This window comes from Balaenoptera borealis, assembly GCF_965194805.1.
Source record: "Balaenoptera borealis genome assembly, chromosome: 7".
Lineage (NCBI taxonomy): Eukaryota > Metazoa > Chordata > Mammalia > Artiodactyla > Balaenopteridae > Balaenoptera > Balaenoptera borealis.
The window spans coordinates 42,931,747-43,003,835 of record NC_138864.1 but is presented as its reverse complement, the minus strand read 5'-3'; positions in this window follow the sequence as shown (position 1 = coordinate 43,003,835).

The following is a 72,089-nucleotide window of genomic DNA, read 5'->3' as shown; positions in this document are numbered from 1 at the left end:
ATTTACCATAGCCAACACTTGGAAGCAAAGAAAATGTCCATCAACCGAGGAATGCACAAAGTAGAAGTGGTCCACGTACACAGTGGAAAATTACTCCAATGAAAAATAAAAATTAAATTTAAAAATCCAACAAAAGTAAGGAGACATCAGCTTGTGTGGGTTTGTCCGGGCACACTCCACTCTAATTTATAACCGAGAAACACCACAGGCCGCAAGGCTTTTCCCTAGTTACCAGGGTGGGGGACATAGAAAGGCTGCCGCCCTCTGGCAGTTACCTGCAAAAGCAGCTTTAAAGCCTGTGCTAATGGTCACTTCATAGGAACAAGTACTGCAGAACTGTAAATGAAACAGGCCCTCAAAATGTCTTGAGGGAGGTAAAGGCCAAAACATTTCAAAATGTGACACATACTTAAAGAGAACACTTTGAAGAACTAAGGGGTAACCACAGCTTGAAACATAGAAAAGGACATGCCTTAAAGCTCAATTTCAACAGATTATGTGGCACATTCGAATTCAACCACAGAGAGGTATCAGCTCACACTTGTCAGAATAACCATCAGCAAGAAAACTACAAACAATAAATGCTGAAGGTGTTGTGGAGAAATGCATACCCTCAACTTCAAAGGGGACGTAACTTGGAAAGGGCCACGAATGAGAACAGAATGGAGGTGCCTTAAAAAGGTAAACATTGAGCTACCATATGATCCAGCAGGCCCACTCCTCGACGTATAACCTAAGAAGAGAGAATTGGAAAGACACAGGCAGGCAAATCTGCATGGCACAGTATTACAATAGCCAAGATATGGAAGTAACCAAAAAGTCCACCAACAGATGGGTGGACAAGGAAGAACTCCTCCATGTAGAGATGGAATATTCGCTAGTGAAAAAATGAAACAATGCCATTTGTAGCACCACAGATGAGTCTAGACGTAATCACGCCACGTGTAGTAAGTGAGAAAGCAAAAGACACATATCCTATCATATCACTTTTAAGAGTTACTTAAAAATTGATACCAATGAAGATATTTCCACAGAGAAAGGCAATCACAGATTCATTAAAAACTTATGGTTCACCACATAGAAAGGGATGAGGATTGGATACATTACCATGTTGGGGTTAACAGAGATATACAAACCATGTGAAATATATGACCACCAAAGACGTACGGAAGACCAGGGGAAGACTACTCAACATTGTGTCATAACCTACATGCGAAAAGGATGCGAGGAAGTATAGATACATGTATATGTGTGAAAGAACCACATCTTGCACACCTAGAACAAACAAACCATTGTAATCATATTTGCTGGGATAAACAATAAAAAGTAAATTACAAATATGAACAAGAAGTAATGAGACATAAACTTAAAGGGCTTTTCCCTGGCACATTCCATTCTAATTTACAACCTAGAACACCACTTCCATTAAGGCTCTGTTTCCCTAGTAACCAAATTTGGTAAAGGGGAAATGCTGCCACCTTGTGGCCGTTTCCTGCAAGAACAGCTTTAAACTCACAGCTAATGGTCACTTAACATTCCCAAGGACTCAGGGCTGTAAAGGACACCTGCCCTAAAAAATTGTGCTGAAGGAGGGAATGGACAAAAAAATTCAAAACAGGCAAATGTTTCAAGAAGAGAGTATGAAGAGTTAAGTTTTACTCACGCTCTTTTAAAAAAAAGGAAAATGGATAAAAGCTCAACCTCAGGGAGTGTTAGACCCATGCAATCTAATCTACAAAAAGTTTCAACTTACACCAGTCGACTTACCATCAGCCAAAAGTCTACGAACAATAAATGTTGAAGGGGTTTTTGAGAACTGTGTACACTCTACCTGCTGGTGAGACGTGAAGGGGTAACAGCCAATAATGAGAACAGAAAGGAGCTGTGTTTAAAAGTAAAACTGCAGGTACCATTGAACACAGCAGGCGCACCATTGGACCTCTCACCTGAGAAGACAAGAATCGAGAAGACACAGGCCGCAAAAGCTGCAGTGCAGCCTTATTCACAATAGCCAAGACAGTGGAGCAATCGAAATGTCCAACAACAGGTGAATGGATAAAGAAGAAGTGGTCCATGTACACAATGGAATAATAGCCATGGAAACCAATGAACCACTGCTCTCTGAGGCACCACAAATGAGTCTGGAGATAATCACGAAACATGAGGTAAGTCGGAAAGCAAAAGACCTATATTCTATGATATCCCTTATAGGCGTTATCTAATAACTGACACAAAGGAACATATTTCCACAGAGAAAGACACTCACAGACTTAGAAAACAAACTATGCGCATCTAAAAGGAAAGGTGGGGGGAATGGATAAATTAAGATTAGTGTTACTATATGTATACAAACACATATTATATACATATCTCAAAAAGACCAACCATATAGCAAGGGAGGTCTGCGGAACCCTCAGTAACATTTTACATGGGAAGAGGATCTGTACTTGAATAGACATATATAATGTACAAACGAACCAGATTGTGTACACCTAGGACAAACAATATTCTAAGCTTTACCCCAATTAAAAAAAATTTTAAAACCAAGAAGAAATAATGAGACATAAACTTATGGGGCTTTCTCCATGCACATTCCAATGTAATTTACAAACTAGGAACACGACTTCCAGAAAGGCTCTGCTGCCCTAGTAGCCAGATATGGGAATGGAGATATGCTGCCTGCTTGAGGCCACTTCCCACAACAGCAGCTTTAAACCCATTGCTAAAGGTCACTAAATATTCACCAAACTTGCAGTTCGGTAAAAGACACCTGCTTTCTAAAAAAATTCTGGGGTGCAAAATCGACCAAAAATTTCAAAAGAGGGCAACCTTCCAAGAACACACTTTCAAGAGTTATATTGTACTCCCAATTGTTTCCTTTTTTTTAACAGAAAAGAAAACGGTGGAGAAAAATGATGAGTTTTACGAATTTTCAAAGACATGCAAACCCAAATTACAAAAACCTATCAGCTCACAGCAGCCAGAAGGGCCATTAGCATAAATGCTGCAAACAATAAATGCTGAAGCGATTGTGGAGAAATGCGTACCCTCGATTCTAAGGGGGACGTGGTAAGAGCCACTAATGAAAACACAAAGAAGGTGCTTTGAAAAGGGTAACACGGTGCTACCAGTCAATCAATCACACCCACTGCTGGGCCTATCACCTGAGAAAATGAGAATCGAAAAGTCACAGGCTGGCAATTCTGCACTCCAACAATATTTACCATAGCCAACACTTGGAAGCAAAGAAAATGTCCATCAACCGAGGAATGCACAAAGTAGAAGTGGTCCACGTACACAGTGGAAAATTACTCCAATGAAAAATAAAAATTAAATTTAAAAATCCAACAAAAGTAAGGAGACATCAGCTTGTGTGGGTTTGTCCGGGCACACTCCACTCTAATTTATAACCGAGAAACACCACAGGCCGCAAGGCTTTTCCCTAGTTACCAGGGTGGGGGACATAGAAAGGCTGCCGCCCTCTGGCAGTTACCTGCAAAAGCAGCTTTAAAGCCTGTGCTAATGGTCACTTCATAGGAACAAGTACTGCAGAACTGTAAATGAAACAGGCCCTCAAAATGTCTTGAGGGAGGTAAAGGCCAAAACATTTCAAAATGTGACACATACTTAAAGAGAACACTTTGAAGAACTAAGGGGTAACCACAGCTTGAAACATAGAAAAGGACATGCCTTAAAGCTCAATTTCAACAGATTATGTGGCACATTCGAATTCAACCACAGAGAGGTATCAGCTCACACTTGTCAGAATAACCATCAGCAAGAAAACTACAAACAATAAATGCTGAAGGTGTTGTGGAGAAATGCATACCCTCAACTTCAAAGGGGACGTAACTTGGAAAGGGCCACGAATGAGAACAGAATGGAGGTGCCTTAAAAAGGTAAACATTGAGCTACCATATGATCCAGCAGGCCCACTCCTCGACGTATAACCTAAGAAGAGAGAATTGGAAAGACACAGGCAGGCAAATCTGCATGGCACAGTATTACAATAGCCAAGATATGGAAGTAACCAAAAAGTCCACCAACAGATGGGTGGACAAGGAAGAACTCCTCCATGTAGAGATGGAATATTCGCTAGTGAAAAAATGAAACAATGCCATTTGTAGCACCACAGATGAGTCTAGACGTAATCACGCCACGTGTAGTAAGTGAGAAAGCAAAAGACACATATCCTATCATATCACTTTTAAGAGTTACTTAAAAATTGATACCAATGAAGATATTTCCACAGAGAAAGGCAATCACAGATTCATTAAAAACTTATGGTTCACCACATAGAAAGGGATGAGGATTGGATACATTACCATGTTGGGGTTAACAGAGATATACAAACCATGTGAAATATATGACCACCAAAGACGTACGGAAGACCAGGGGAAGACTACTCAACATTGTGTCATAACCTACATGCGAAAAGGATGCGAGGAAGTATAGATACATGTATATGTGTGAAAGAACCACATCTTGCACACCTAGACCAAACAAACCATTGTAATCATATTTGCTGGGATAAACAATAAAAAGTAAATTACAAATATGAACAAGAAGTAATGAGACATAAACTTAAAGGGCTTTTCCCTGGCACATTCCATTCTAATTTACAACCTAGAACACCACTTCCATTAAGGCTCTGTTTCCCTAGTAACCAAATTTGGTAAAGGGGAAATGCTGCCACCTTGTGGCCGTTTCCTGCAAGAACAGCTTTAAACTCACAGCTAATGGTCACTTAACATTCCCAAGGACTCAGGGCTGTAAAGGACACCTGCCCTAAAAAATTGTGCTGAAGGAGGGAATGGACAAAAAAATTCAAAACAGGCAAATGTTTCAAGAAGAGAGTATGAAGAGTTAAGTTTTACTCACGCTCTTTTAAAAAAAAGGAAAATGGATAAAAGCTCAACCTCAGGGAGTGTTAGACCCATGCAATCTAATCTACAAAAAGTTTCAACTTACACCAGTCGACTTACCATCAGCCAAAAGTCTACGAACAATAAATGTTGAAGGGGTTTTTGAGAACTGTGTACACTCTACCTGCTGGTGAGACGTGAAGGGGTAACAGCCAATAATGAGAACAGAAAGGAGCTGTGTTTAAAAGTAAAACTGCAGGTACCATTGAACACAGCAGGCGCACCATTGGACCTCTCACCTGAGAAGACAAGAATCGAGAAGACACAGGCCGCAAAAGCTGCAGTGCAGCCTTATTCACAATAGCCAAGACAGTGGAGCAATCGAAATGTCCAACAACAGGTGAATGGATAAAGAAGAAGTGGTCCATGTACACAATGGAATAATAGCCATGGAAACCAATGAACCACTGCTCTCTGAGGCACCACAAATGAGTCTGGAGATAATCACGAAACATGAGGTAAGTCGGAAAGCAAAAGACCTATATTCTATGATATCCCTTATAGGCGTTATCTAATAACTGACACAAAGGAACATATTTCCACAGAGAAAGACACTCACAGACTTAGAAAACAAACTATGCGCATCTAAAAGGAAAGGTGGGGGGAATGGATAAATTAAGATTAGTGTTACTATATGTATACAAACACATATTATATACATATCTCAAAAAGACCAACCATATAGCAAGGGAGGTCTGCGGAACCCTCAGTAACATTTTACATGGGAAGAGGATCTGTACTTGAATAGACATATATAATGTACAAACGAACCAGATTGTGTACACCTAGGACAAACAATATTCTAAGCTTTACCCCAATTAAAAAAAATTTTAAAACCAAGAAGAAATAATGAGACATAAACTTATGGGGCTTTCTCCATGCACATTCCAATGTAATTTACAAACTAGGAACACGACTTCCAGAAAGGCTCTGCTGCCCTAGTAGCCAGATATGGGAATGGAGATATGCTGCCTGCTTGAGGCCACTTCCCACAACAGCAGCTTTAAACCCATTGCTAAAGGTCACTAAATATTCACCAAACTTGCAGTTCGGTAAAAGACACCTGCTTTCTAAAAAAATTCTGGGGTGCAAAATCGACCAAAAATTTCAAAAGAGGGCAACCTTCCAAGAACACACTTTCAAGAGTTATATTGTACTCCCAATTGTTTCCTTTTTTTTAACAGAAAAGAAAACGGTGGAGAAAAATGATGAGTTTTACGAATTTTCAAAGACATGCAAACCCAAATTACAAAAACCTATCAGCTCACAGCAGCCAGAAGGGCCATTAGCATAAATGCTGCAAACAATAAATGCTGAAGCGATTGTGGAGAAATGCGTACCCTCGATTCTAAGGGGGACGTGGTAAGAGCCACTAATGAAAACACAAAGAAGGTGCTTTGAAAAGGGTAACACGGTGCTACCAGTCAATCAATCACACCCACTGCTGGGCCTATCACCTGAGAAAATGAGAATCGAAAAGTCACAGGCTGGCAATTCTGCACTCCAACAATATTTACCATAGCCAACACTTGGAAGCAAAGAAAATGTCCATCAACCGAGGAATGCACAAAGTAGAAGTGGTCCACGTACACAGTGGAAAATTACTCCAATAAAAAATAAAAATTAAATTTAAAAATCCAACAAAAGTAAGGAGACATCAGCTTGTGTGGGTTTGTCCGGGCACACTCCACTCTAATTTATAACCGAGAAACACCACAGGCCGCAAGGCTTTTCCCTAGTTACCAGGGTGGGGGACATAGAAAGGCTGCCGCCCTCTGGCAGTTACCTGCAAAAGCAGCTTTAAAGCCTGTGCTAATGGTCACTTCATAGGAACAAGTACTGCAGAACTGTAAATGAAACAGGCCCTCAAAATGTCTTGAGGGAGGTAAAGGCCAAAACATTTCAAAATGTGACACATACTTAAAGAGAACACTTTGAAGAACTAAGGGGTAACCACAGCTTGAAACATAGAAAAGGACATGCCTTAAAGCTCAATTTCAACAGATTATGTGGCACATTCGAATTCAACCACAGAGAGGTATCAGCTCACACTTGTCAGAATAACCATCAGCAAGAAAACTACAAACAATAAATGCTGAAGGTGTTGTGGAGAAATGCATACCCTCAACTTCAAAGGGGACGTAACTTGGAAAGGGCCACGAATGAGAACAGAATGGAGGTGCCTTAAAAAGGTAAACATTGAGCTACCATATGATCCAGCAGGCCCACTCCTCGACGTATAACCTAAGAAGAGAGAATTGGAAAGACACAGGCAGGCAAATCTGCATGGCACAGTATTACAATAGCCAAGATATGGAAGTAACCAAAAAGTCCACCAACAGATGGGTGGACAAGGAAGAACTCCTCCATGTAGAGATGGAATATTCGCTAGTGAAAAAATGAAACAATGCCATTTGTAGCACCACAGATGAGTCTAGACGTAATCACGCCACGTGTAGTAAGTGAGAAAGCAAAAGACACATATCCTATCATATCACTTTTAAGAGTTACTTAAAAATTGATACCAATGAAGATATTTCCACAGAGAAAGGCAATCACAGATTCATTAAAAACTTATGGTTCACCACATAGAAAGGGATGAGGATTGGATACATTACCATGTTGGGGTTAACAGAGATATACAAACCATGTGAAATATATGACCACCAAAGACGTACGGAAGACCAGGGGAAGACTACTCAACATTGTGTCATAACCTACATGCGAAAAGGATGCGAGGAAGTATAGATACATGTATATGTGTGAAAGAACCACATCTTGCACACCTAGAACAAACAAACCATTGTAATCATATTTGCTGGGATAAACAATAAAAAGTAAATTACAAATATGAACAAGAAGTAATGAGACATAAACTTAAAGGGCTTTTCCCTGGCACATTCCATTCTAATTTACAACCTAGAACACCACTTCCATTAAGGCTCTGTTTCCCTAGTAACCAAATTTGGTAAAGGGGAAATGCTGCCACCTTGTGGCCGTTTCCTGCAAGAACAGCTTTAAACTCACAGCTAATGGTCACTTAACATTCCCAAGGACTCAGGGCTGTAAAGGACACCTGCCCTAAAAAATTGTGCTGAAGGAGGGAATGGACAAAAAAATTCAAAACAGGCAAATGTTTCAAGAAGAGAGTATGAAGAGTTAAGTTTTACTCACGCTCTTTTAAAAAAAAGGAAAATGGATAAAAGCTCAACCTCAGGGAGTGTTAGACCCATGCAATCTAATCTACAAAAAGTTTCAACTTACACCAGTCGACTTACCATCAGCCAAAAGTCTACGAACAATAAATGTTGAAGGGGTTTTTGAGAACTGTGTACACTCTACCTGCTGGTGAGACGTGAAGGGGTAACAGCCAATAATGAGAACAGAAAGGAGCTGTGTTTAAAAGTAAAACTGCAGGTACCATTGAACACAGCAGGCGCACCATTGGACCTCTCACCTGAGAAGACAAGAATCGAGAAGACACAGGCCGCAAAAGCTGCAGTGCAGCCTTATTCACAATAGCCAAGACAGTGGAGCAATCGAAATGTCCAACAACAGGTGAATGGATAAAGAAGAAGTGGTCCATGTACACAATGGAATAATAGCCATGGAAACCAATGAACCACTGCTCTCTGAGGCACCACAAATGAGTCTGGAGATAATCACGAAACATGAGGTAAGTCGGAAAGCAAAAGACCTATATTCTATGATATCCCTTATAGGCGTTATCTAATAACTGACACAAAGGAACATATTTCCACAGAGAAAGACACTCACAGACTTAGAAAACAAACTATGCGCATCTAAAAGGAAAGGTGGGGGGAATGGATAAATTAAGATTAGTGTTACTATATGTATACAAACACATATTATATACATATCTCAAAAAGACCAACCATATAGCAAGGGAGGTCTGCGGAACCCTCAGTAACATTTTACATGGGAAGAGGATCTGTACTTGAATAGACATATATAATGTACAAACGAACCAGATTGTGTACACCTAGGACAAACAATATTCTAAGCTTTACCCCAATTAAAAAAAAATTTTAAAACCAAGAAGAAATAATGAGACATAAACTTATGGGGCTTTCTCCATGCACATTCCAATGTAATTTACAAACTAGGAACACGACTTCCAGAAAGGCTCTGCTGCCCTAGTAGCCAGATATGGGAATGGAGATATGCTGCCTGCTTGAGGCCACTTCCCACAACAGCAGCTTTAAACCCATTGCTAAAGGTCACTAAATATTCACCAAACTTGCAGTTCGGTAAAAGACACCTGCTTTCTAAAAAAATTCTGGGGTGCAAAATCGACCAAAAATTTCAAAAGAGGGCAACCTTCCAAGAACACACTTTCAAGAGTTATATTGTACTCCCAATTGTTTCCTTTTTTTTAACAGAAAAGAAAACGGTGGAGAAAAATGATGAGTTTTACGAATTTTCAAAGACATGCAAACCCAAATTACAAAAACCTATCAGCTCACAGCAGCCAGAAGGGCCATTAGCATAAATGCTGCAAACAATAAATGCTGAAGCGATTGTGGAGAAATGCGTACCCTCGATTCTAAGGGGGACGTGGTAAGAGCCACTAATGAAAACACAAAGAAGGTGCTTTGAAAAGGGTAACACGGTGCTACCAGTCAATCAATCACACCCACTGCTGGGCCTATCACCTGAGAAAATGAGAATCGAAAAGTCACAGGCTGGCAATTCTGCACTCCAACAATATTTACCATAGCCAACACTTGGAAGCAAAGAAAATGTCCATCAACCGAGGAATGCACAAAGTAGAAGTGGTCCACGTACACAGTGGAAAATTACTCCAATAAAAAATAAAAATTAAATTTAAAAATCCAACAAAAGTAAGGAGACATCAGCTTGTGTGGGTTTGTCCGGGCACACTCCACTCTAATTTATAACCGAGAAACACCACAGGCCGCAAGGCTTTTCCCTAGTTACCAGGGTGGGGGACATAGAAAGGCTGCCGCCCTCTGGCAGTTACCTGCAAAAGCAGCTTTAAAGCCTGTGCTAATGGTCACTTCATAGGAACAAGTACTGCAGAACTGTAAATGAAACAGGCCCTCAAAATGTCTTGAGGGAGGTAAAGGCCAAAACATTTCAAAATGTGACACATACTTAAAGAGAACACTTTGAAGAACTAAGGGGTAACCACAGCTTGAAACATAGAAAAGGACATGCCTTAAAGCTCAATTTCAACAGATTATGTGGCACATTCGAATTCAACCACAGAGAGGTATCAGCTCACACTTGTCAGAATAACCATCAGCAAGAAAACTACAAACAATAAATGCTGAAGGTGTTGTGGAGAAATGCATACCCTCAACTTCAAAGGGGACGTAACTTGGAAAGGGCCACGAATGAGAACAGAATGGAGGTGCCTTAAAAAGGTAAACATTGAGCTACCATATGATCCAGCAGGCCCACTCCTCGACGTATAACCTAAGAAGAGAGAATTGGAAAGACACAGGCAGGCAAATCTGCATGGCACAGTATTACAATAGCCAAGATATGGAAGTAACCAAAAAGTCCACCAACAGATGGGTGGACAAGGAAGAACTCCTCCATGTAGAGATGGAATATTCGCTAGTGAAAAAATGAAACAATGCCATTTGTAGCACCACAGATGAGTCTAGACGTAATCACGCCACGTGTAGTAAGTGAGAAAGCAAAAGACACATATCCTATCATATCACTTTTAAGAGTTACTTAAAAATTGATACCAATGAAGATATTTCCACAGAGAAAGGCAATCACAGATTCATTAAAAACTTATGGTTCACCACATAGAAAGGGATGAGGATTGGATACATTACCATGTTGGGGTTAACAGAGATATACAAACCATGTGAAATATATGACCACCAAAGACGTACGGAAGACCAGGGGAAGACTACTCAACATTGTGTCATAACCTACATGCGAAAAGGATGCGAGGAAGTATAGATACATGTATATGTGTGAAAGAACCACATCTTGCACACCTAGAACAAACAAACCATTGTAATCATATTTGCTGGGATAAACAATAAAAAGTAAATTACAAATATGAACAAGAAGTAATGAGACATAAACTTAAAGGGCTTTTCCCTGGCACATTCCATTCTAATTTACAACCTAGAACACCACTTCCATTAAGGCTCTGTTTCCCTAGTAACCAAATTTGGTAAAGGGGAAATGCTGCCACCTTGTGGCCGTTTCCTGCAAGAACAGCTTTAAACTCACAGCTAATGGTCACTTAACATTCCCAAGGACTCAGGGCTGTAAAGGACACCTGCCCTAAAAAATTGTGCTGAAGGAGGGAATGGACAAAAAAATTCAAAACAGGCAAATGTTTCAAGAAGAGAGTATGAAGAGTTAAGTTTTACTCACGCTCTTTTAAAAAAAAGGAAAATGGATAAAAGCTCAACCTCAGGGAGTGTTAGACCCATGCAATCTAATCTACAAAAAGTTTCAACTTACACCAGTCGACTTACCATCAGCCAAAAGTCTACGAACAATAAATGTTGAAGGGGTTTTTGAGAACTGTGTACACTCTACCTGCTGGTGAGACGTGAAGGGGTAACAGCCAATAATGAGAACAGAAAGGAGCTGTGTTTAAAAGTAAAACTGCAGGTACCATTGAATACAGCAGGCGCACCATTGGACCTCTCACCTGAGAAGACAAGAATCGAGAAGACACAGGCCGCAAAAGCTGCAGTGCAGCCTTATTCACAATAGCCAAGACAGTGGAGCAATCGAAATGTCCAACAACAGGTGAATGGATAAAGAAGAAGTGGTCCATGTACACAATGGAATAATAGCCATGGAAACCAATGAACCACTGCTCTCTGAGGCACCACAAATGAGTCTGGAGATAATCACGAAACATGAGGTAAGTCGGAAAGCAAAAGACCTATATTCTATGATATCCCTTATAGGCGTTATCTAATAACTGACACAAAGGAACATATTTCCACAGAGAAAGACACTCACAGACTTAGAAAACAAACTATGCGCATCTAAAAGGAAAGGTGGGGGGAATGGATAAATTAAGATTAGTGTTACTATATGTATACAAACACATATTATATACATATCTCAAAAAGACCAACCATATAGCAAGGGAGGTCTGCGGAACCCTCAGTAACATTTTACATGGGAAGAGGATCTGTACTTGAATAGACATATATAATGTACAAACGAACCAGATTGTGTACACCTAGGACAAACAATATTCTAAGCTTTACCCCAATTAAAAAAAAATTTTAAAACCAAGAAGAAATAATGAGACATAAACTTATGGGGCTTTCTCCATGCACATTCCAATGTAATTTACAAACTAGGAACACGACTTCCAGAAAGGCTCTGCTGCCCTAGTAGCCAGATATGGGAATGGAGATATGCTGCCTGCTTGAGGCCACTTCCCACAACAGCAGCTTTAAACCCATTGCTAAAGGTCACTAAATATTCACCAAACTTGCAGTTCGGTAAAAGACACCTGCTTTCTAAAAAAATTCTGGGGTGCAAAATCGACCAAAAATTTCAAAAGAGGGCAACCTTCCAAGAACACACTTTCAAGAGTTATATTGTACTCCCAATTGTTTCCTTTTTTTTAACAGAAAAGAAAACGGTGGAGAAAAATGATGAGTTTTACGAATTTTCAAAGACATGCAAACCCAAATTACAAAAACCTATCAGCTCACAGCAGCCAGAAGGGCCATTAGCATAAATGCTGCAAACAATAAATGCTGAAGCGATTGTGGAGAAATGCGTACCCTCGATTCTAAGGGGGACGTGGTAAGAGCCACTAATGAAAACACAAAGAAGGTGCTTTGAAAAGGGTAACACGGTGCTACCAGTCAATCAATCACACCCACTGCTGGGCCTATCACCTGAGAAAATGAGAATCGAAAAGTCACAGGCTGGCAATTCTGCACTCCAACAATATTTACCATAGCCAACACTTGGAAGCAAAGAAAATGTCCATCAACCGAGGAATGCACAAAGTAGAAGTGGTCCACGTACACAGTGGAAAATTACTCCAATAAAAAATAAAAATTAAATTTAAAAATCCAACAAAAGTAAGGAGACATCAGCTTGTGTGGGTTTGTCCGGGCACACTCCACTCTAATTTATAACCGAGAAACACCACAGGCCGCAAGGCTTTTCCCTAGTTACCAGGGTGGGGGACATAGAAAGGCTGCCGCCCTCTGGCAGTTACCTGCAAAAGCAGCTTTAAAGCCTGTGCTAATGGTCACTTCATAGGAACAAGTACTGCAGAACTGTAAATGAAACAGGCCCTCAAAATGTCTTGAGGGAGGTAAAGGCCAAAACATTTCAAAATGTGACACATACTTAAAGAGAACACTTTGAAGAACTAAGGGGTAACCACAGCTTGAAACATAGAAAAGGACATGCCTTAAAGCTCAATTTCAACAGATTATGTGGCACATTCGAATTCAACCACAGAGAGGTATCAGCTCACACTTGTCAGAATAACCATCAGCAAGAAAACTACAAACAATAAATGCTGAAGGTGTTGTGGAGAAATGCATACCCTCAACTTCAAAGGGGACGTAACTTGGAAAGGGCCACGAATGAGAACAGAATGGAGGTGCCTTAAAAAGGTAAACATTGAGCTACCATATGATCCAGCAGGCCCACTCCTCGACGTATAACCTAAGAAGAGAGAATTGGAAAGACACAGGCAGGCAAATCTGCATGGCACAGTATTACAATAGCCAAGATATGGAAGTAACCAAAAAGTCCACCAACAGATGGGTGGACAAGGAAGAACTCCTCCATGTAGAGATGGAATATTCGCTAGTGAAAAAATGAAACAATGCCATTTGTAGCACCACAGATGAGTCTAGACGTAATCACGCCACGTGTAGTAAGTGAGAAAGCAAAAGACACATATCCTATCATATCACTTTTAAGAGTTACTTAAAAATTGATACCAATGAAGATATTTCCACAGAGAAAGGCAATCACAGATTCATTAAAAACTTATGGTTCACCACATAGAAAGGGATGAGGATTGGATACATTACCATGTTGGGGTTAACAGAGATATACAAACCATGTGAAATATATGACCACCAAAGACGTACGGAAGACCAGGGGAAGACTACTCAACATTGTGTCATAACCTACATGCGAAAAGGATGCGAGGAAGTATAGATACATGTATATGTGTGAAAGAACCACATCTTGCACACCTAGACCAAACAAACCATTGTAATCATATTTGCTGGGATAAACAATAAAAAGTAAATTACAAATATGAACAAGAAGTAATGAGACATAAACTTAAAGGGCTTTTCCCTGGCACATTCCATTCTAATTTACAACCTAGAACACCACTTCCATTAAGGCTCTGTTTCCCTAGTAACCAAATTTGGTAAAGGGGAAATGCTGCCACCTTGTGGCCGTTTCCTGCAAGAACAGCTTTAAACTCACAGCTAATGGTCACTTAACATTCCCAAGGACTCAGGGCTGTAAAGGACACCTGCCCTAAAAAATTGTGCTGAAGGAGGGAATGGACAAAAAAATTCAAAACAGGCAAATGTTTCAAGAAGAGAGTATGAAGAGTTAAGTTTTACTCACGCTCTTTTAAAAAAAAGGAAAATGGATAAAAGCTCAACCTCAGGGAGTGTTAGACCCATGCAATCTAATCTACAAAAAGTTTCAACTTACACCAGTCGACTTACCATCAGCCAAAAGTCTACGAACAATAAATGTTGAAGGGGTTTTTGAGAACTGTGTACACTCTACCTGCTGGTGAGACGTGAAGGGGTAACAGCCAATAATGAGAACAGAAAGGAGCTGTGTTTAAAAGTAAAACTGCAGGTACCATTGAATACAGCAGGCGCACCATTGGACCTCTCACCTGAGAAGACAAGAATCGAGAAGACACAGGCCGCAAAAGCTGCAGTGCAGCCTTATTCACAATAGCCAAGACAGTGGAGCAATCGAAATGTCCAACAACAGGTGAATGGATAAAGAAGAAGTGGTCCATGTACACAATGGAATAATAGCCATGGAAACCAATGAACCACTGCTCTCTGAGGCACCACAAATGAGTCTGGAGATAATCACGAAACATGAGGTAAGTCGGAAAGCAAAAGACCTATATTCTATGATATCCCTTATAGGCGTTATCTAATAACTGACACAAAGGAACATATTTCCACAGAGAAAGACACTCACAGACTTAGAAAACAAACTATGCGCATCTAAAAGGAAAGGTGGGGGGAATGGATAAATTAAGATTAGTGTTACTATATGTATACAAACACATATTATATACATATCTCAAAAAGACCAACCATATAGCAAGGGAGGTCTGCGGAACCCTCAGTAACATTTTACATGGGAAGAGGATCTGTACTTGAATAGACATATATAATGTACAAACGAACCAGATTGTGTACACCTAGGACAAACAATATTCTAAGCTTTACCCCAATTAAAAAAAAATTTTAAAACCAAGAAGAAATAATGAGACATAAACTTATGGGGCTTTCTCCATGCACATTCCAATGTAATTTACAAACTAGGAACACGACTTCCAGAAAGGCTCTGCTGCCCTAGTAGCCAGATATGGGAATGGAGATATGCTGCCTGCTTGAGGCCACTTCCCACAACAGCAGCTTTAAACCCATTGCTAAAGGTCACTAAATATTCACCAAACTTGCAGTTCGGTAAAAGACACCTGCTTTCTAAAAAAATTCTGGGGTGCAAAATCGACCAAAAATTTCAAAAGAGGGCAACCTTCCAAGAACACACTTTCAAGAGTTATATTGTACTCCCAATTGTTTCCTTTTTTTTAACAGAAAAGAAAACGGTGGAGAAAAATGATGAGTTTTACGAATTTTCAAAGACATGCAAACCCAAATTACAAAAACCTATCAGCTCACAGCAGCCAGAAGGGCCATTAGCATAAATGCTGCAAACAATAAATGCTGAAGCGATTGTGGAGAAATGCGTACCCTCGATTCTAAGGGGGACGTGGTAAGAGCCACTAATGAAAACACAAAGAAGGTGCTTTGAAAAGGGTAACACGGTGCTACCAGTCAATCAATCACACCCACTGCTGGGCCTATCACCTGAGAAAATGAGAATCGAAAAGTCACAGGCTGGCAATTCTGCACTCCAACAATATTTACCATAGCCAACACTTGGAAGCAAAGAAAATGTCCATCAACCGAGGAATGCACAAAGTAGAAGTGGTCCACGTACACAGTGGAAAATTACTCCAATAAAAAATAAAAATTAAATTTAAAAATCCAACAAAAGTAAGGAGACATCAGCTTGTGTGGGTTTGTCCGGGCACACTCCACTCTAATTTATAACCGAGAAACACCACAGGCCGCAAGGCTTTTCCCTAGTTACCAGGGTGGGGGACATAGAAAGGCTGCCGCCCTCTGGCAGTTACCTGCAAAAGCAGCTTTAAAGCCTGTGCTAATGGTCACTTCATAGGAACAAGTACTGCAGAACTGTAAATGAAACAGGCCCTCAAAATGTCTTGAGGGAGGTAAAGGCCAAAACATTTCAAAATGTGACACATACTTAAAGAGAACACTTTGAAGAACTAAGGGGTAACCACAGCTTGAAACATAGAAAAGGACATGCCTTAAAGCTCAATTTCAACAGATTATGTGGCACATTCGAATTCAACCACAGAGAGGTATCAGCTCACACTTGTCAGAATAACCATCAGCAAGAAAACTACAAACAATAAATGCTGAAGGTGTTGTGGAGAAATGCATACCCTCAACTTCAAAGGGGACGTAACTTGGAAAGGGCCACGAATGAGAACAGAATGGAGGTGCCTTAAAAAGGTAAACATTGAGCTACCATATGATCCAGCAGGCCCACTCCTCGACGTATAACCTAAGAAGAGAGAATTGGAAAGACACAGGCAGGCAAATCTGCATGGCACAGTATTACAATAGCCAAGATATGGAAGTAACCAAAAAGTCCACCAACAGATGGGTGGACAAGGAAGAACTCCTCCATGTAGAGATGGAATATTCGCTAGTGAAAAAATGAAACAATGCCATTTGTAGCACCACAGATGAGTCTAGACGTAATCACGCCACGTGTAGTAAGTGAGAAAGCAAAAGACACATATCCTATCATATCACTTTTAAGAGTTACTTAAAAATTGATACCAATGAAGATATTTCCACAGAGAAAGGCAATCACAGATTCATTAAAAACTTATGGTTCACCACATAGAAAGGGATGAGGATTGGATACATTACCATGTTGGGGTTAACAGAGATATACAAACCATGTGAAATATATGACCACCAAAGACGTACGGAAGACCAGGGGAAGACTACTCAACATTGTGTCATAACCTACATGCGAAAAGGATGCGAGGAAGTATAGATACATGTATATGTGTGAAAGAACCACATCTTGCACACCTAGACCAAACAAACCATTGTAATCATATTTGCTGGGATAAACAATAAAAAGTAAATTACAAATATGAACAAGAAGTAATGAGACATAAACTTAAAGGGCTTTTCCCTGGCACATTCCATTCTAATTTACAACCTAGAACACCACTTCCATTAAGGCTCTGTTTCCCTAGTAACCAAATTTGGTAAAGGGGAAATGCTGCCACCTTGTGGCCGTTTCCTGCAAGAACAGCTTTAAACTCACAGCTAATGGTCACTTAACATTCCCAAGGACTCAGGGCTGTAAAGGACACCTGCCCTAAAAAATTGTGCTGAAGGAGGGAATGGACAAAAAAATTCAAAACAGGCAAATGTTTCAAGAAGAGAGTATGAAGAGTTAAGTTTTACTCACGCTCTTTTAAAAAAAAGGAAAATGGATAAAAGCTCAACCTCAGGGAGTGTTAGACCCATGCAATCTAATCTACAAAAAGTTTCAACTTACACCAGTCGACTTACCATCAGCCAAAAGTCTACGAACAATAAATGTTGAAGGGGTTTTTGAGAACTGTGTACACTCTACCTGCTGGTGAGACGTGAAGGGGTAACAGCCAATAATGAGAACAGAAAGGAGCTGTGTTTAAAAGTAAAACTGCAGGTACCATTGAATACAGCAGGCGCACCATTGGACCTCTCACCTGAGAAGACAAGAATCGAGAAGACACAGGCCGCAAAAGCTGCAGTGCAGCCTTATTCACAATAGCCAAGACAGTGGAGCAATCGAAATGTCCAACAACAGGTGAATGGATAAAGAAGAAGTGGTCCATGTACACAATGGAATAATAGCCATGGAAACCAATGAACCACTGCTCTCTGAGGCACCACAAATGAGTCTGGAGATAATCACGAAACATGAGGTAAGTCGGAAAGCAAAAGACCTATATTCTATGATATCCCTTATAGGCGTTATCTAATAACTGACACAAAGGAACATATTTCCACAGAGAAAGACACTCACAGACTTAGAAAACAAACTATGCGCATCTAAAAGGAAAGGTGGGGGGAATGGATAAATTAAGATTAGTGTTACTATATGTATACAAACACATATTATATACATATCTCAAAAAGACCAACCATATAGCAAGGGAGGTCTGCGGAACCCTCAGTAACATTTTACATGGGAAGAGGATCTGTACTTGAATAGACATATATAATGTACAAACGAACCAGATTGTGTACACCTAGGACAAACAATATTCTAAGCTTTACCCCAATTAAAAAAAAATTTTAAAACCAAGAAGAAATAATGAGACATAAACTTATGGGGCTTTCTCCATGCACATTCCAATGTAATTTACAAACTAGGAACACGACTTCCAGAAAGGCTCTGCTGCCCTAGTAGCCAGATATGGGAATGGAGATATGCTGCCTGCTTGAGGCCACTTCCCACAACAGCAGCTTTAAACCCATTGCTAAAGGTCACTAAATATTCACCAAACTTGCAGTTCGGTAAAAGACACCTGCTTTCTAAAAAAATTCTGGGGTGCAAAATCGACCAAAAATTTCAAAAGAGGGCAACCTTCCAAGAACACACTTTCAAGAGTTATATTGTACTCCCAATTGTTTCCTTTTTTTTAACAGAAAAGAAAACGGTGGAGAAAAATGATGAGTTTTACGAATTTTCAAAGACATGCAAACCCAAATTACAAAAACCTATCAGCTCACAGCAGCCAGAAGGGCCATTAGCATAAATGCTGCAAACAATAAATGCTGAAGCGATTGTGGAGAAATGCGTACCCTCGATTCTAAGGGGGACGTGGTAAGAGCCACTAATGAAAACACAAAGAAGGTGCTTTGAAAAGGGTAACACGGTGCTACCAGTCAATCAATCACACCCACTGCTGGGCCTATCACCTGAGAAAATGAGAATCGAAAAGTCACAGGCTGGCAATTCTGCACTCCAACAATATTTACCATAGCCAACACTTGGAAGCAAAGAAAATGTCCATCAACCGAGGAATGCACAAAGTGGAAGTGGTCCACGTACACAGTGGAAAATTACTCCAATAAAAAATAAAAATTAAATTTAAAAATCCAACAAAAGTAAGGAGACATCAGCTTGTGTGGGTTTGTCCGGGCACACTCCACTCTAATTTATAACCGAGAAACACCACAGGCCGCAAGGCTTTTCCCTAGTTACCAGGGTGGGGGACATAGAAAGGCTGCCGCCCTCTGGCAGTTACCTGCAAAAGCAGCTTTAAAGCCTGTGCTAATGGTCACTTCATAGGAACAAGTACTGCAGAACTGTAAATGAAACAGGCCCTCAAAATGTCTTGAGGGAGGTAAAGGCCAAAACATTTCAAAATGTGACACATACTTAAAGAGAACACTTTGAAGAACTAAGGGGTAACCACAGCTTGAAACATAGAAAAGGACATGCCTTAAAGCTCAATTTCAACAGATTATGTGGCACATTCGAATTCAACCACAGAGAGGTATCAGCTCACACTTGTCAGAATAACCATCAGCAAGAAAACTACAAACAATAAATGCTGAAGGTGTTGTGGAGAAATGCATACCCTCAACTTCAAAGGGGACGTAACTTGGAAAGGGCCACGAATGAGAACAGAATGGAGGTGCCTTAAAAAGGTAAACATTGAGCTACCATATGATCCAGCAGGCCCACTCCTCGACGTATAACCTAAGAAGAGAGAATTGGAAAGACACAGGCAGGCAAATCTGCATGGCACAGTATTACAATAGCCAAGATATGGAAGTAACCAAAAAGTCCACCAACAGATGGGTGGACAAGGAAGAACTCCTCCATGTAGAGATGGAATATTCGCTAGTGAAAAAATGAAACAATGCCATTTGTAGCACCACAGATGAGTCTAGACGTAATCACGCCACGTGTAGTAAGTGAGAAAGCAAAAGACACATATCCTATCATATCACTTTTAAGAGTTACTTAAAAATTGATACCAATGAAGATATTTCCACAGAGAAAGGCAATCACAGATTCATTAAAAACTTATGGTTCACCACATAGAAAGGGATGAGGATTGGATACATTACCATGTTGGGGTTAACAGAGATATACAAACCATGTGAAATATATGACCACCAAAGACGTACGGAAGACCGGGGGAAGACTACTCAACATTGTGTCATAACCTACATGCGAAAAGGATGCGAGGAAGTATAGATACATGTATATGTGTGAAAGAACCACATCTTGCACACCTAGAACAAACAAACCATTGTAATCATATTTGCTGGGATAAACAATAAAAAGTAAATTACAAATATGAACAAGAAGTAATGAGACATAAACTTAAAGGGCTTTTCCCTGGCACATTCCATTCTAATTTACAACCTAGAACACCACTTCCATTAAGGCTCTGTTTCCCTAGTAACCAAATTTGGTAAAGGGGAAATGCTGCCACCTTGTGGCCGTTTCCTGCAAGAACAGCTTTAAACTCACAGCTAATGGTCACTTAACATTCCCAAGGACTCAGGGCTGTAAAGGACACCTGCCCTAAAAAATTGTGCTGAAGGAGGGAATGGACAAAAAAATTCAAAACAGGCAAATGTTTCAAGAAGAGAGTATGAAGAGTTAAGGTTTACTCACGCTCTTTTAAAAAAAAGGAAAATGGATAAAAGCTCAACCTCAGGGAGTGTTAGACCCATGCAATCTAATCTACAAAAAGTTTCAACTTACACCAGTCGACTTACCATCAGCCAAAAGTCTACGAACAATAAATGTTGAAGGGGTTTTTGAGAACTGTGTACACTCTACCTGCTGGTGAGACGTGAAGGGGTAACAGCCAATAATGAGAACAGAAAGGAGCTGTGTTTAAAAGTAAAACTGCAGGTACCATTGAATACAGCAGGCGCACCATTGGACCTCTCACCTGAGAAGACAAGAATCGAGAAGACACAGGCCGCAAAAGCTGCAGTGCAGCCTTATTCACAATAGCCAAGACAGTGGAGCAATCGAAATGTCCAACAACAGGTGAATGGATAAAGAAGAAGTGGTCCATGTACACAATGGAATAATAGCCATGGAAACCAATGAACCACTGCTCTCTGAGGCACCACAAATGAGTCTGGAGATAATCACGAAACATGAGGTAAGTCGGAAAGCAAAAGACCTATATTCTATGATATCCCTTATAGGCGTTATCTAATAACTGACACAAAGGAACATATTTCCACAGAGAAAGACACTCACAGACTTAGAAAACAAACTATGCGCATCTAAAAGGAAAGGTGGGGGGAATGGATAAATTAAGATTAGTGTTACTATATGTATACAAACACATATTATATACATATCTCAAAAAGACCAACCATATAGCAAGGGAGGTCTGCGGAACCCTCAGTAACATTTTACATGGGAAGAGGATCTGTACTTGAATAGACATATATAATGTACAAACGAACCAGATTGTGTACACCTAGGACAAACAATATTCTAAGCTTTACCCCAATTAAAAAAAAATTTTAAAACCAAGAAGAAATAATGAGACATAAACTTATGGGGCTTTCTCCATGCACATTCCAATGTAATTTACAAACTAGGAACACGACTTCCAGAAAGGCTCTGCTGCCCTAGTAGCCAGATATGGGAATGGAGATATGCTGCCTGCTTGAGGCCACTTCCCACAACAGCAGCTTTAAACCCATTGCTAAAGGTCACTAAATATTCACCAAACTTGCAGTTCGGTAAAAGACACCTGCTTTCTAAAAAAATTCTGGGGTGCAAAATCGACCAAAAATTTCAAAAGAGGGCAACCTTCCAAGAACACAATTTCAAGAGTTATATTGTACTCCCAATTGTTTCCTTTTTTTTAACAGAAAAGAAAACGGTGGAGAAAAATGATGAGTTTTACGAATTTTCAAAGACATGCAAACCCAAATTACAAAAACCTATCAGCTCACAGCAGCCAGAAGGGCCATTAGCATAAATGCTGCAAACAATAAATGCTGAAGCGATTGTGGAGAAATGCGTACCCTCGATTCTAAGGGGGACGTGGTAAGAGCCACTAATGAAAACACAAAGAAGGTGCTTTGAAAAGGGTAACACGGTGCTACCAGTCAATCAATCACACCCACTGCTGGGCCTATCACCTGAGAAAATGAGAATCGAAAAGTCACAGGCTGGCAATTCTGCACTCCAACAATATTTACCATAGCCAACACTTGGAAGCAAAGAAAATGTCCATCAACCGAGGAATGCACAAAGTGGAAGTGGTCCACGTACACAGTGGAAAATTACTCCAATAAAAAATAAAAATTAAATTTAAAAATCCAACAAAAGTAAGGAGACATCAGCTTGTGTGGGTTTGTCCGGGCACACTCCACTCTAATTTATAACCGAGAAACACCACAGGCCGCAAGGCTTTTCCCTAGTTACCAGGGTGGGGGACATAGAAAGGCTGCCGCCCTCTGGCAGTTACCTGCAAAAGCAGCTTTAAAGCCTGTGCTAATGGTCACTTCATAGGAACAAGTACTGCAGAACTGTAAATGAAACAGGCCCTCAAAATGTCTTGAGGGAGGTAAAGGCCAAAACATTTCAAAATGTGACACATACTTAAAGAGAACACTTTGAAGAACTAAGGGGTAACCACAGCTTGAAACATAGAAAAGGACATGCCTTAAAGCTCAATTTCAACAGATTATGTGGCACATTCGAATTCAACCACAGAGAGGTATCAGCTCACACTTGTCAGAATAACCATCAGCAAGAAAACTACAAACAATAAATGCTGAAGGTGTTGTGGAGAAATGCATACCCTCAACTTCAAAGGGGACGTAACTTGGAAAGGGCCACGAATGAGAACAGAATGGAGGTGCCTTAAAAAGGTAAACATTGAGCTACCATATGATCCAGCAGGCCCACTCCTCGACGTATAACCTAAGAAGAGAGAATTGGAAAGACACAGGCAGGCAAATCTGCATGGCACAGTATTACAATAGCCAAGATATGGAAGTAACCAAAAAGTCCACCAACAGATGGGTGGACAAGGAAGAACTCCTCCATGTAGAGATGGAATATTCGCTAGTGAAAAAATGAAACAATGCCATTTGTAGCACCACAGATGAGTCTAGACGTAATCACGCCACGTGTAGTAAGTGAGAAAGCAAAAGACACATATCCTATCATATCACTTTTAAGAGTTACTTAAAAATTGATACCAATGAAGATATTTCCACAGAGAAAGGCAATCACAGATTCATTAAAAACTTATGGTTCACCACATAGAAAGGGATGAGGATTGGATACATTACCATGTTGGGGTTAACAGAGATATACAAACCATGTGAAATATATGACCACCAAAGACGTACGGAAGACCGGGGGAAGACTACTCAACATTGTGTCATAACCTACATGCGAAAAGGATGCGAGGAAGTATAGATACATGTATATGTGTGAAAGAACCACATCTTGCACACCTAGAACAAACAAACCATTGTAATCATATTTGCTGGGATAAACAATAAAAAGTAAATTACAAATATGAACAAGAAGTAATGAGACATAAACTTAAAGGGCTTTTCCCTGGCACATTCCATTCTAATTTACAACCTAGAACACCACTTCCATTAAGGCTCTGTTTCCCTAGTAACCAAATTTGGTAAAGGGGAAATGCTGCCACCTTGTGGCCGTTTCCTGCAAGAACAGCTTTAAACTCACAGCTAATGGTCACTTAACATTCCCAAGGACTCAGGGCTGTAAAGGACACCTGCCCTAAAAAATTGTGCTGAAGGAGGGAATGGACAAAAAAATTCAAAACAGGCAAATGTTTCAAGAAGAGAGTATGAAGAGTTAAGGTTTACTCACGCTCTTTTAAAAAAAAGGAAAATGGATAAAAGCTCAACCTCAGGGAGTGTTAGACCCATGCAATCTAATCTACAAAAAGTTTCAACTTACACCAGTCGACTTACCATCAGCCAAAAGTCTACGAACAATAAATGTTGAAGGGGTTTTTGAGAACTGTGTACACTCTACCTGCTGGTGAGACGTGAAGGGGTAACAGCCAATAATGAGAACAGAAAGGAGCTGTGTTTAAAAGTAAAACTGCAGGTACCATTCAATACAGCAGGCGCACCATTGGACCTCTCACCTGAGAAGACAAGAATCGAGAAGACACAGGCCGCAAAAGCTGCAGTGCAGCCTTATTCACAATAGCCAAGACAGTGGAGCAATCGAAATGTCCAACAACAGGTGAATGGATAAAGAAGAAGTGGTCCATGTACACAATGGAATAATAGCCATGGAAACCAATGAACCACTGCTCTCTGAGGCACCACAAATGAGTCTGGAGATAATCACGAAACATGAGGTAAGTCGGAAAGCAAAAGACCTATATTCTATGATATCCCTTATAGGCGTTATCTAATAAGTGACACAAAGGAACATATTTCCACAGAGAAAGACACTCACAGACTTAGAAAACAAACTATGCGCATCTAAAAGGAAAGGTGGGGGGAATGGATAAATTAAGATTAGTGTTACTATATGTATACAAACACATATTATATACATATCTCAAAAAGACCAACCATATAGCAAGGGAGGTCTGCGGAACCCTCAGTAACATTTTACATGGGAAGAGGATCTGTACTTGAATAGACATATATAATGTACAAACGAACCAGATTGTGTACACCTAGGACAAACAATATTCTAAGCTTTACCCCAATTAAAAAAAAATTTTAAAACCAAGAAGAAATAATGAGACATAAACTTATGGGGCTTTCTCCATGCACATTCCAATGTAATTTACAAACTAGGAACACGACTTCCAGAAAGGCTCTGCTGCCCTAGTAGCCAGATATGGGAATGGAGATATGCTGCCTGCTTGAGGCCACTTCCCACAACAGCAGCTTTAAACCCATTGCTAAAGGTCACTAAATATTCACCAAACTTGCAGTTCGGTAAAAGACACCTGCTTTCTAAAAAAATTCTGGGGTGCAAAATCGACCAAAAATTTCAAAAGAGGTCAACCTTCCAAGAACACAATTTCAAGAGTTATATTGTACTCCCAATTGTTTACTTTTTTTTTAACAGAAAAGAAAACGGTGGAGAAAAATGATGAGTTTTACGAATTTTCAAAGACATGCAAACCCAAATTACAAAAACCTATCAGCTCACAGCAGCCAGAAGGGCCATTAGCATAAATGCTGCAAACAATAAATGCTGAAGCGATTGTGGAGAAATGCGTACCCTCGATTCTAAGGGGGACGTGGTAAGAGCCACTAATGAAAACACAAAGAAGGTGCTTTGAAAAGGGAAACACTGTGCTACCAGTCAATCAATCACACCCACTGCTGGGCCTATCACCTGAGAAAATGAGAATCGAAAAGTCACAGGCAGGCAATGCTGCAGTCCAACAATGTTTACCATAGCCAACACTTGGAAGCAATGAAAATGTCCATCAACCGAGGAATGCACAAAGTGGAAGTGGTCCACGTACACAGTGGAAAATTACTCCAATAAAAAATAAAAATTAAATTTAAAAATCCAACAAAAGTAAGGAGACATCAGCTTGTGTGGGTTTGTCCGGGCACACTCCACTCTAATTTATAACCGAGAAACACCACAGGCCGCAAGGGCTTTTCCCTAGTTACCAGGGTGGGGGACATAGAAAGGCTGCCGCCCTCTGGCAGTTACCTGCAAAAGCAGCTTTAAAGCCTGTGCTAATGGTCACTTCATAGGAACAAGTACTGCAGAACTGTAAATGAAACAGGCCCTCAAAATGTCTTGAGGGAGGTAAAGGCCAAAACATTTCAAAATGTGACACATACTTAAAGAGAACACTTTGAAGAACTAAGGGGTAACCACAGCTTGAACAATAAAAAGGACATGCCTTAAAGCTCAATTTCAACGGATTATGTGGCACATTCGAATTCAACCTCAGAGAGGTATCAGCTCACACTTGTCAGAATAACCATCAGCAAGAAAACTACAAACAATAAATGCTGAAGGTGTTGTGGAGAAATGCATACCCTCAACTTCAAAGGGGACGTAACTTGGAAAGGGCCACGAATGAGAACAGAATGGAGGTGCCTTAAAAAGGTAAACATTGAGCTACCATATGATCCAGCAGGCCCACTCCTCGACGTATAACCTAAGAAGAGAGAATTGGAAAGACACAGGCAGGCAAATCTGCATGGCACAGTATTACAATAGCCAAGATATGGAAGTAACCAAAAAGTCCACCAACAGATGGGTGGACAAGCAAGAACTCCTCCATGTAGAGATGGAATATTCGCTAGTGAAAAAATGAAACAATACCATTTGTAGCACCACAGATGAGTCTAGACGTAATCACGCCACGTGTAGTAAGTGAGAAAGCAAAAGACACATATCCTATCATATCACTTTTAAGAGTTACTTAAAAATTGATACCAATGAAGATATTTCCACAGAGAAAGGCAATCACAGATTCATTAAAAACTTATGGTTCACCACATAGAAAGGGATGAGGATTGGATACATTACCATGTTGGGGTTAACAGAGATATACAAACCATGTGAAATATATAACCACCAAAGACGTACGGAAGACCAGGGGAAGACTACTCAACATTGTGTCATAACCTACATGCGAAAAGGATGCGAGGAAGTATAGATACATGTATATGTGTGAAAGAACCACATCTTGCACACCTAGACCAAACAAACCATTGTAATCATATTTGCTGGGATAAACAATAAAAAGTAAATTACAAATATGAACAAGAAGTAATGAGACATAAACTTAAAGGGCTTTTCCCTGGCACATTCCATTCTAATTTACAACCTAGAACACCACTTCCATTAAGGCTCTGTTTCCCTAGTAACCAAATTTGGTAAAGGGGAAATGCTGCCACCTTGTGGCCGTTTCCTGCAAGAACAGCTTTAAACTCACAGCTAATGGTCACTTAACATTCCCAAGGACTCAGGGCTGTAAAGGACACCTGCCCTAAAAAATTGTGCTGAAGGAGGGAATGGACAAAAAAATTCAAAACAGGCAAATGTTTCAAGAAGAGAGTATGAAGAGTTAAGTTTTACTCACGCTCTTTTAAAAAAAAGGAAAATGGATAAAAGCTCAACCTCAGGGAGTGTTAGACCCATGCAATCTAATCTACAAAAAGTTTCAACTTACACCAGTCGACTTACCATCAGCCAAAAGTCTACGAACAATAAATGTTGAAGGGGTTTTTGAGAACTGTGTACACTCTACCTGCTGGTGAGACGTGAAGGGGTAACAGCCAATAATGAGAACAGAAAGGAGCTGTGTTTAAAAGTAAAACTGCAGGTACCATTCAATACAGCAGGCGCACCATTGGACCTCTCACCTGAGAAGACAAGAATCGAGAAGACACAGGCCGCAAAAGCTGCAGTGCAGCCTTATTCACAATAGCCAAGACAGTGGAGCAATCGAAATGTCCAACAACAGGTGAATGGATAAAGAAGAAGTGGTCCATGTACACAATGGAATAATAGCCATGGAAACCAATGAACCACTGCTCTCTGAGGCACCACAAATGAGTCTGGAGATAATCACGAAACATGAGGTAAGTCGGAAAGCAAAAGACCTATATTCTATGATATCCCTTATAGGCGTTATCTAATAAGTGACACAAAGGAACATATTTCCACAGAGAAAGACACTCACAGACTTAGAAAACAAACTATGCGCATCTAAAAGGAAAGGTGGGGGGAATGGATAAATTAAGATTAGTGTTACTATATGTATACAAACACATATTATATACATATCTCAAAAAGACCAACCATATAGCAAGGGAGGTCTGCGGAACCCTCAGTAACATTTTACATGGGAAGAGGATCTGTACTTGAATAGACATATATAATGTACAAACGAACCAGATTGTGTACACCTAGGACAAACAATATTCTAAGCTTTACCCCAATTAAAAAAAAATTTTAAAACCAAGAAGAAATAATGAGACATAAACTTATGGGGCTTTCTCCATGCACATTCCAATGTAATTTACAAACTAGGAACACGACTTCCAGAAAGGCTCTGCTGCCCTAGTAGCCAGATATGGGAATGGAGATATGCTGCCTGCTTGAGGCCACTTCCCACAACAGCAGCTTTAAACCCATTGCTAAAGGTCACTAAATATTCACCAAACTTGCAGTTCGGTAAAAGACACCTGCTTTCTAAAAAAATTCTGGGGTGCAAAATCGACCAAAAATTTCAAAAGAGGTCAACCTTCCAAGAACACAATTTCAAGAGTTATATTGTACTCCCAATTGTTTACTTTTTTTTTAACAGAAAAGAAAACGGTGGAGAAAAATGATGAGTTTTACGAATTTTCAAAGACATGCAAACCCAAATTACAAAAACCTATCAGCTCACAGCAGCCAGAAGGGCCATTAGCATAAATGCTGCAAACAATAAATGCTGAAGCGATTGTGGAGAAATGCGTACCCTCGATTCTAAGGGGGACGTGGTAAGAGCCACTAATGAAAACACAAAGAAGGTGCTTTGAAAAGGGAAACACGGTGCTACCAGTCAATCAATCACACCCACTGCTGGGCCTATCACCTGAGAAAATGAGAATCGAAAAGTCACAGGCAGGCAATGCTGCAGTCCAACAATGTTTACCATAGCCAACACTTGGAAGCAATGAAAATGTCCATCAACCGAGGAATGCACAAAGTGGAAGTGGTCCACGTACACAGTGGAAAATTACTCCAATAAAAAATAAAAATTAAATTTAAAAATCCAACAAAAGTAAGGAGACATCAGCTTGTGTGGGTTTGTCCGGGCACACTCCACTCTAATTTATAACCGAGAAACACCACAGGCCGCAAGGGCTTTTCCCTAGTTACCAGGGTGGGGGACATAGAAAGGCTGCCGCCCTCTGGCAGTTACCTGCAAAAGCAGCTTTAAAGCCTGTGCTAATGGTCACTTCATAGGAACAAGTACTGCAGAACTGTAAATGAAACAGGCCCTCAAAATGTCTTGAGGGAGGTAAAGGCCAAAACATTTCAAAATGTGACACATACTTAAAGAGAACACTTTGAAGAACTAAGGGGTAACCACAGCTTGAACAATAAAAAGGACATGCCTTAAAGCTCAATTTCAACGGATTATGTGGCACATTCGAATTCAACCTCAGAGAGGTATCAGCTCACACTTGTCAGAATAACCATCAGCAAGAAAACTACAAACAATAAATGCTGAAGGTGTTGTGGAGAAATGCATACCCTCAACTTCAAAGGGGACGTAACTTGGAAAGGGCCACGAATGAGAACAGAATGGAGGTGCCTTAAAAAGGTAAACATTGAGCTACCATATGATCCAGCAGGCCCACTCCTCGACGTATAACCTAAGAAGAGAGAATTGGAAAGACACAGGCAGGCAAATCTGCATGGCACAGTATTACAATAGCCAAGATATGGAAGTAACCAAAAAGTCCACCAACAGATGGGTGGACAAGCAAGAACTCCTCCATGTAGAGATGGAATATTCGCTAGTGAAAAAATGAAACAATACCATTTGTAGCACCACAGATGAGTCTAGACGTAATCACGCCACGTGTAGTAAGTGAGAAAGCAAAAGACACATATCCTATCATATCACTTTTAAGAGTTACTTAAAAATTGATACCAATGAAGATATTTCCACAGAGAAAGGCAATCACAGATTCATTAAAAACTTATGGTTCACCACATAGAAAGGGATGAGGATTGGATACATTACCATGTTGGGGTTAACAGAGATATACAAACCATGTGAAATATATAACCACCAAAGACGTACGGAAGACCAGGGGAAGACTACTCAACATTGTGTCATAACCTACATGCGAAAAGGATGCGAGGAAGTATAGATACATGTATATGTGTGAAAGAACCACATCTTGCACACCTAGACCAAACAAACCATTGTAATCATATTTGCTGGGATAAACAATAAAAAGTAAATTACAAATATGAACAAGAAGTAATGAGACATAAACTTAAAGGGCTTTTCCCTGGCACATTCCATTCTAATTTACAACCTAGAACACCACTTCCATTAAGGCTCTGTTTCCCTAGTAACCAAATTTGGTAAAGGGGAAATGCTGCCACCTTGTGGCCGTTTCCTGCAAGAACAGCTTTAAACTCACAGCTAATGGTCACTTAACATTCCCAAGGACTCAGGGCTGTAAAGGACACCTGCCCTAAAAAATTGTGCTGAAGGAGGGAATGGACAAAAAAATTCAAAACAGGCAAATGTTTCAAGAAGAGAGTATGAAGAGTTAAGTTTTACTCACGCTCTTTTAAAAAAAAGGAAAATGGATAAAAGCTCAACCTCAGGGAGTGTTAGACCCATGCAATCTAATCTACAAAAAGTTTCAACTTACACCAGTCGACTTACCATCAGCCAAAAGTCTACGAACAATAAATGTTGAAGGGGTTTTTGAGAACTGTGTACACTCTACCTGCTGGTGAGACGTGAAGGGGTAACAGCCAATAATGAGAACAGAAAGGAGCTGTGTTTAAAAGTAAAACTGCAGGTACCATTCAATACAGCAGGCGCACCATTGGACCTCTCACCTGAGAAGACAAGAATCGAGAAGACACAGGCCGCAAAAGCTGCAGTGCAGCCTTATTCACAATAGCCAAGACAGTGGAGCAATCGAAATGTCCAACAACAGGTGAATGGATAAAGAAGAAGTGGTCCATGTACACAATGGAATAATAGCCATGGAAACCAATGAACCACTGCTCTCTGAGGCACCACAAATGAGTCTGGAGATAATCACGAAACATGAGGTAAGTCGGAAAGCAAAAGACCTATATTCTATGATATCCCTTATAGGCGTTATCTAATAACTGACACAAAGGAACATATTTCCACAGAGAAAGACACTCACAGACTTAGAAAACAAACTATGCGCATCTAAAAGGAAAGGTGGGGGGAATGGATAAATTAAGATTAGTGTTACTATATGTATACAAACACATATTATATACATATCTCAAAAAGACCAACCATATAGCAAGGGAGGTCTGCGGAACCCTCAGTAACATTTTACATGGGAAGAGGATCTGTACTTGAATAGACATATATAATGTACAAACGAACCAGATTGTGTACACCTAGGACAAACAATATTCTAAGCTTTACCCCAATTAAAAAAAAATTTTAAAACCAAGAAGAAATAATGAGACATAAACTTATGGGGCTTTCTCCATGCACATTCCAATGTAATTTACAAACTAGGAACACGACTTCCAGAAAGGCTCTGCTGCCCTAGTAGCCAGATATGGGAATGGAGATATGCTGCCTGCTTGAGGCCACTTCCCACAACAGCAGCTTTAAACCCATTGCTAAAGGTCACTAAATATTCACCAAACTTGCAGTTCGGTAAAAGACACCTGCTTTCTAAAAAAATTCTGGGGTGCAAAATCGACCAAAAATTTCAAAAGAGGTCAACCTTCCAAGAACACAATTTCAAGAGTTATATTGTACTCCCAATTGTTTACTTTTTTTTTAACAGAAAAGAAAACGGTGGAGAAAAATGATGAGTTTTACGAATTTTCAAAGACATGCAAACCCAAATTACAAAAACCTATCAGCTCACAGCAGCCAGAAGGGCCATTAGCATAAATGCTGCAAACAATAAATGCTGAAGCGATTGTGGAGAAATGCGTACCCTCGATTCTAAGGGGGACGTGGTAAGAGCCACTAATGAAAACACAAAGAAGGTGCTTTGAAAAGGGAAACACGGTGCTACCAGTCAATCAATCACACCCACTGCTGGGCCTATCACCTGAGAAAATGAGAATCGAAAAGTCACAGGCAGGCAATGCTGCAGTCCAACAATGTTTACCATAGCCAACACTTGGAAGCAATGAAAATGTCCATCAACCGAGGAATGCACAAAGTGGAAGTGGTCCACGTACACAGTGGAAAATTACTCCAATAAAAAATAAAAATTAAATTTAAAAATCCAACAAAAGTAAGGAGACATCAGCTTGTGTGGGTTTGTCCGGGCACACTCCACTCTAATTTATAACCGAGAAACACCACAGGCCGCAAGGGCTTTTCCCTAGTTACCAGGGTGGGGGACATAGAAAGGCTGCCGCCCTCTGGCAGTTACCTGCAAAAGCAGCTTTAAAGCCTGTGCTAATGGTCACTTCATAGGAACAAGTACTGCAGAACTGTAAATGAAACAGGCCCTCAAAATGTCTTGAGGGAGGTAAAGGCCAAAACATTTCAAAATGTGACACATACTTAAAGAGAACACTTTGAAGAACTAAGGGGTAACCACAGCTTGAACAATAAAAAGGACATGCCTTAAAGCTCAATTTCAACGGATTATGTGGCACATTCGAATTCAACCTCAGAGAGGTATCAGCTCACACTTGTCAGAATAACCATCAGCAAGAAAACTACAAACAATAAATGCTGAAGGTGTTGTGGAGAAATGCATACCCTCAACTTCAAAGGGGACGTAACTTGGAAAGGGCCACGAATGAGAACAGAATGGAGGTGCCTTAAAAAGGTAAACATTGAGCTACCATATGATCCAGCAGGCCCACTCCTCGACGTATAACCTAAGAAGAGAGAATTGGAAAGACACAGGCAGGCAAATCTGCATGGCACAGTATTACAATAGCCAAGATATGGAAGTAACCAAAAAGTCCACCAACAGATGGGTGGACAAGCAAGAACTCCTCCATGTAGAGATGGAATATTCGCTAGTGAAAAAATGAAACAATACCATTTGTAGCACCACAGATGAGTCTAGACGTAATCACGCCACGTGTAGTAAGTGAGAAAGCAAAAGACACATATCCTATCATATCACTTTTAAGAGTTACTTAAAAATTGATACCAATGAAGATATTTCCACAGAGAAAGGCAATCACAGATTCATTAAAAACTTATGGTTCACCACATAGAAAGGGATGAGGATTGGATACATTACCATGTTGGGGTTAACAGAGATATACAAACCATGTGAAATATATAACCACCAAAGACGTACGGAAGACCAGGGGAAGACTACTCAACATTGTGTCATAACCTACATGCGAAAAGGATGCGAGGAAGTATAGATACATGTATATGTGTGAAAGAACCACATCTTGCACACCTAGACCAAACAAACCATTGTAATCATATTTGCTGGGATAAACAATAAAAAGTAAATTACAAATATGAACAAGAAGTAATGAGACATAAACTTAAAGGGCTTTTCCCTGGCACATTCCATTCTAATTTACAACCTAGAACACCACTTCCATTAAGGCTCTGTTTCCCTAGTAACCAAATTTGGTAAAGGGGAAATGCTGCCACCTTGTGGCCGTTTCCTGCAAGAACAGCTTTAAACTCACAGCTAATGGTCACTTAACATTCCCAAGGACTCAGGGCTGTAAAGGACACCTGCCCTAAAAAATTGTGCTGAAGGAGGGAATGGACAAAAAAATTCAAAACAGGCAAATGTTTCAAGAAGAGAGTATGAAGAGTTAAGTTTTACTCACGCTCTTTTAAAAAAAAGGAAAATGGATAAAAGCTCAACCTCAGGGAGTGTTAGACCCATGCAATCTAATCTACAAAAAGTTTCAACTTACACCAGTCGACTTACCATCAGCCAAAAGTCTACGAACAATAAATGTTGAAGGGGTTTTTGAGAACTGTGTACACTCTACCTGCTGGTGAGACGTGAAGGGGTAACAGCCAATAATGAGAACAGAAAGGAGCTGTGTTTAAAAGTAAAACTGCAGGTACCATTGAACACAGCAGGCGCACCATTGGACCTCTCACCTGAGAAGACAAGAATCGAGAAGACACAGGCCGCAAAAGCTGCAGTGCAGCCTTATTCACAATAGCCAAGACAGTGGAGCAATCGAAATGTCCAACAACAGGTGAATGGATAAAGAAGAAGTGGTCCATGTACACAATGGAATAATAGCCATGGAAACCAATGAACCACTGCTCTCTGAGGCACCACAAATGAGTCTGGAGATAATCACGAAACATGAGGTAAGTCGGAAAGCAAAAGACCTATATTCTATGATATCCCTTATAGGCGTTATCTAATAACTGACACAAAGGAACATATTTCCACAGAGAAAGACACTCACAGACTTAGAAAACAAACTATGCGCATCTAAAAGGAAAGGTGGGGGGAATGGATAAATTAAGATTAGTGTTACTATATGTATACAAACACATATTATATACATATCTCAAAAAGACCAACCATATAGCAAGGGAGGTCTGCGGAACCCTCAGTAACATTTTACATGGGAAGAGGATCTGTACTTGAATAGACATATATAATGTACAAACGAACCAGATTGTGTACACCTAGGACAAACAATATTCTAAGCTTTACCCCAATTAAAAAAAAATTTTAAAACCAAGAAGAAATAATGAGACATAAACTTATGGGGCTTTCTCCATGCACATTCCAATGTAATTTACAAACTAGGAACACGACTTCCAGAAAGGCTCTGCTGCCCTAGTAGCCAGATATGGGAATGGAGATATGCTGCCTGCTTGAGGCCACTTCCCACAACAGCAGCTTTAAACCCATTGCTAAAGGTCACTAAATATTCACCAAACTTGCAGTTCGGTAAAAGACACCTGCTTTCTAAAAAAATTCTGGGGTGCAAAATCGACCAAAAATTTCAAAAGAGGTCAACCTTCCAAGAACACAATTTCAAGAGTTATATTGTACTCCCAATTGTTTACTTTTTTTTTAACAGAAAAGAAAACGGTGGAGAAAAATGATGAGTTTTACGAATTTTCAAAGACATGCAAACCCAAATTACAAAAACCTATCAGCTCACAGCAGCCAGAAGGGCCATTAGCATAAATGCTGCAAACAATAAATGCTGAAGCGATTGTGGAGAAATGCGTACCCTCGATTCTAAGGGGGACGTGGTAAGAGCCACTAATGAAAACACAAAGAAGGTGCTTTGAAAAGGGAAACACGGTGCTACCAGTCAATCAATCACACCCACTGCTGGGCCTATCACCTGAGAAAATGAGAATCGAAAAGTCACAGGCAGGCAATGCTGCAGTCCAACAATGTTTACCATAGCCAACACTTGGAAGCAATGAAAATGTCCATCAACCGAGGAATGCACAAAGTGGAAGTGGTCCACGTACACAGTGGAAAATTACTCCAATAAAAAATAAAAATTAAATTTAAAAATCCAACAAAAGTAAGGAGACATCAGCTTGTGTGGGTTTGTCCGGGCACACTCCACTCTAATTTATAACCGAGAAACACCACAGGCCGCAAGGGCTTTTCCCTAGTTACCAGGGTGGGGGACATAGAAAGGCTGCCGCCCTCTGGCAGTTACCTGCAAAAGCAGCTTTAAAGCCTGTGCTAATGGTCACTTCATAGGAACAAGTACTGCAGAACTGTAAATGAAACAGGCCCTCAAAATGTCTTGAGGGAGGTAAAGGCCAAAACATTTCAAAATGTGACACATACTTAAAGAGAACACTTTGAAGAACTAAGGGGTAACCACAGCTTGAACAATAAAAAGGACATGCCTTAAAGCTCAATTTCAACGGATTATGTGGCACATTCGAATTCAACCTCAGAGAGGTATCAGCTCACACTTGTCAGAATAACCATCAGCAAGAAAACTACAAACAATAAATGCTGAAGGTGTTGTGGAGAAATGCATACCCTCAACTTCAAAGGGGACGTAACTTGGAAAGGGCCACGAATGAGAACAGAATGGAGGTGCCTTAAAAAGGTAAACATTGAGCTACCATATGATCCAGCAGGCCCACTCCTCGACGTATAACCTAAGAAGAGAGAATTGGAAAGACACAGGCAGGCAAATCTGCATGGCACAGTATTACAATAGCCAAGATATGGAAGTAACCAAAAAGTCCACCAACAGATGGGTGGACAAGCAAGAACTCCTCCATGTAGAGATGGAATATTCGCTAGTGAAAAAATGAAACAATACCATTTGTAGCACCACAGATGAGTCTAGACGTAATCACGCCACGTGTAGTAAGTGAGAAAGCAAAAGACACATATCCTATCATATCACTTTTAAGAGTTACTTAAAAATTGATACCAATGAAGATATTTCCACAGAGAAAGGCAATCACAGATTCATTAAAAACTTATGGTTCACCACATAGAAAGGGATGAGGATTGGATACATTACCACGTTGGGGTTAACAGAGATATACAAACCATGTGAAATATATAACCACCAAAGACGTACGGAAGACCAGGGGAAGACTACTCAACATTGTGTCATAACCTACATGCGAAAAGGATGCGAGGAAGTATAGATACATGTATATGTGTGAAAGAACCACATCTTGCACACCTAGACCAAACAAACCATTGTAATCATATTTGCTGGGATAAACAATAAAAAGTAAATTACAAATATGAACAAGAAGTAATGAGACATAAACTTAAAGGGCTTTTCCCTGGCACATTCCATTCTAATTTACAACCTAGAACACCACTTCCATTAAGGCTCTGTTTCCCTAGTAACCAAATTTGGTAAAGGGGAAATGCTGCCACCTTGTGGCCGTTTCCTGCAAGAACAGCTTTAAACTCACAGCTAATGGTCACTTAACATTCCCAAGGACTCAGGGCTGTAAAGGACACCTGCCCTAAAAAATTGTGCTGAAGGAGGGAATGGACAAAAAAATTCAAAACAGGCAAATGTTTCAAGAAGAGAGTATGAAGAGTTAAGTTTTACTCACGCTCTTTTAAAAAAAAGGAAAATGGATAAAAGCTCAACCTCAGGGAGTGTTAGACCCATGCAATCTAATCTACAAAAAGTTTCAACTTACACCAGTCGACTTACCATCAGCCAAAAGTCTACGAACAATAAATGTTGAAGGGGTTTTTGAGAACTGTGTACACTCTACCTGCTGGTGAGACGTGAAGGGGTAACAGCCAATAATGAGAACAGAAAGGAGCTGTGTTTAAAAGTAAAACTGCAGGTACCATTGAACACAGCAGGCGCACCATTGGACCTCTCACCTGAGAAGACAAGAATCGAGAAGACACAGGCCGCAAAAGCTGCAGTGCAGCCTTATTCACAATAGCCAAGACAGTGGAGCAATCGAAATGTCCAACAACAGGTGAATGGATAAAGAAGAAGTGGTCCATGTACACAATGGAATAATAGCCATGGAAACCAATGAACCACTGCTCTCTGAGGCACCACAAATGAGTCTGGAGATAATCACGAAACATGAGGTAAGTCGGAAAGCAAAAGACCTATATTCTATGATATCCCTTATAGGCGTTATCTAATAACTGACACAAAGGAACATATTTCCACAGAGAAAGACACTCACAGACTTAGAAAACAAACTATGCTCATCTAAAAGGAAAGGTGGGGGGAATGGATAAATTAAGATTAGTGTTACTATATGTATACAAACACATATTATATACATATCTCAAAAAGACCAACCATATAGCAAGGGAGGTCTGCGGAACCCTCAGTAACATTTTACATGGGAAGAGGATCTGTACTTGAATAGACATATATAATGTACAAACGAACCAGATTGTGTACACCTAGGACAAACAATATTCTAAGCTTTACCCCAATTAAAAAAAATTTTAAAACCAAGAAGAAATAATGAGACATAAACTTATGGGGCTTTCTCCATGCACATTCCAATGTAATTTACAAACTAGGAACACGACTTCCAGAAAGGCTCTGCTGCCCTAGTAGCCAGATATGGGAATGGAGATATGCTGCCTGCTTGAGGCCACTTCCCACAACAGCAGCTTTAAACCCATTGCTAAAGGTCACTAAATATTCACCAAACTTGCAGTTCGGTAAAAGACACCTGCTTTCTAAAAAAATTCTGGGGTGCAAAATCGACCAAAAATTTCAAAAGAGGTCAACCTTCCAAGAACACAATTTCAAGAGTTATATTGTACTCCCAATTGTTTCCTTTTTTTTAACAGAAAAGAAAACGGTGGAGAAAAATGATGAGTTTTACGAATTTTCAAAGACATGCAAACCCAAATTACAAAAACCTATCAGCTCACAGCAGCCAGAAGGGCCATTAGCATAAATGCTGCAAACAATAAATGCTGAAGCGATTGTGGAGAAATGCGTACCCTCGATTCTAAGGGGGACGTGGTAAGAGCCACTAATGAAAACACAAAGAAGGTGCTTTGAAAAGGGTAACACGGTGCTACCTGTCAATCAATCACACCCACTGCTGGGCCTATCACCTGAGAAAATGAGAATCGAAAAGTCACAGGCTGGCAATCCTGCACTCCAACAATATTTACCATAGCCAACACTTGGAAGCAAAGAAAATGTCCATCAACCGAGGAATGCACAAAGTAGAAGTGGTCCACGTACACAGTGGAAAATTACTCCAATAAAAAATAAAAATTAAATTTAAAAATCCAACAAAAGTAAGGAGACATCAGCTTGTGTGGGTTTGTCCGGGCACACTCCACTCTAATTTATAACCGAGAAACACCACAGGCCGCAAGGCTTTTCCCTAGTTACCAGGGTGGGGGACATAGAAAGGCTGCCGCCCTCTGGCAGTTACCTGCAAAAGCAGCTTTAAAGCCTGTGCTAATGGTCACTTCATAGGAACAAGTACTGCAGAACTGTAAATGAAACAGGCCCTCAAAATGTCTTGAGGGAGGTAAAGGCCAAAACATTTCAAAATGTGACACATACTTAAAGAGAACACTTTGAAGAACTAAGGGGTAACCACAGCTTGAAACATAGAAAAGGACATGCCTTAAAGCTCAATTTCAACAGATTATGTGGCACATTCGAATTCAACCACAGAGAGGTATCAGCTCACACTTGTCAGAATAACCATCAGCAAGAAAACTACAAACAATAAATGCTGAAGGTGTTGTGGAGAAATGCATACCCTCAACTTCAAAGGGGACGTAACTTGGAAAGGGCCACGAATGAGTACAGAATGGAGGTGCCTTAAAAAGGTAAACATTGAGCTACCATATGATCCAGCAGGCCCACTCCTCGACGTATAACCTAAGAAGAGAGTATTGGAAAGACACAGGCAGGCAAATCTGCATGGCACAGTATTACAATAGCCAAGATATGGAAGTAACCAAAAAGTCCACCAACAGATGGGTGGACAAGCAAGAACTCCTCCATGTAGAGATGGAATATTCGCTAGTGAAAAAATGAAACAATACCATTTGTAGCACCACAGATGAGTCTAGACGTAATCACGCCACGTGTAGTAAGTGAGAAAGCAAAAGACACATATCCTATCATATCACTTTTAAGAGTTACTTAAAAATTGATACCAATGAAGATATTTCCACAGAGAAAGGCAATCACAGATTCATTAAAAACTTATGGTTCACCACATAGAAAGGGATGAGGATTGGATACATTACCACGTTGGGGTTAACAGAGATATACAAACCATGTGAAATATATAACCACCAAAGACGTACGGAAGACCAGGGGAAGACTACTCAACATTGTGTCATAACCTACATGCGAAAAGGATGCGAGGAAGTATAGATACATGTATATGTGTGAAAGAACCACATCTTGCACACCTAGACCAAACAAACCATTGTAATCATATTTGCTGGGATAAACAATAAAAAGTAAATTACAAATATGAACAAGAAGTAATGAGACATAAACTTAAAGGGCTTTTCCCTGGCACATTCCATTCTAATTTACAACCTAGAACACCACTTCCATTAAGGCTCTGTTTCCCTAGTAACCAAATTTGGTAAAGGGGAAATGCTGCCACCTTGTGGCCGTTTCCTGCAAGAACAGCTTTAAACTCACAGCTAATGGTCACTTAACATTCCCAAGGACTCAGGGCTGTAAAGGACACCTGCCCTAAAAAATTGTGCTGAAGGAGGGAATGGACAAAAAAATTCAAAACAGGCAAATGTTTCAAGAAGAGAGTATGAAGAGTTAAGTTTTACTCACGCTCTTTTAAAAAAAAGGAAAATGGATAAAAGCTCAACCTCAGGGAGTGTTAGACCCATGCAATCTAATCTACAAAAAGTTTCAACTTACACCAGTCGACTTACCATCAGCCAAAAGTCTACGAACAATAAATGTTGAAGGGGTTTTTGAGAACTGTGTACACTCTACCTGCTGGTGAGACGTGAAGGGGTAACAGCCAATAATGAGAACAGAAAGGAGCTGTGTTTAAAAGTAAAACTGCAGGTACCATTGAACACAGCAGGCGCACCATTGGACCTCTCACCTGAGAAGACAAGAATCGAGAAGACACAGGCCGCAAAAGCTGCAGTGCAGCCTTATTCACAATAGCCAAGACAGTGGAGCAATCGAAATGTCCAACAACAGGTGAATGGATAAAGAAGAAGTGGTCCATGTACACAATGGAATAATAGCCATGGAAACCAATGAACCACTGCTCTCTGAGGCACCACAAATGAGTCTGGAGATAATCACGAAACATGAGGTAAGTCGGAAAGCAAAAGACCTATATTCTATGATATCCCTTATAGGCGTTATCTAATAACTGACACAAAGGAACATATTTCCACAGAGAAAGACACTCACAGACTTAGAAAACAAACTATGCTCATCTAAAAGGAAAGGTGGGGGGAATGGATAAATTAAGATTAGTGTTACTATATGTATACAAACACATATTATATACATATCTCAAAAAGACCAACCATATAGCAAGGGAGGTCTGCGGAACCCTCAGTAACATTTTACATGGGAAGAGGATCTGTACTTGAATAGACATATATAATGTACAAACGAACCAGATTGTGTACACCTAGGACAAACAATATTCTAAGCTTTACCCCAATTAAAAAAAATTTTAAAACCAAGAAGAAATAATGAGACATAAACTTATGGGGCTTTCTCCATGCACATTCCAATGTAATTTACAAACTAGGAACACGACTTCCAGAAAGGCTCTGCTGCCCTAGTAGCCAGATATGGGAATGGAGATATGCTGCCTGCTTGAGGCCACTTCCCACAACAGCAGCTTTAAACCCATTGCTAAAGGTCACTAAATATTCACCAAACTTGCAGTTCGGTAAAAGACACCTGCTTTCTAAAAAAATTCTGGGGTGCAAAATCGACCAAAAATTTCAAAAGAGGTCAACCTTCCAAGAACACAATTTCAAGAGTTATATTGTACTCCCAATTGTTTCCTTTTTTTTAACAGAAAAGAAAACGGTGGAGAAAAATGATGAGTTTTACGAATTTTCAAAGACATGCAAACCCAAATTACAAAAACCTATCAGCTCACAGCAGCCAGAAGGGCCATTAGCATAAATGCTGCAAACAATAAATGCTGAAGCGATTGTGGAGAAATGCGTACCCTCGATTCTAAGGGGGACGTGGTAAGAGCCACTAATGAAAACACAAAGAAGGTGCTTTGAAAAGGGTAACACGGTGCTACCTGTCAATCAATCACACCCACTGCTGGGCCTATCACCTGAGAAAATGAGAATCGAAAAGTCACAGGCTGGCAATCCTGCACTCCAACAATATTTACCATAGCCAACACTTGGAAGCAAAGAAAATGTCCATCAACCGAGGAATGCACAAAGTAGAAGTGGTCCACGTACACAGTGGAAAATTACTCCAATAAAAAATAAAAATTAAATTTAAAAATCCAACAAAAGTAAGGAGACATCAGCTTGTGTGGGTTTGTCCGGGCACACTCCACTCTAATTTATAACCGAGAAACACCACAGGCCGCAAGGCTTTTCCCTAGTTACCAGGGTGGGGGACATAGAAAGGCTGCCGCCCTCTGGCAGTTACCTGCAAAAGCAGCTTTAAAGCCTGTGCTAATGGTCACTTCATAGGAACAAGTACTGCAGAACTGTAAATGAAACAGGCCCTCAAAATGTCTTGAGGGAGGTAAAGGCCAAAACATTTCAAAATGTGACACATACTTAAAGAGAACACTTTGAAGAACTAAGGGGTAACCACAGCTTGAAACATAGAAAAGGACATGCCTTAAAGCTCAATTTCAACAGATTATGTGGCACATTCGAATTCAACCACAGAGAGGTATCAGCTCACACTTGTCAGAATAACCATCAGCAAGAAAACTACAAACAATAAATGCTGAAGGTGTTGTGGAGAAATGCATACCCTCAACTTCAAAGGGGACGTAACTTGGAAAGGGCCACGAATGAGTACAGAATGGAGGTGCCTTAAAAAGGTAAACATTGAGCTACCATATGATCCAGCAGGCCCACTCCTCGACGTATAACCTAAGAAGAGAGAATTGGAAAGACACAGGCAGGCAAATCTGCATGGCACAGTATTACAATAGCCAAGATATGGAAGTAACCAAAAAGTCCACCAACAGATGGGTGGACAAGCAAGAACTCCTCCATGTAGAGATGGAATATTCGCTAGTGAAAAAATGAAACAATACCATTTGTAGCACCACAGATGAGTCTAGACGTAATCACGCCACGTGTAGTAAGTGAGAAAGCAAAAGACACATATCCTATCATATCACTTTTAAGAGTTACTTAAAAATTGATACCAATGAAGATATTTCCACAGAGAAAGGCAATCACAGATTCATTAAAAACTTATGGTTCACCACATAGAAAGGGATGAGGATTGGATACATTACCACGTTGGGGTTAACAGAGATATACAAACCATGTGAAATATATGACCACCAAAGACGTACGGAAGACCGGGGGAAGACTACTCAACATTGTGTCATAACCTACATGCGAAAAGGATGCGAGGAAGTATAGATACATGTATATGTGTGAAAGAACCACATCTTGCACACCTAGACCAAACAAACCATTGTAATCATATTTGCTGGGATAAACAATAAAAAGTAAATTACAAATATGAACAAGAAGTAATGAGACATAAACTTAAAGGGCTTTTCCCTGGCACATTCCATTCTAATTTACAACCTAGAACACCACTTCCATTAAGGCTCTGTTTCCCTAGTAACCAAATTTGGTAAAGGGGAAATGCTGCCACCTTGTGGCCGTTTCCTGCAAGAACAGCTTTAAACTCACAGCTAATGGTCACTTAACATTCCCAAGGACTCAGGGCTGTAAAGGACACCTGCCCTAAAAAATTGTGCTGAAGGAGGGAATGGACAAAAAAATTCAAAACAGGCAAATGTTTCAAGAAGAGAGTATGAAGAGTTAAGGTTTACTCACGCTCTTTTAAAAAAAAGGAAAATGGATAAAAGCTCAACCTCAGGGAGTGTTAGACCCATGCAATCTAATCTACAAAAAGTTTCAACTTACACCAGTCGACTTACCATCAGCCAAAAGTCTACGAACAATAAATGTTGAAGGGGTTTTTGAGAACTGTGTACACTCTACCTGCTGGTGAGACGTGAAGGGGTAACAGCCAATAATGAGAACAGAAAGGAGCTGTGTTTAAAAGTAAAACTGCAGGTACCATTGAATACAGCAGGCGCACCATTGGACCTCTCACCTGAGAAGACAAGAATCGAGAAGACACAGGCCGCAAAAGCTGCAGTGCAGCCTTATTCACAATAGCCAAGACAGTGGAGCAATCGAAATGTCCAACAACAGGTGAATGGATAAAGAAGAAGTGGTCCATGTACACAATGGAATAATAGCCATGGAAACCAATGAACCACTGCTCTCTGAGGCACCACAAATGAGTCTGGAGATAATCACGAAACATGAGGCAAGTCGGAAAGCAAAAGACCTATATTCTATGATATCCCTTATAGGCGTTATCTAATAACTGACACAAAGGAACATATTTCCACAGAGAAAGACACTCACAGACTTAGAAAACAAACTATGCGCATCTAAAAGGAAAGGTGGGGGAATGGATAAATTAAGATTAGTGTTACTATATGTATACAAACACATATTATATACATATCTCAAAAAGACCAACCATATAGCAAGGGAGGTCTGCGGAACCCTCAGTAACATTTTACATGGGAAGAGGATCTGTACTTGAATAGACATATATAATGTACAAACGAACCAGATTGTGTACACCTAGGACAAACAATATTCTAAGCTTTACCCCAATTAAAAAAAAATTTTAAAACCAAGAAGAAATAATGAGACATAAACTTATGGGGCTTTCTCCATGCACATTCCAATGTAATTTACAAACTAGGAACACGACTTCCAGAAAGGCTCTGCTGCCCTAGTAGCCAGATATGGGAATGGAGATATGCTGCCTGCTTGAGGCCACTTCCCACAACAGCAGCTTTAAACCCATTGCTAAAGGTCACTAAATATTCACCAAACTTGCAGTTCGGTAAAAGACACCTGCTTTCTAAAAAAATTCTGGGGTGCAAAATCGACCAAAAATTTCAAAAGAGGTCAACCTTCCAAGAACACAATTTCAAGAGTTATATTGTACTCCCAATTGTTTCCTTTTTTTTAACAGAAAAGAAAACGGTGGAGAAAAATGATGAGTTTTACGAATTTTCAAAGACATGCAAACCCAAATTACAAAAACCTATCAGCTCACAGCAGCCAGAAGGGCCATTAGCATAAATGCTGCAAACAATAAATGCTGAAGCGATTGTGGAGAAATGCGTACCCTCGATTCTAAGGGGGACGTGGTAAGAGCCACTAATGAAAACACAAAGAAGGTGCTTTGAAAAGGGTAACACGGTGCTACCTGTCAATCAATCACACCCACTGCTGGGCCTATCACCTGAGAAAATGAGAATCGAAAAGTCACAGGCTGGCAATCCTGCACTCCAACAATATTTACCATAGCCAACACTTGGAAGCAAAGAAAATGTCCATCAACCGAGGAATGCACAAAGTGGAAGTGGTCCACGTACACAGTGGAAAATTACTCCAATAAAAAATAAAAATTAAATTTAAAAATCCAACAAAAGTAAGGAGACATCAGCTTGTGTGGGTTTGTCCGGGCACACTCCACTCTAATTTATAACCGAGAAACACCACAGGCCGCAAGGCTTTTCCCTAGTTACCAGGGTGGGGGACATAGAAAGGCTGCCGCCCTCTGGCAGTTACCTGCAAAAGCAGCTTTAAAGCCTGTGCTAATGGTCACTTCATAGGAACAAGTACTGCAGAACTGTAAATGAAACAGGCCCTCAAAATGTCTTGAGGGAGGTAAAGGCCAAAACATTTCAAAATGTGACACATACTTAAAGAGAACACTTTGAAGAACTAAGGGGTAACCACAGCTTGAAACATAGAAAAGGACATGCCTTAAAGCTCAATTTCAACAGATTATGTGGCACATTCGAATTCAACCACAGAGAGGTATCAGCTCACACTTGTCAGAATAACCATCAGCAAGAAAACTACAAACAATAAATGCTGAAGGTGTTGTGGAGAAATGCATACCCTCAACTTCAAAGGGGACGTAACTTGGAAAGGGCCACGAATGAGAACAGAATGGAGGTGCCTTAAAAAGGTAAACATTGAGCTACCATATGATCCAGCAGGCCCACTCCTCGACGTATAACCTAAGAAGAGAGAATTGGAAAGACACAGGCAGGCAAATCTGCATGGCACAGTATTACAATAGCCAAGATATGGAAGTAACCAAAAAGTCCACCAACAGATGGGTGGACAAGGAAGAACTCCTCCATGTAGAGATGGAATATTCGCTAGTGAAAAAATGAAACAATGCCATTTGTAGCACCACAGATGAGTCTAGACGTAATCACGCCACGTGTAGTAAGTGAGAAAGCAAAAGACACATATCCTATCATATCACTTTTAAGAGTTACTTAAAAATTGATACCAATGAAGATATTTCCACAGAGAAAGGCAATCACAGATTCATTAAAAACTTATGGTTCACCACATAGAAAGGGATGAGGATTGGATACATTACCACGTTGGGGTTAACAGAGATATACAAACCATGTGAAATATATGACCACCAAAGACGTACGGAAGACCGGGGGAAGACTACTCAACATTGTGTCATAACCTACATGCGAAAAGGATGCGAGGAAGTATAGATACATGTATATGTGTGAAAGAACCACATCTTGCACACCTAGAACAAACAAACCATTGTAATCATATTTGCTGGGATAAACAATAAAAAGTAAATTACAAATATGAACAAGAAGTAATGAGACATAAACTTAAAGGGCTTTTCCCTGGCACATTCCATTCTAATTTACAACCTAGAACACCACTTCCATTAAGGCTCTGTTTCCCTAGTAACCAAATTTGGTAAAGGGGAAATGCTGCCACCTTGTGGCCGTTTCCTGCAAGAACAGCTTTAAACTCACAGCTAATGGTCACTTAACATTCCCAAGGACTCAGGGCTGTAAAGGACACCTGCCCTAAAAAATTGTGCTGAAGGAGGGAATGGACAAAAAAATTCAAAACAGGCAAATGTTTCAAGAAGAGAGTATGAAGAGTTAAGGTTTACTCACGCTCTTTTAAAAAAAAGGAAAATGGATAAAAGCTCAACCTCAGGGAGTGTTAGACCCATGCAATCTAATCTACAAAAAGTTTCAACTTACACCAGTCGACTTACCATCAGCCAAAAGTCTACGAACAATAAATGTTGAAGGGGTTTTTGAGAACTGTGTACACTCTACCTGCTGGTGAGACGTGAAGGGGTAACAGCCAATAATGAGAACAGAAAGGAGCTGTGTTTAAAAGTAAAACTGCAGGTACCATTGAATACAGCAGGCGCACCATTGGACCTCTCACCTGAGAAGACAAGAATCGAGAAGACACAGGCCGCAAAAGCTGCAGTGCAGCCTTATTCACAATAGCCAAGACAGTGGAGCAATCGAAATGTCCAACAACAGGTGAATGGATAAAGAAGAAGTGGTCCATGTACACAATGGAATAATAGCCATGGAAACCAATGAACCACTGCTCTCTGAGGCACCACAAATGAGTCTGGAGATAATCACGAAACATGAGGCAAGTCGGAAAGCAAAAGACCTATATTCTATGATATCCCTTATAGGCGTTATCTAATAAGTGACACAAAGGAACATATTTCCACAGAGAAAGACACTCACAGACTTAGAAAACAAACTATGCGCATCTAAAAGGAAAGGTGGGGGGAATGGATAAATTAAGATTAGTGTTACTATATGTATACAAACACATATTATATACATATCTCAAAAAGACCAACCATATAGCAAGGGAGGTCTGCGGAACCCTCAGTAACATTTTACATGGGAAGAGGATCTGTACTTGAATAGACATATATAATGTACAAACGAACCAGATTGTGTACACCTAGGACAAACAATATTCTAAGCTTTACCCCAATTAAAAAAAAATTTTAAAACCAAGAAGAAATAATGAGACATAAACTTATGGGGCTTTCTCCATGCACATTCCAATGTAATTTACAAACTAGGAACACGACTTCCAGAAAGGCTCTGCTGCCCTAGTAGCCAGATATGGGAATGGAGATATGCTGCCTGCTTGAGGCCACTTCCCACAACAGCAGCTTTAAACCCATTGCTAAAGGTCACTAAATATTCACCAAACTTGCAGTTCGGTAAAAGACACCTGCTTTCTAAAAAAATTCTGGGGTGCAAAATCGACCAAAAATTTCAAAAGAGGTCAACCTTCCAAGAACACAATTTCAAGAGTTATATTGTACTCCCAATTGTTTCCTTTTTTTTAACAGAAAAGAAAACGGTGGAGAAAAATGATGAGTTTTACGAATTTTCAAAGACATGCAAACCCAAATTACAAAAACCTATCAGCTCACAGCAGCCAGAAGGGCCATTAGCATAAATGCTGCAAACAATAAATGCTGAAGCGATTGTGGAGAAATGCGTACCCTCGATTCTAAGGGGGACGTGGTAAGAGCCACTAATGAAAACACAAAGAAGGTGCTTTGAAAAGGGTAACACGGTGCTACCAGTCAATCAATCACACCCACTGCTGGGCCTATCACCTGAGAAAATGAGAATCGAAAAGTCACAGGCTGGCAATTCTGCACTCCAACAATATTTACCATAGCCAACACTTGGAAGCAAAGAAAATGTCCATCAACCGAGGAATGCACAAAGTGGAAGTGGTCCACGTACACAGTGGAAAATTACTCCAATAAAAAATAAAAATTAAATTTAAAAATCCAACAAAAGTAAGGAGACATCAGCTTGTGTGGGTTTGTCCGGGCACACTCCACTCTAATTTATAACCGAGAAACACCACAGGCCGCAAGGCTTTTCCCTAGTTACCAGGGTGGGGGACATAGAAAGGCTGCCGCCCTCTGGCAGTTACCTGCAAAAGCAGCTTTAAAGCCTGTGCTAATGGTCACTTCATAGGAACAAGTACTGCAGAACTGTAAATGAAACAGGCCCTCAAAATGTCTTGAGGGAGGTAAAGGCCAAAACATTTCAAAATGTGACACATACTTAAAGAGAACACTTTGAAGAACTAAGGGGTAACCACAGCTTGAAACATAGAAAAGGACATGCCTTAAAGCTCAATTTCAACAGATTATGTGGCACATTCGAATTCAACCACAGAGAGGTATCAGCTCACACTTGTCAGAATAACCATCAGCAAGAAAACTACAAACAATAAATGCTGAAGGTGTTGTGGAGAAATGCATACCCTCAACTTCAAAGGGGACGTAACTTGGAAAGGGCCACGAATGAGAACAGAATGGAGGTGCCTTAAAAAGGTAAACATTGAGCTACCATATGATCCAGCAGGCCCACTCCTCGACGTATAACCTAAGAAGAGAGAATTGGAAAGACACAGGCAGGCAAATCTGCATGGCACAGTATTACAATAGCCAAGATATGGAAGTAACCAAAAAGTCCACCAACAGATGGGTGGACAAGGAAGAACTCCTCCATGTAGAGATGGAATATTCGCTAGTGAAAAAATGAAACAATGCCATTTGTAGCACCACAGATGAGTCTAGACGTAATCACGCCACGTGTAGTAAGTGAGAAAGCAAAAGACACATATCCTATCATATCACTTTTAAGAGTTACTTAAAAATTGATACCAATGAAGATATTTCCACAGAGAAAGGCAATCACAGATTCATTAAAAACTTATGGTTCACCACATAGAAAGGGATGAGGATTGGATACATTACCACGTTGGGGTTAACAGAGATATACAAACCATGTGAAATATATGACCACCAAAGACGTACGGAAGACCGGGGGAAGACTACTCAACATTGTGTCATAACCTACATGCGAAAAGGATGCGAGGAAGTATAGATACATGTATATGTGTGAAAGAACCACATCTTGCACACCTAGAACAAACAAACCATTGTAATCATATTTGCTGGGATAAACAATAAAAAGTAAATTACAAATATGAACAAGAAGTAATGAGACATAAACTTAAAGGGCTTTTCCCTGGCACATTCCATTCTAATTTACAACCTAGAACACCACTTCCATTAAGGCTCTGTTTCCCTAGTAACCAAATTTGGTAAAGGGGAAATGCTGCCACCTTGTGGCCGTTTCCTGCAAGAACAGCTTTAAACTCACAGCTAATGGTCACTTAACATTCCCAAGGACTCAGGGCTGTAAAGGACACCTGCCCTAAAAAATTGTGCTGAAGGAGGGAATGGACAAAAAAATTCAAAACAGGCAAATGTTTCAAGAAGAGAGTATGAAGAGTTAAGGTTTACTCACGCTCTTTTAAAAAAAAGGAAAATGGATAAAAGCTCAACCTCAGGGAGTGTTAGACCCATGCAATCTAATCTACAAAAAGTTTCAACTTACACCAGTCGACTTACCATCAGCCAAAAGTCTACGAACAATAAATGTTGAAGGGGTTTTTGAGAACTGTGTACACTCTACCTGCTGGTGAGACGTGAAGGGGTAACAGCCAATAATGAGAACAGAAAGGAGCTGTGTTTAAAAGTAAAACTGCAGGTACCATTCAATACAGCAGGCGCACCATTGGACCTCTCACCTGAGAAGACAAGAATCGAGAAGACACAGGCCGCAAAAGCTGCAGTGCAGCCTTATTCACAATAGCCAAGACAGTGGAGCAATCGAAATGTCCAACAACAGGTGAATGGATAAAGAAGAAGTGGTCCATGTACACAATGGAATAATAGCCATGGAAACCAATGAACCACTGCTCTCTGAGGCACCACAAATGAGTCTGGAGATAATCACGAAACATGAGGTAAGTCGGAAAGCAAAAGACCTATATTCTATGATATCCCTTATAGGCGTTATCTAATAAGTGACACAAAGGAACATATTTCCACAGAGAAAGACACTCACAGACTTAGAAAACAAACTATGCGCATCTAAAAGGAAAGGTGGGGGGAATGGATAAATTAAGATTAGTGTTACTATATGTATACAAACACATATTATATACATATCTCAAAAAGACCAACCATATAGCAAGGGAGGTCTGCGGAACCCTCAGTAACATTTTACATGGGAAGAGGATCTGTACTTGAATAGACATATATAATGTACAAACGAACCAGATTGTGTACACCTAGGACAAACAATATTCTAAGCTTTACCCCAATTAAAAAAAAATTTTAAAACCAAGAAGAAATAATGAGACATAAACTTATGGGGCTTTCTCCATGCACATTCCAATGTAATTTACAAACTAGGAACACGACTTCCAGAAAGGCTCTGCTGCCCTAGTAGCCAGATATGGGAATGGAGATATGCTGCCTGCTTGAGGCCACTTCCCACAACAGCAGCTTTAAACCCATTGCTAAAGGTCACTAAATATTCACCAAACTTGCAGTTCGGTAAAAGACACCTGCTTTCTAAAAAAATTCTGGGGTGCAAAATCGACCAAAAATTTCAAAAGAGGGCAACCTTCCAAGAACACACTTTCAAGAGTTATATTGTACTCCCAATTGTTTCCTTTTTTTTAACAGAAAAGAAAACGGTGGAGAAAAATGATGAGTTTTACGAATTTTCAAAGACATGCAAACCCAAATTACAAAAACCTATCAGCTCACAGCAGCCAGAAGGGCCATTAGCATAAATGCTGCAAACAATAAATGCTGAAGCGATTGTGGAGAAATGCGTACCCTCGATTCTAAGGGGGACGTGGTAAGAGCCACTAATGAAAACACAAAGAAGGTGCTTTGAAAAGGGAAACACTGTGCTACCAGTCAATCAATCACACCCACTGCTGGGCCTATCACCTGAGAAAATGAGAATCGAAAAGTCACAGGCAGGCAATCCTGCAGTCCAACAATGTTTACCATAGCCAACACTTGGAAGCAATGAAAATGTCCATCAACCGAGGAATGCACAAAGTGGAAGTGGTCCACGTACACAGTGGAAAATTACTCCAATAAAAAATAAAAATTAAATTTAAAAATCCAACAAAAGTAAGGAGACATCAGCTTGTGTGGGTTTGTCCGGGCACACTCCACTCTAATTTATAACCGAGAAACACCACAGGCCGCAAGGGCTTTTCCCTAGTTACCAGGGTGGGGGACATAGAAAGGCTGCCGCCCTCTGGCAGTTACCTGCAAAAGCAGCTTTAAAGCCTGTGCTAATGGTCACTTCATAGGAACAAGTACTGCAGAACTGTAAATGAAACAGGCCCTCAAAATGTCTTGAGGGAGGTAAAGGCCAAAACATTTCAAAATGTGACACATACTTAAAGAGAACACTTTGAAGAACTAAGGGGTAACCACAGCTTGAACAATAAAAAGGACATGCCTTAAAGCTCAATTTCAACGGATTATGTGGCACATTCGAATTCAACCTCAGAGAGGTATCAGCTCACACTTGTCAGAATAACCATCAGCAAGAAAACTACAAACAATAAATGCTGAAGGTGTTGTGGAGAAATGCATACCCTCAACTTCAAAGGGGACGTAACTTGGAAAGGGCCACGAATGAGAACAGAATGGAGGTGCCTTAAAAAGGTAAACATTGAGCTACCATATGATCCAGCAGGCCCACTCCTCGACGTATAACCTAAGAAGAGAGAATTGGAAAGACACAGGCAGGCAAATCTGCATGGCACAGTATTACAATAGCCAAGATATGGAAGTAACCAAAAAGTCCACCAACAGATGGGTGGACAAGCAAGAACTCCTCCATGTAGAGATGGAATATTCGCTAGTGAAAAAATGAAACAATACCATTTGTAGCACCACAGATGAGTCTAGACGTAATCACGCCACGTGTAGTAAGTGAGAAAGCAAAAGACACATATCCTATCATATCACTTTTAAGAGTTACTTAAAAATTGATACCAATGAAGATATTTCCACAGAGAAAGGCAATCACAGATTCATTAAAAACTTATGGTTCACCACATAGAAAGGGATGAGGATTGGATACATTACCATGTTGGGGTTAACAGAGATATACAAACCATGTGAAATATATGACCACCAAAGACGTACGGAAGACCAGGGGAAGACTACTCAACATTGTGTCATAACCTACATGCGAAAAGGATGCGAGGAAGTATAGATACATGTATATGTGTGAAAGAACCACATCTTGCACACCTAGACCAAACAAACCATTGTAATCATATTTGCTGGGATAAACAATAAAAAGTAAATTACAAATATGAACAAGAAGTAATGAGACATAAACTTAAAGGGCTTTTCCCTGGCACATTCCATTCTAATTTACAACCTAGAACACCACTTCCATTAAGGCTCTGTTTCCCTAGTAACCAAATTTGGTAAAGGGGAAATGCTGCCACCTTGTGGCCGTTTCCTGCAAGAACAGCTTTAAACTCACAGCTAATGGTCACTTAACATTCCCAAGGACTCAGGGCTGTAAAGGACACCTGCCCTAAAAAATTGTGCTGAAGGAGGGAATGGACAAAAAAATTCAAAACAGGCAAATGTTTCAAGAAGAGAGTATGAAGAGTTAAGTTTTACTCACGCTCTTTTAAAAAAAAGGAAAATGGATAAAAGCTCAACCTCAGGGAGTGTTAGACCCATGCAATCTAATCTACAAAAAGTTTCAACTTACACCAGTCGACTTACCATCAGCCAAAAGTCTACGAACAATAAATGTTGAAGGGGTTTTTGAGAACTGTGTACACTCTACCTGCTGGTGAGACGTGAAGGGGTAACAGCCAATAATGAGAACAGAAAGGAGCTGTGTTTAAAAGTAAAACTGCAGGTACCATTCAATACAGCAGGCGCACCATTGGACCTCTCACCTGAGAAGACAAGAATCGAGAAGACACAGGCCGCAAAAGCTGCAGTGCAGCCTTATTCACAATAGCCAAGACAGTGGAGCAATCGAAATGTCCAACAACAGGTGAATGGATAAAGAAGAAGTGGTCCATGTACACAATGGAATAATAGCCATGGAAACCAATGAACCACTGCTCTCTGAGGCACCACAAATGAGTCTGGAGATAATCACGAAACATGAGGTAAGTCGGAAAGCAAAAGACCTATATTCTATGATATCCCTTATAGGCGTTATCTAATAAGTGACACAAAGGAACATATTTCCACAGAGAAAGACACTCACAGACTTAGAAAACAAACTATGCGCATCTAAAAGGAAAGGTGGGGGGAATGGATAAATTAAGATTAGTGTTACTATATGTATACAAACACATATTATATACATATCTCAAAAAGACCAACCATATAGCAAGGGAGGTCTGCGGAACCCTCAGTAACATTTTACATGGGAAGAGGATCTGTACTTGAATAGACATATATAATGTACAAACGAACCAGATTGTGTACACCTAGGACAAACAATATTCTAAGCTTTACCCCAATTAAAAAAAAATTTTAAAACCAAGAAGAAATAATGAGACATAAACTTATGGGGCTTTCTCCATGCACATTCCAATGTAATTTACAAACTAGGAACACGACTTCCAGAAAGGCTCTGCTGCCCTAGTAGCCAGATATGGGAATGGAGATATGCTGCCTGCTTGAGGCCACTTCCCACAACAGCAGCTTTAAACCCATTGCTAAAGGTCACTAAATATTCACCAAACTTGCAGTTCGGTAAAAGACACCTGCTTTCTAAAAAAATTCTGGGGTGCAAAATCGACCAAAAATTTCAAAAGAGGTCAACCTTCCAAGAACACAATTTCAAGAGTTATATTGTACTCCCAATTGTTTCCTTTTTTTTTAACAGAAAAGAAAACGGTGGAGAAAAATGATGAGTTTTACGAATTTTCAAAGACATGCAAACCCAAATTACAAAAACCTATCAGCTCACAGCAGCCAGAAGGGCCATTAGCATAAATGCTGCAAACAATAAATGCTGAAGCGATTGTGGAGAAATGCGTACCCTCGATTCTAAGGGGGACGTGGTAAGAGCCACTAATGAAAACACAAAGAAGGTGCTTTGAAAAGGGAAACACTGTGCTACCAGTCAATCAATCACACCCACTGCTGGGCCTATCACCTGAGAAAATGAGAATCGAAAAGTCACAGGCAGGCAATCCTGCAGTCCAACAATGTTTACCATAGCCAACACTTGGAAGCAATGAAAATGTCCATCAACCGAGGAATGCACAAAGTGGAAGTGGTCCACGTACACAGTGGAAAATTACTCCAATAAAAAATAAAAATTAAATTTAAAAATCCAACAAAAGTAAGGAGACATCAGCTTGTGTGGGTTTGTCCGGGCACACTCCACTCTAATTTATAACCGAGAAACACCACAGGCCGCAAGGGCTTTTCCCTAGTTACCAGGGTGGGGGACATAGAAAGGCTGCCGCCCTCTGGCAGTTACCTGCAAAAGCAGCTTTAAAGCCTGTGCTAATGGTCACTTCATAGGAACAAGTACTGCAGAACTGTAAATGAAACAGGCCCTCAAAATGTCTTGAGGGAGGTAAAGGCCAAAACATTTCAAAATGTGACACATACTTAAAGAGAACACTTTGAAGAACTAAGGGGTAACCACAGCTTGAACAATAAAAAGGACATGCCTTAAAGCTCAATTTCAACGGATTATGTGGCACATTCGAATTCAACCTCAGAGAGGTATCAGCTCACACTTGTCAGAATAACCATCAGCAAGAAAACTACAAACAATAAATGCTGAAGGTGTTGTGGAGAAATGCATACCCTCAACTTCAAAGGGGACGTAACTTGGAAAGGGCCACGAATGAGAACAGAATGGAGGTGCCTTAAAAAGGTAAACATTGAGCTACCATATGATCCAGCAGGCCCACTCCTCGACGTATAACCTAAGAAGAGAGAATTGGAAAGACACAGGCAGGCAAATCTGCATGGCACAGTATTACAATAGCCAAGATATGGAAGTAACCAAAAAGTCCACCAACAGATGGGTGGACAAGCAAGAACTCCTCCATGTAGAGATGGAATATTCGCTAGTGAAAAAATGAAACAATACCATTTGTAGCACCACAGATGAGTCTAGACGTAATCACGCCACGTGTAGTAAGTGAGAAAGCAAAAGACACATATCCTATCATATCACTTTTAAGAGTTACTTAAAAATTGATACCAATGAAGATATTTCCACAGAGAAAGGCAATCACAGATTCATTAAAAACTTATGGTTCACCACATAGAAAGGGATGAGGATTGGATACATTACCATGTTGGGGTTAACAGAGATATACAAACCATGTGAAATATATGACCACCAAAGACGTACGGAAGACCAGGGGAAGACTACTCAACATTGTGTCATAACCTACATGCGAAAAGGATGCGAGGAAGTATAGATACATGTATATGTGTGAAAGAACCACATCTTGCACACCTAGACCAAACAAACCATTGTAATCATATTTGCTGGGATAAACAATAAAAAGTAAATTACAAATATGAACAAGAAGTAATGAGACATAAACTTAAAGGGCTTTTCCCTGGCACATTCCATTCTAATTTACAACCTAGAACACCACTTCCATTAAGGCTCTGTTTCCCTAGTAACCAAATTTGGTAAAGGGGAAATGCTGCCACCTTGTGGCCGTTTCCTGCAAGAACAGCTTTAAACTCACAGCTAATGGTCACTTAACATTCCCAAGGACTCAGGGCTGTAAAGGACACCTGCCCTAAAAAATTGTGCTGAAGGAGGGAATGGACAAAAAAATTCAAAACAGGCAAATGTTTCAAGAAGAGAGTATGAAGAGTTAAGTTTTACTCACGCTCTTTTAAAAAAAAGGAAAATGGATAAAAGCTCAACCTCAGGGAGTGTTAGACCCATGCAATCTAATCTACAAAAAGTTTCAACTTACACCAGTCGACTTACCATCAGCCAAAAGTCTACGAACAATAAATGTTGAAGGGGTTTTTGAGAACTGTGTACACTCTACCTGCTGGTGAGACGTGAAGGGGTAACAGCCAATAATGAGAACAGAAAGGAGCTGTGTTTAAAAGTAAAACTGCAGGTACCATTCAATACAGCAGGCGCACCATTGGACCTCTCACCTGAGAAGACAAGAATCGAGAAGACACAGGCCGCAAAAGCTGCAGTGCAGCCTTATTCACAATAGCCAAGACAGTGGAGCAATCGAAATGTCCAACAACAGGTGAATGGATAAAGAAGAAGTGGTCCATGTACACAATGGAATAATAGCCATGGAAACCAATGAACCACTGCTCTCTGAGGCACCACAAATGAGTCTGGAGATAATCACGAAACATGAGGTAAGTCGGAAAGCAAAAGACCTATATTCTATGATATCCCTTATAGGCGTTATCTAATAACTGACACAAAGGAACATATTTCCACAGAGAAAGACACTCACAGACTTAGAAAACAAACTATGCGCATCTAAAAGGAAAGGTGGGGGGAATGGATAAATTAAGATTAGTGTTACTATATGTATACAAACACATATTATATACATATCTCAAAAAGACCAACCATATAGCAAGGGAGGTCTGCGGAACCCTCAGTAACATTTTACATGGGAAGAGGATCTGTACTTGAATAGACATATATAATGTACAAACGAACCAGATTGTGTACACCTAGGACAAACAATATTCTAAGCTTTACCCCAATTAAAAAAAAATTTTAAAACCAAGAAGAAATAATGAGACATAAACTTATGGGGCTTTCTCCATGCACATTCCAATGTAATTTACAAACTAGGAACACGACTTCCAGAAAGGCTCTGCTGCCCTAGTAGCCAGATATGGGAATGGAGATATGCTGCCTGCTTGAGGCCACTTCCCACAACAGCAGCTTTAAACCCATTGCTAAAGGTCACTAAATATTCACCAAACTTGCAGTTCGGTAAAAGACACCTGCTTTCTAAAAAAATTCTGGGGTGCAAAATCGACCAAAAATTTCAAAAGAGGTCAACCTTCCAAGAACACAATTTCAAGAGTTATATTGTACTCCCAATTGTTTCCTTTTTTTTTAACAGAAAAGAAAACGGTGGAGAAAAATGATGAGTTTTACGAATTTTCAAAGACATGCAAACCCAAATTACAAAAACCTATCAGCTCACAGCAGCCAGAAGGGCCATTAGCATAAATGCTGCAAACAATAAATGCTGAAGCGATTGTGGAGAAATGCGTACCCTCGATTCTAAGGGGGACGTGGTAAGAGCCACTAATGAAAACACAAAGAAGGTGCTTTGAAAAGGGAAACACTGTGCTACCAGTCAATCAATCACACCCACTGCTGGGCCTATCACCTGAGAAAATGAGAATCGAAAAGTCACAGGCAGGCAATCCTGCAGTCCAACAATGTTTACCATAGCCAACACTTGGAAGCAATGAAAATGTCCATCAACCGAGGAATGCACAAAGTGGAAGTGGTCCACGTACACAGTGGAAAATTACTCCAATAAAAAATAAAAATTAAATTTAAAAATCCAACAAAAGTAAGGAGACATCAGCTTGTGTGGGTTTGTCCGGGCACACTCCACTCTAATTTATAACCGAGAAACACCACAGGCCGCAAGGGCTTTTCCCTAGTTACCAGGGTGGGGGACATAGAAAGGCTGCCGCCCTCTGGCAGTTACCTGCAAAAGCAGCTTTAAAGCCTGTGCTAATGGTCACTTCATAGGAACAAGTACTGCAGAACTGTAAATGAAACAGGCCCTCAAAATGTCTTGAGGGAGGTAAAGGCCAAAACATTTCAAAATGTGACACATACTTAAAGAGAACACTTTGAAGAACTAAGGGGTAACCACAGCTTGAACAATAAAAAGGACATGCCTTAAAGCTCAATTTCAACGGATTATGTGGCACATTCGAATTCAACCTCAGAGAGGTATCAGCTCACACTTGTCAGAATAACCATCAGCAAGAAAACTACAAACAATAAATGCTGAAGGTGTTGTGGAGAAATGCATACCCTCAACTTCAAAGGGGACGTAACTTGGAAAGGGCCACGAATGAGAACAGAATGGAGGTGCCTTAAAAAGGTAAACATTGAGCTACCATATGATCCAGCAGGCCCACTCCTCGACGTATAACCTAAGAAGAGAGAATTGGAAAGACACAGGCAGGCAAATCTGCATGGCACAGTATTACAATAGCCAAGATATGGAAGTAACCAAAAAGTCCACCAACAGATGGGTGGACAAGCAAGAACTCCTCCATGTAGAGATGGAATATTCGCTAGTGAAAAAATGAAACAATACCATTTGTAGCACCACAGATGAGTCTAGACGTAATCACGCCACGTGTAGTAAGTGAGAAAGCAAAAGACACATATCCTATCATATCACTTTTAAGAGTTACTTAAAAATTGATACCAATGAAGATATTTCCACAGAGAAAGGCAATCACAGATTCATTAAAAACTTATGGTTCACCACATAGAAAGGGATGAGGATTGGATACATTACCATGTTGGGGTTAACAGAGATATACAAACCATGTGAAATATATAACCACCAAAGACGTACGGAAGACCAGGGGAAGACTACTCAACATTGTGTCATAACCTACATGCGAAAAGGATGCGAGGAAGTATAGATACATGTATATGTGTGAAAGAACCACATCTTGCACACCTAGACCAAACAAACCATTGTAATCATATTTGCTGGGATAAACAATAAAAAGTAAATTACAAATATGAACAAGAAGTAATGAGACATAAACTTAAAGGGCTTTTCCCTGGCACATTCCATTCTAATTTACAACCTAGAACACCACTTCCATTAAGGCTCTGTTTCCCTAGTAACCAAATTTGGTAAAGGGCAAATGCTGCCACCTTGTGGCCGTTTCCTGCAAGAACAGCTTTAAACTCACAGCTAATGGTCACTTAACATTCCCAAGGACTCAGGGCTGTAAAGGACACCTGCCCTAAAAAATTGTGCTGAAGGAGGGAATGGACAAAAAAATTCAAAACAGGCAAATGTTTCAAGAAGAGAGTATGAAGAGTTAAGTTTTACTCACGCTCTTTTAAAAAAAAGGAAAATGGATAAAAGCTCAACCTCAGGGAGTGTTAGACCCATGCAATCTAATCTACAAAAAGTTTCAACTTACACCAGTCGACTTACCATCAGCCAAAAGTCTACGAACAATAAATGTTGAAGGGGTTTTTGAGAACTGTGTACACTCTACCTGCTGGTGAGACGTGAAGGGGTAACAGCCAATAATGAGAACAGAAAGGAGCTGTGTTTAAAAGTAAAACTGCAGGTACCATTCAATACAGCAGGCGCACCATTGGACCTCTCACCTGAGAAGACAAGAATCGAGAAGACACAGGCCGCAAAAGCTGCAGTGCAGCCTTATTCACAATAGCCAAGACAGTGGAGCAATCGAAATGTCCAACAACAGGTGAATGGATAAAGAAGAAGTGGTCCATGTACACAATGGAATAATAGCCATGGAAACCAATGAACCACTGCTCTCTGAGGCACCACAAATGAGTCTGGAGATAATCACGAAACATGAGGTAAGTCGGAAAGCAAAAGACCTATATTCTATGATATCCCTTATAGGCGTTATCTAATAACTGACACAAAGGAACATATTTCCACAGAGAAAGACACTCACAGACTTAGAAAACAAACTATGCGCATCTAAAAGGAAAGGTGGGGGGAATGGATAAATTAAGATTAGTGTTACTATATGTATACAAACACATATTATATACATATCTCAAAAAGACCAACCATATAGCAAGGGAGGTCTGCGGAACCCTCAGTAACATTTTACATGGGAAGAGGATCTGTACTTGAATAGACATATATAATGTACAAACGAACCAGATTGTGTACACCTAGGACAAACAATATTCTAAGCTTTACCCCAATTAAAAAAAAATTTTAAAACCAAGAAGAAATAATGAGACATAAACTTATGGGGCTTTCTCCATGCACATTCCAATGTAATTTACAAACTAGGAACACGACTTCCAGAAAGGCTCTGCTGCCCTAGTAGCCAGATATGGGAATGGAGATATGCTGCCTGCTTGAGGCCACTTCCCACAACAGCAGCTTTAAACCCATTGCTAAAGGTCACTAAATATTCACCAAACTTGCAGTTCGGTAAAAGACACCTGCTTTCTAAAAAAATTCTGGGGTGCAAAATCGACCAAAAATTTCAAAAGAGGTCAACCTTCCAAGAACACAATTTCAAGAGTTATATTGTACTCCCAATTGTTTCCTTTTTTTTTAACAGAAAAGAAAACGGTGGAGAAAAATGATGAGTTTTACGAATTTTCAAAGACATGCAAACCCAAATTACAAAAACCTATCAGCTCACAGCAGCCAGAAGGGCCATTAGCATAAATGCTGCAAACAATAAATGCTGAAGCGATTGTGGAGAAATGCGTACCCTCGATTCTAAGGGGGACGTGGTAAGAGCCACTAATGAAAACACAAAGAAGGTGCTTTGAAAAGGGAAACACGGTGCTACCAGTCAATCAATCACACCCACTGCTGGGCCTATCACCTGAGAAAATGAGAATCGAAAAGTCACAGGCTGGCAATCCTGCACTCCAACAATGTTTACCATAGCCAACACTTGGAAGCAAAGAAAATGTCCATCAACCGAGGAATGCACAAAGTAGAAGTGGTCCACGTACACAGTGGAAAATTACTCCAATAAAAAATAAAAATTAAATTTAAAAATCCAACAAAAGTAAGGAGACATCAGCTTGTGTGGGTTTGTCCGGGCACACTCCACTCTAATTTATAACCGAGAAACACCACAGGCCGCAAGGGCTTTTCCCTAGTTACCAGGGTGGGGGACATAGAAAGGCTGCCGCCCTCTGGCAGTTACCTGCAAAAGCAGCTTTAAAGCCTGTGCTAATGGTCACTTCATAGGAACAAGTACTGCAGAACTGTAAATGAAACAGGCCCTCAAAATGTCTTGAGGGAGGTAAAGGCCAAAACATTTCAAAATGTGACACATACTTAAAGAGAACACTTTGAAGAACTAAGGGGTAACCACAGCTTGAAACATAGAAAAGGACATGCCTTAAAGCTCAATTTCAACAGATTATGTGGCACATTCGAATTCAACCACAGAGAGGTATCAGCTCACACTTGTCAGAATAACCATCAGCAAGAAAACTACAAACAATAAATGCTGAAGGTGTTGTGGAGAAATGCATACCCTCAACTTCAAAGGGGACGTAACTTGGAAAGGGCCACGAATGAGAACAGAATGGAGGTGCCTTAAAAAGGTAAACATTGAGCTACCATATGATCCAGCAGGCCCACTCCTCGACGTATAACCTAAGAAGAGAGAATTGGAAAGACACAGGCAGGCAAATCTGCATGGCACAGTATTACAATAGCCAAGATATGGAAGTAACCAAAAAGTCCACCAACAGATGGGTGGACAAGCAAGAACTCCTCCATGTAGAGATGGAATATTCGCTAGTGAAAAAATGAAACAATACCATTTGTAGCACCACAGATGAGTCTAGACGTAATCACGCCACGTGTAGTAAGTGAGAAAGCAAAAGACACATATCCTATCATATCACTTTTAAGAGTTACTTAAAAATTGATACCAATGAAGATATTTCCACAGAGAAAGGCAATCACAGATTCATTAAAAACTTATGGTTCACCACATAGAAAGGGATGAGGATTGGATACATTACCACGTTGGGGTTAACAGAGATATACAAACCATGTGAAATATATGACCACCAAAGACGTACGGAAGACCAGGGGAAGACTACTCAACATTGTGTCATAACCTACATGCGAAAAGGATGCGAGGAAGTATAGATACATGTATATGTGTGAAAGAACCACATCTTGCACACCTAGACCAAACAAACCATTGTAATCATATTTGCTGGGATAAACAATAAAAAGTAAATTACAAATATGAACAAGAAGTAATGAGACATAAACTTAAAGGGCTTTTCCCTGGCACATTCCATTCTAATTTACAACCTAGAACACCACTTCCATTAAGGCTCTGTTTCCCTAGTAACCAAATTTGGTAAAGGGGAAATGCTGCCACCTTGTGGCCGTTTCCTGCAAGAACAGCTTTAAACTCACAGCTAATGGTCACTTAACATTCCCAAGGACTCAGGGCTGTAAAGGACACCTGCCCTAAAAAATTGTGCTGAAGGAGGGAATGGACAAAAAAATTCAAAACAGGCAAATGTTTCAAGAAGAGAGTATGAAGAGTTAAGTTTTACTCACGCTCTTTTAAAAAAAAGGAAAATGGATAAAAGCTCAACCTCAGGGAGTGTTAGACCCATGCAATCTAATCTACAAAAAGTTTCAACTTACACCAGTCGACTTACCATCAGCCAAAAGTCTACGAACAATAAATGTTGAAGGGGTTTTTGAGAACTGTGTACACTCTACCTGCTGGTGAGACGTGAAGGGGTAACAGCCAATAATGAGAACAGAAAGGAGCTGTGTTTAAAAGTAAAACTGCAGGTACCATTCAATACAGCAGGCGCACCATTGGACCTCTCACCTGAGAAGACAAGAATCGAGAAGACACAGGCCGCAAAAGCTGCAGTGCAGCCTTATTCACAATAGCCAAGACAGTGGAGCAATCGAAATGTCCAACAACAGGTGAATGGATAAAGAAGAAGTGGTCCATGTACACAATGGAATAATAGCCATGGAAACCAATGAACCACTGCTCTCTGAGGCACCACAAATGAGTCTGGAGATAATCACGAAACATGAGGTAAGTCGGAAAGCAAAAGACCTATATTCTATGATATCCCTTATAGGCGTTATCTAATAACTGACACAAAGGAACATATTTCCACAGAGAAAGACACTCACAGACTTAGAAAACAAACTATGCTCATCTAAAAGGAAAGGTGGGGGGAATGGATAAATTAAGATTAGTGTTACTATATGTATACAAACACATATTATATACATATCTCAAAAAGACCAACCATATAGCAAGGGAGGTCTGCGGAACCCTCAGTAACATTTTACATGGGAAGAGGATCTGTACTTGAATAGACATATATAATGTACAAACGAACCAGATTGTGTACACCTAGGACAAACAATATTCTAAGCTTTACCCCAATTAAAAAAAATTTTAAAACCAAGAAGAAATAATGAGACATAAACTTATGGGGCTTTCTCCATGCACATTCCAATGTAATTTACAAACTAGGAACACGACTTCCAGAAAGGCTCTGCTGCCCTAGTAGCCAGATATGGGAATGGAGATATGCTGCCTGCTTGAGGCCACTTCCCACAACAGCAGCTTTAAACCCATTGCTAAAGGTCACTAAATATTCACCAAACTTGCAGTTCGGTAAAAGACACCTGCTTTCTAAAAAAATTCTGGGGTGCAAAATCGACCAAAAATTTCAAAAGAGGTCAACCTTCCAAGAACACAATTTCAAGAGTTCTATTGTACTCCCAATTGTTTCCTTTTTTTTAACAGAAAAGAAAACGGTGGAGAAAAATGATGAGTTTTACGAATTTTCAAAGACATGCAAACCCAAATTACAAAAACCTATCAGCTCACAGCAGCCAGAAGGGCCATTAGCATAAATGCTGCAAACAATAAATGCTGAAGCGATTGTGGAGAAATGCGTACCCTCGATTCTAAGGGGGACGTGGTAAGAGCCACTAATGAAAACACAAAGAAGGTGCTTTGAAAAGGGTAACACGGTGCTACCTGTCAATCAATCACACCCACTGCTGGGCCTATCACCTGAGAAAATGAGAATCGAAAAGTCACAGGCTGGCAATCCTGCACTCCAACAATATTTACCATAGCCAACACTTGGAAGCAAAGAAAATGTCCATCAACCGAGGAATGCACAAAGTAGAAGTGGTCCACGTACACAGTGGAAAATTACTCCAATAAAAAATAAAAATTAAATTTAAAAATCCAACAAAAGTAAGGAGACATCAGCTTGTGTGGGTTTGTCCGGGCACACTCCACTCTAATTTATAACCGAGAAACACCACAGGCCGCAAGGCTTTTCCCTAGTTACCAGGGTGGGGGACATAGAAAGGCTGCCGCCCTCTGGCAGTTACCTGCAAAAGCAGCTTTAAAGCCTGTGCTAATGGTCACTTCATAGGAACAAGTACTGCAGAACTGTAAATGAAACAGGCCCTCAAAATGTCTTGAGGGAGGTAAAGGCCAAAACATTTCAAAATGTGACACATACTTAAAGAGAACACTTTGAAGAACTAAGGGGTAACCACAGCTTGAAACATAGAAAAGGACATGCCTTAAAGCTCAATTTCAACAGATTATGTGGCACATTCGAATTCAACCACAGAGAGGTATCAGCTCACACTTGTCAGAATAACCATCAGCAAGAAAACTACAAACAATAAATGCTGAAGGTGTTGTGGAGAAATGCATACCCTCAACTTCAAAGGGGACGTAACTTGGAAAGGGCCACGAATGAGTACAGAATGGAGGTGCCTTAAAAAGGTAAACATTGAGCTACCATATGATCCAGCAGGCCCACTCCTCGACGTATAACCTAAGAAGAGAGAATTGGAAAGACACAGGCAGGCAAATCTGCATGGCACAGTATTACAATAGCCAAGATATGGAAGTAACCAAAAAGTCCACCAACAGATGGGTGGACAAGCAAGAACTCCTCCATGTAGAGATGGAATATTCGCTAGTGAAAAAATGAAACAATACCATTTGTAGCACCACAGATGAGTCTAGACGTAATCACGCCACGTGTAGTAAGTGAGAAAGCAAAAGACACATATCCTATCATATCACTTTTAAGAGTTACTTAAAAATTGATACCAATGAAGATATTTCCACAGAGAAAGGCAATCACAGATTCATTAAAAACTTATGGTTCACCACATAGAAAGGGATGAGGATTGGATACATTACCACGTTGGGGTTAACAGAGATATACAAACCATGTGAAATATATAACCACCAAAGACGTACGGAAGACCAGGGGAAGACTACTCAACATTGTGTCATAACCTACATGCGAAAAGGATGCGAGGAAGTATAGATACATGTATATGTGTGAAAGAACCACATCTTGCACACCTAGACCAAACAAACCATTGTAATCATATTTGCTGGGATAAACAATAAAAAGTAAATTACAAATATGAACAAGAAGTAATGAGACATAAACTTAAAGGGCTTTTCCCTGGCACATTCCATTCTAATTTACAACCTAGAACACCACTTCCATTAAGGCTCTGTTTCCCTAGTAACCAAATTTGGTAAAGGGCAAATGCTGCCACCTTGTGGCCGTTTCCTGCAAGAACAGCTTTAAACTCACAGCTAATGGTCACTTAACATTCCCAAGGACTCAGGGCTGTAAAGGACACCTGCCCTAAAAAATTGTGCTGAAGGAGGGAATGGACAAAAAAATTCAAAACAGGCAAATGTTTCAAGAAGAGAGTATGAAGAGTTAAGTTTTACTCACGCTCTTTTAAAAAAAAGGAAAATGGATAAAAGCTCAACCTCAGGGAGTGTTAGACCCATGCAATCTAATCTACAAAAAGTTTCAACTTACACCAGTCGACTTACCATCAGCCAAAAGTCTACGAACAATAAATGTTGAAGGGGTTTTTGAGAACTGTGTACACTCTACCTGCTGGTGAGACGTGAAGGGGTAACAGCCAATAATGAGAACAGAAAGGAGCTGTGTTTAAAAGTAAAACTGCAGGTACCATTCAATACAGCAGGCGCACCATTGGACCTCTCACCTGAGAAGACAAGAATCGAGAAGACACAGGCCGCAAAAGCTGCAGTGCAGCCTTATTCACAATAGCCAAGACAGTGGAGCAATCGAAATGTCCAACAACAGGTGAATGGATAAAGAAGAAGTGGTCCATGTACACAATGGAATAATAGCCATGGAAACCAATGAACCACTGCTCTCTGAGGCACCACAAATGAGTCTGGAGATAATCACGAAACATGAGGTAAGTCGGAAAGCAAAAGACCTATATTCTATGATATCCCTTATAGGCGTTATCTAATAACTGACACAAAGGAACATATTTCCACAGAGAAAGACACTCACAGACTTAGAAAACAAACTATGCGCATCTAAAAGGAAAGGTGGGGGGAATGGATAAATTAAGATTAGTGTTACTATATGTATACAAACACATATTATATACATATCTCAAAAAGACCAACCATATAGCAAGGGAGGTCTGCGGAACCCTCAGTAACATTTTACATGGGAAGAGGATCTGTACTTGAATAGACATATATAATGTACAAACGAACCAGATTGTGTACACCTAGGACAAACAATATTCTAAGCTTTACCCCAATTAAAAAAAATTTTAAAACCAAGAAGAAATAATGAGACATAAACTTATGGGGCTTTCTCCATGCACATTCCAATGTAATTTACAAACTAGGAACACGACTTCCAGAAAGGCTCTGCTGCCCTAGTAGCCAGATATGGGAATGGAGATATGCTGCCTGCTTGAGGCCACTTCCCACAACAGCAGCTTTAAACCCATTGCTAAAGGTCACTAAATATTCACCAAACTTGCAGTTCGGTAAAAGACACCTGCTTTCTAAAAAAATTCTGGGGTGCAAAATCGACCAAAAATTTCAAAAGAGGTCAACCTTCCAAGAACACAATTTCAAGAGTTCTATTGTACTCCCAATTGTTTCCTTTTTTTTAACAGAAAAGAAAACGGTGGAGAAAAATGATGAGTTTTACGAATTTTCAAAGACATGCAAACCCAAATTACAAAAACCTATCAGCTCACAGCAGCCAGAAGGGCCATTAGCATAAATGCTGCAAACAATAAATGCTGAAGCGATTGTGGAGAAATGCGTACCCTCGATTCTAAGGGGGACGTGGTAAGAGCCACTAATGAAAACACAAAGAAGGTGCTTTGAAAAGGGTAACACGGTGCTACCAGTCAATCAATCACACCCACTGCTGGGCCTATCACCTGAGAAAATGAGAATCGAAAAGTCACAGGCTGGCAATCCTGCACTCCAACAATATTTACCATAGCCAACACTTGGAAGCAAAGAAAATGTCCATCAACCGAGGAATGCACAAAGTAGAAGTGGTCCACGTACACAGTGGAAAATTACTCCAATAAAAAATAAAAATTAAATTTAAAAATCCAACAAAAGTAAGGAGACATCAGCTTGTGTGGGTTTGTCCGGGCACACTCCACTCTAATTTATAACCGAGAAACACCACAGGCCGCAAGGCTTTTCCCTAGTTACCAGGGTGGGGGACATAGAAAGGCTGCCGCCCTCTGGCAGTTACCTGCAAAAGCAGCTTTAAAGCCTGTGCTAATGGTCACTTCATAGGAACAAGTACTGCAGAACTGTAAATGAAACAGGCCCTCAAAATGTCTTGAGGGAGGTAAAGGCCAAAACATTTCAAAATGTGACACATACTTAAAGAGAACACTTTGAAGAACTAAGGGGTAACCACAGCTTGAAACATAGAAAAGGACATGCCTTAAAGCTCAATTTCAACAGATTATGTGGCACATTCGAATTCAACCACAGAGAGGTATCAGCTCACACTTGTCAGAATAACCATCAGCAAGAAAACTACAAACAATAAATGCTGAAGGTGTTGTGGAGAAATGCATACCCTCAACTTCAAAGGGGACGTAACTTGGAAAGGGCCACGAATGAGAACAGAATGGAGGTGCCTTAAAAAGGTAAACATTGAGCTACCATATGATCCAGCAGGCCCACTCCTCGACGTATAACCTAAGAAGAGAGAATTGGAAAGACACAGGCAGGCAAATCTGCATGGCACAGTATTACAATAGCCAAGATATGGAAGTAACCAAAAAGTCCACCAACAGATGGGTGGACAAGCAAGAACTCCTCCATGTAGAGATGGAATATTCGCTAGTGAAAAAATGAAACAATACCATTTGTAGCACCACAGATGAGTCTAGACGTAATCACGCCACGTGTAGTAAGTGAGAAAGCAAAAGACACATATCCTATCATATCACTTTTAAGAGTTACTTAAAAATTGATACCAATGAAGATATTTCCACAGAGAAAGGCAATCACAGATTCATTAAAAACTTATGGTTCACCACATAGAAAGGGATGAGGATTGGATACATTACCACGTTGGGGTTAACAGAGATATACAAACCATGTGAAATATATGACCACCAAAGACGTACGGAAGACCAGGGGAAGACTACTCAACATTGTGTCATAACCTACATGCGAAAAGGATGCGAGGAAGTATAGATACATGTATATGTGTGAAAGAACCACATCTTGCACACCTAGACCAAACAAACCATTGTAATCATATTTGCTGGGATAAACAATAAAAAGTAAATTACAAATATGAACAAGAAGTAATGAGACATAAACTTAAAGGGCTTTTCCCTGGCACATTCCATTCTAATTTACAACCTAGAACACCACTTCCATTAAGGCTCTGTTTCCCTAGTAACCAAATTTGGTAAAGGGCAAATGCTGCCACCTTGTGGCCGTTTCCTGCAAGAACAGCTTTAAACTCACAGCTAATGGTCACTTAACATTCCCAAGGACTCAGGGCTGTAAAGGACACCTGCCCTAAAAAATTGTGCTGAAGGAGGGAATGGACAAAAAAATTCAAAACAGGCAAATGTTTCAAGAAGAGAGTATGAAGAGTTAAGTTTTACTCACGCTCTTTTAAAAAAAAGGAAAATGGATAAAAGCTCAACCTCAGGGAGTGTTAGACCCATGCAATCTAATCTACAAAAAGTTTCAACTTACACCAGTCGACTTACCATCAGCCAAAAGTCTACGAACAATAAATGTTGAAGGGGTTTTTGAGAACTGTGTACACTCTACCTGCTGGTGAGACGTGAAGGGGTAACAGCCAATAATGAGAACAGAAAGGAGCTGTGTTTAAAAGTAAAACTGCAGGTACCATTCAATACAGCAGGCGCACCATTGGACCTCTCACCTGAGAAGACAAGAATCGAGAAGACACAGGCCGCAAAAGCTGCAGTGCAGCCTTATTCACAATAGCCAAGACAGTGGAGCAATCGAAATGTCCAACAACAGGTGAATGGATAAAGAAGAAGTGGTCCATGTACACAATGGAATAATAGCCATGGAAACCAATGAACCACTGCTCTCTGAGGCACCACAAATGAGTCTGGAGATAATCACGAAACATGAGGTAAGTCGGAAAGCAAAAGACCTATATTCTATGATATCCCTTATAGGCGTTATCTAATAACTGACACAAAGGAACATATTTCCACAGAGAAAGACACTCACAGACTTAGAAAACAAACTATGCGCATCTAAAAGGAAAGGTGGGGGGAATGGATAAATTAAGATTAGTGTTACTATATGTATACAAACACATATTATATACATATCTCAAAAAGACCAACCATATAGCAAGGGAGGTCTGCGGAACCCTCAGTAACATTTTACATGGGAAGAGGATCTGTACTTGAATAGACATATATAATGTACAAACGAACCAGATTGTGTACACCTAGGACAAACAATATTCTAAGCTTTACCCCAATTAAAAAAAATTTTAAAACCAAGAAGAAATAATGAGACATAAACTTATGGGGCTTTCTCCATGCACATTCCAATGTAATTTACAAACTAGGAACACGACTTCCAGAAAGGCTCTGCTGCCCTAGTAGCCAGATATGGGAATGGAGATATGCTGCCTGCTTGAGGCCACTTCCCACAACAGCAGCTTTAAACCCATTGCTAAAGGTCACTAAATATTCACCAAACTTGCAGTTCGGTAAAAGACACCTGCTTTCTAAAAAAATTCTGGGGTGCAAAATCGACCAAAAATTTCAAAAGAGGTCAACCTTCCAAGAACACAATTTCAAGAGTTCTATTGTACTCCCAATTGTTTCCTTTTTTTTAACAGAAAAGAAAACGGTGGAGAAAAATGATGAGTTTTACGAATTTTCAAAGACATGCAAACCCAAATTACAAAAACCTATCAGCTCACAGCAGCCAGAAGGGCCATTAGCATAAATGCTGCAAACAATAAATGCTGAAGCGATTGTGGAGAAATGCGTACCCTCGATTCTAAGGGGGACGTGGTAAGAGCCACTAATGAAAACACAAAGAAGGTGCTTTGAAAAGGGTAACACGGTGCTACCAGTCAATCAATCACACCCACTGCTGGGCCTATCACCTGAGAAAATGAGAATCGAAAAGTCACAGGCTGGCAATCCTGCACTCCAACAATATTTACCATAGCCAACACTTGGAAGCAAAGAAAATGTCCATCAACCGAGGAATGCACAAAGTAGAAGTGGTCCACGTACACAGTGGAAAATTACTCCAATAAAAAATAAAAATTAAATTTAAAAATCCAACAAAAGTAAGGAGACATCAGCTTGTGTGGGTTTGTCCGGGCACACTCCACTCTAATTTATAACCGAGAAACACCACAGGCCGCAAGGCTTTTCCCTAGTTACCAGGGTGGGGGACATAGAAAGGCTGCCGCCCTCTGGCAGTTACCTGCAAAAGCAGCTTTAAAGCCTGTGCTAATGGTCACTTCATAGGAACAAGTACTGCAGAACTGTAAATGAAAGAGGCCCTCAAAATGTCTTGAGGGAGGTAAAGGCCAAAACATTTCAAAATGTGACACATACTTAAAGAGAACACTTTGAAGAACTAAGGGGTAACCACAGCTTGAAACATAGAAAAGGACATGCCTTAAAGCTCAATTTCAACAGATTATGTGGCACATTCGAATTCAACCACAGAGAGGTATCAGCTCACACTTGTCAGAATAACCATCAGCAAGAAAACTACAAACAATAAATGCTGAAGGTGTTGTGGAGAAATGCATACCCTCAACTTCAAAGGGGACGTAACTTGGAAAGGGCCACGAATGAGTACAGAATGGAGGTGCCTTAAAAAGGTAAACATTGAGCTACCATATGATCCAGCAGGCCCACTCCTCGACGTATAACCTAAGAAGAGAGAATTGGAAAGACACAGGCAGGCAAATCTGCATGGCACAGTATTACAATAGCCAAGATATGGAAGTAACCAAAAAGTCCACCAACAGATGGGTGGACAAGGAAGAACTCCTCCATGTAGAGATGGAATATTCGCTAGTGAAAAAATGAAACAATTCCATTTGTAGCACCACAGATGAGTCTAGACGTAATCACGCCACGTGTAGTAAGTGAGAAAGCAAAAGACACATATCCTATCATATCACTTTTAAGAGTTACTTAAAAATTGATACCAATGAAGATATTTCCACAGAGAAAGGCAATCACAGATTCATTAAAAACTTATGGTTCACCACATAGAAAGGGATGAGGATTGGATACATTACCACGTTGGGGTTAACAGAGATATACAAACCATGTGAAATATATGACCACCAAAGACGTACGGAAGACCAGGGGAAGACTACTCAACATTGTGTCATAACCTACATGCGAAAAGGATGCGAGGAAGTATAGATACATGTATATGTGTGAAAGAACCACATCTTGC